The sequence below is a fragment of the Pelophylax lessonae genome, assembly GCF_965119305.1.
Source record: "Pelophylax lessonae genome assembly, chromosome: 4".
Taxonomy (NCBI): Eukaryota; Metazoa; Chordata; class Amphibia; order Anura; family Ranidae; genus Pelophylax; species Pelophylax lessonae.
The window spans coordinates 119550449-119622537 of NC_138771.1; the positions used below are offsets into that span (position 1 = coordinate 119550449).

Consider the following 72089-nt stretch of genomic DNA (forward strand, 5'->3'; position numbering starts at 1 on the left):
CGAAATGGAATGATAAAAAAAAGATATATATATATATATATTTTTAATTTTCCTCCATTAGGAGACACTTTTACATTTTCCTCGACCCGCCAGGGAACGAGGGTAGGGTATTTTCACGGGAAGCCGACATAATTTGCTAACCCAATGCTTTAAGCACTGGGAAATAGGGTAGGGTTATTTCACGGGAAGCCGTTGTAACGTTAAAAAACCCTACCCCGTGAAAATTCCCTACCTTCGTCACTTCTGGTGTGAGCGATCATTTACTGCCTGAGCATGCGCACTGGGAAGCGGCTCAGCTGATGCATGACGTACGTGCACAGGAAGTGACGAGGGTAGGGAATTTTCACGGGGTAGGTTTTTTAACGTTACACCGGAGGGTGCATGTTGGAATGCATGACGCTTGGTCGGAATGTCACTTCTGTTACACAATCTGATGGGTAGCAGCAATCTGATAGAACACCTGCAAACACCTCATAGACATAACCAGGCTAATGTCCCCCCTTTGCAGTCTTTACCCTCATGGTCACTTCAATATTATTATATATTATTTCTATTCTATGTGTATTAATAATATTACAGCCATCCTTGTACTTGTCTGGAAGCTCCTATGTACTAGCACATGGCTTTGTTTATCTCACTGCTCAGATATCTGTCTGCTCAGCATGCAGCGGCTTTTACAAAACGCGCATGTGCGGAAGCCAGGAGGCGCCCTCAACAAAGATGGCCGCTCGCTAAGCGGGCATTGTAAGGTTACCGGAAGTGCCCTGTGTGTAGCATGTCAGCGCCCTGAACTGTCTCGGTGTATTTCACATCTAACCGGAGAACGTTTATTAGAGCAGCTGGATGTCCGGGTAAACATCAGGAGGCGCTCCCCACAGCAATGTCCGTGCTCCTACGAGGCAGATTCCTCATCCAGGGTAAGGAGCTGTGTGTCATCACAGGACCATAGAGTCCTCCACTGCTGACTTTACTGGGTGTCATGCTGATCCTCTGGCTTCACTATACCAAGTCCCTGGCTCAAAGCAGGTGTGAAGAATCAGAATGGTGACTTCCCTGATCTACATACCTGTCCTGGGTCACTGCCAGAGGCAGCCAGGTGACTGGTATTTTCTGAGTCCTCGCAGATTTCAGAGTCCTTGTTGTGCATACAGTTTTACTTTTCATTCATACTATAAGGAAATCAGGCGAGAATTTTCATCCAAAACACTTTTGAACGGTTTTGTTTAGTGTGTTCACAACTTTCTGCAGCCGATTCCAACTTTTCACATGAAAACTCCTCAAGGGACAAATATCCAAAATGTTTCTTGTATGGGAACAGAACGAACGATTTTCATACGAGAATCAGACAAAAGACTGCGCATGGGCAGAAATAATAAGCTACAAAAAAAGCCTTCGTTGTACGAGAATTTTTGTACAAATTTTCCTTCATCGGTTTCAGTTTGCTGTGAAACGAGGAAAATCGGACGATCGTTCTCCCCATTTTCTTAGTTTTTACCCCACTTCAGGCTCCATTCACAAATACGCGGCTGCGGCTCGCAGGGGGTCCGGGGCATCCCTGTTTACAGGTTTATGTGTGAATCGGGTCCAAATCTTTGGCTGAACTCCCACTTGAATCGGACTCAAAAACGCACAGCGCCCGCTTTAATGCATACCATGTCCGCCCCGGACCTGTGTGAAGCGGCTCTATTGAGAGTCGGTCACACTCTCCTGTCATGCGAATTGGATGCGGGGAAGCCCATATCCAATTTACATATGTGTGAACCCAGCCTTGAAGCGGAGCTCTGCTTGTTTTACTTCCTCCACCTCCTCTGCTGTCACATTTGACACCTTTTGGGGGAGGGGGGGGGTACCTGTCAAAACCAGCTACCCACTTCCAGGTAAGATCGCTGCAATCGTAGTAGTAGCGGTAATCAAAATTTCCAGCCCCTCCTCCTCCCCTGCTGCTTTCTGGGAGACACACGCAGGTCCCAGAAGACAGCGGGACCATTCAGAAAGCACAGCGCACACACAGTAGGAAACAGGCTGTAAAGCCGCAAGGCTTCACTTCTATTTCCCTTAGTGAAGATGCCGGAGCCGATGGATGGTTCAGCTAGGGGTGCCGACATCGCAGGATTATTGACGGGTAGAGCCCATTCACATTAGCGCGACTTGTCAGCCTGACAAGTCGCGGTCCATTGATTAGCACAGGACCCGTTCTAATAGGAGCGACACAAGTCGCTCCGACTTAGAAAAAGGGTCCTGTACTACTTCGGGGCGACTTGGATAGACTTCCATTATGTGAAGTCTCTGCAAGTCGCGCTGAAGTAGCGGTGCACGCAACTTCACAGGTCGCCCCCCAAAGTCGTGTCGCGCTAGTCTGAATGGGCTCGTAAGTGTCCTCATATTAAAAGTCAGCAGCTACAGTATTTGTAGCCTCCGACTTTTGAATATTTTTTTTTTTTACAGGCTGGATCACCTTTTTAACCACTTGCCGACCGCCGCAAGTACATATACTGCGGCGGTCAGCCCCTCACAGGCAAAGTGACGTAGGGGTACGTCACTAGCCTGTGAGGCTCTGGGGAGCGCGCGCGCGCCGCCGGAGGTGCGCTCTCGCGCGGTCACGGACCCCCCGCGCGTGTGACCCGATGTCCGCCGGTCACTCAGCGATCGTCGGTGGAGAGGGAGAAAGGCAGGCGGCTGATGTAAACACAGCCGCCTGTCATTCTCCCCCGTGTAGGAATAGTGATCATACGGTTCTACTATGTAGGACCGTTGATCATTGTTCCTACAGCTCAAGCCACAGCCAATCACAGTCCTAGGGACACACACCACCCCTCCCTCTCAAATAAAGTTAACCCCTTCACTGCCAGTGTAATTTTACAGTAACAGTGCATATGTATAGCACTGATTACTGTAGTAATGTCACTGGTAACCCCAAAAGTGTCAAAAATGTCAGTCAAGGGTCCGATCCGTCCGCCGCAATGTCGCAGTACCGCAAAAAAAATCGCAGATCGCCGCCATTACGCGTTAAAAAAAAAACACAACAAAAATGACTAAAATCTTTCCTTTTGTTAGTAAACGCGATAACTTTTGCGCAAACCAATCAAAATCCGCTTTTTGCCATTTTTTTTTTCTTTACCAAACATATGTAGCATAAAACAAATTGGCCGAAAATGTTAAATTTTTATTTTTATATTTTTTTGTGGGGGGAATTTCATATAAAAAAATGTGAAAAATATTATTTTTGCAAAATTGACGCTCTTTTTTTGTTTAGGTACGGCGTCGTACGACTGCGCAATTGTCCGTTAAAGTCACGCAGTGCCGAATCGCAAAATACCCCCTGGTCAGGAAGGGGGTAAAATCTTCTGGGGCTTAAGTGGTTAATGACGGAGATGTTTATTAGGGCCGGTGCACATTGCAACATGGTGAGGGAATGCTGTGCTCTGTATCTGGTTTTTGCACTGAGTTCAAAATGCACCTGGTGTGCGATCTTCTGCGAGTGTCGGCGTATTCCTAACCACATCCTAAACACAGATCACAATTGCAGCGTGCTTGCCTGCACCAGATCACATTGTACTGTGGTCCCCTGTGATCCAGTTTGCAGTGTGTTTTTGAAAAATAGTGCATCCCCCCACTTTCGGTGCGATTTCAGCCCATTCAAATGAATGCACTGAAAATCACACTGCACTGAGTTGCACAAGAATGCAGAGTGTGTTCCCTTGTGCAATGGCTCTTACTTTAATATCTCTTCTTCCATGTTTTATTTGGGAGCGAATTCTAGAGCTGGGCTTAAAATTATTTTTATTCCTTTTTTTTGTTTTTAACCAAAATACGTATATATATTTTGCAGTTTGCAAGTGGTTTACCAGCATTAAAGCTAAAGATATCAGCCATAAACCGGTATCATTTTTTGCGGCCAGCTTTCTCATGAAACCGCTCCAAGCGCTGTCCCCCCCCCCCCCCCTTCGCTGGTATTTCTCAGATTTACTTTTTCCACCAGTTCACCTAAGAAATGATCCCACAGTGCAGCCGGCTGCTCCCATAGGCGATCAAAGAGTAGATCATCTTTGATCCCCTCTATCGCCTTATAGGATCGGGAGCAATGTCATGACATATCTTCCGGTCCAGGCTGGAAGTAATTTTTTAAAGCAAATTATCACTTTTTTTTTTTTAGATCTTTTGTTTTTAAAGGTAAATAAGTGATTTGGGGTCTTTGTGAGCCCAGATCTCAATAAAGAGGACCAGTCATCCTTATTTTTATGTTAAGGGATGTTTACACTCTGTGTAATAGTAACAAAAGTGATAAAAAAAAAAAAAAGGGACAGTGTAAAAATAAAAAAAGTAAAAAAATGTAAAGCACCCCCACCCCTCTGTGCTTGCGCGTAGGAGCGAACGCATACGTAAGTCGCACAAGCATATTTAAATAGTATTTGCACCACACACATCAATGTTAGAGCAATAATTCTAGCACTAGACCTTCTGTGAAAGGCTTTTAAAGCATCGCCTATAGAGATTTAAGTACCGTAGTTGGTCGACAATCCATGAGCGTGCGCAGTTTTACAGTGTGACATGTTTGGTATCTATTTAGGGTCCTTTCACACGGCCGCTCCGTGTGTCCGCAAATCATCCAATCCGTTTGCGGATGATTTGCGGACATAATGTAAGTGAATGGCACTGCGGGTGTCAGCGGAATGCCATCCGCTGACACCCGATTTTCCTCCTTTCAGTTCTGTTCCGTTTTTACGAACGGAACAGAACCCCATTTTTCCTTCCGTGTAAAAAACGGAAAGGAAGGAAAATCGGATGTCAGCGGTGTCATCCGCTGACATCCGCAGTGCCATATACTTACATTATGTCCGCAAACGGATGGGATGATATGCGGGCACACGGAGCGGATGACAGAAATGTCATCCGCTCCATGGAAAAAAAAAAAAAAAGTCCCGCAGCGGACCTTTCACACGGAGCGGCCGTGTGAAAGGAGCCTTTACTTGGCATAACATCATCTTTCACTCACATTATACAAAATATTTGTGGTAAACGTTTGTTTATTTTATTTTGTTTTGCACAAATATCATGCGACATAAAAACATTGCAACGAGCACCATTTTATTCCCTAGGATCTCTGCTAAAAAAATGTATGATATTTGGGGGTTATAAGTAATTTTCTAGCTCAAAATACTGATTTAAACTTGTAAAAAGTGCAAGAAAAAGTTTGGTCGGCAAGTGGTTAATCTATATCTTTAAAGTGGCTGTAAAGGCTGAAGGATTTTTACCTTAATGTTTTCTCTGCATTAGGGCAAAAATCTTTCTGCGTTCAGCTTCCTTTACCCCCCCCCCAGCTCCCTTAACACTTACCTGATCACAATTATCGATCCAACACTGCAGCCGTCTGCTTTCTCTTTCGCCTCTCAAGCCATTGGCTCATGCTGCTGTCAGTCAAATCCTGTGAGCCGGGAGCAGGGGGTGGGGTCAACATGCACTGTGTGTGTCTATAGACACAGGAAGAGCAGCTCAGGATAGAGCACGCAGGTGTGCCCCCATAGCAAACAATTCCCTATACAGGCACACTCCAAAGAGGAGAACCCCAGAAGAGAAGGTTAGGAGGTTCAGGGTGGGTAACCCCAGAAGAGGTGGTTCAGGACCGCTATGTGGAGCCATTGCACAGAGCAGGTAAGTATAATAAATATATTGTATATATTTTTTTTTTTTTTTTTTTCAAAAAGTAGTTTATGATCACTTTAATTAAAGTATTGGTGATCCTCGCACAAATATCTCAATGGTAATTCCAGTGCAGGTAGGAATCTATTCAGTCTCAGGGAGTGTAAGAGGACACGGCCACACAATGAGATTGGAAGAGAAGCAGTTTAACCTTAAATGAGAACTCTTGCAAAAACCTTTTTCCCATGTCCTTGTTGCTGATCTCTACCTTCACCAACTATGCCATCCATCTTCTGAGCTTAATAGTTCCTCTGTAATAGCCTATTGATTTAGAGGTATAGCTGTTAATCCCCAGTGGTTTCCTGTATGTTAAGTGGGGTACATACTTTAAGAAAATCGGGCGAACGATCGTCCGATTTTCCTTGTTGTTTCACAGCAAATCGGAACCGATGAACAAAAATTCGTACGACAAAGGCTTTTTTTTGTTGTTTACTGTTTCTGATCATGCACAGTCTTTCTTTTCTGATTTTTCTCGTACAAAAATTGTATGAAAACAGTACACATTAAACGAAAATCGTTTTTTTATGTAAGAGAACAATTTTGGAGTTTGTCCCTTCGAGAATTTTCGTAGGAAAATTCTGAATCGGCTGTAGAAAGTTGTGTACACACTATACGAAAATTGTGCGTAAATACCTTGGCTGAAAATGCCTGATTTTTTTTTTTTATAGTGTGTACGAGCTTTAAGACTGGTGGCTGCTATTCCTCTTGTTCCCCAGCCACTGGTCTTGGCGTTTCCCATTTGTAGTTCTAGCTACAGCAAGCAGTAATGTACTTCCATCCCTGCTTGATATAGTGGGCGGAGGGGTCTCACAGATGGTCTGTACCACCCATGTATGTGGTGTCCACCTCCCTCCTGCTCTGCTCCCTGCCAGCACTTACCGACCCCAACACCCCCGCCGCCGCCCGCCCGTCCACCTTCTGTGCTGCATGGAGATCATTAGGAGATCTTGCTGGATGACACACAGTGGGGATCTCCTGCTGGGACATGTATTGTAGGTGAAACGCCAGGCGCTGTTAAGTCCTGCATCATGGGGCGGGGTTGGGTGGACATGATGGGGAAGTAGTCTCTCAGTTCCCCATCAGGTCACCTCTGAAACTAAGCCCGGAATTCCAAGGCTCTGCTCGCATGTAGTGATTTGGGATTATTGGTGGCATTGCTGAAATTCTGCCTGCAATTCCAAATGGCAATGCTATCAAAGTATGCCAAAAAAAAAAGAGGTGGAAAGAAACTTAACTGGAATTCAGCTTTAAATGGTAACTAGTATGGAAAATTGTAGCAATACAGTAAACTATGGAAATGTCCCAGTTGTCGGTCTGTTAAAGTGGAAATTTAGGCAAAAACTAACTCTAGTTTTACTGTATGCCACATTCTAAGATTAATCTATTTAGCCCTGTAAAGCAGAAATGAAGTTGCTGTACTCGCGTGTTCTGCAGCCGATCTGGTCCAGTCTCCAGCGGTGGATGCTGTGTGCAGATGAGAACCGACTACAGCTGGGAAGTGACGTCCTCCATAGAGTTGCTATAGGGCTTCCATTGTTGGCTGACTCTGCACACCCCTACAAATTGAAGCCACCACTGACACAACGTGGGACCGGACCCGAGCAGCTGCAAAACAGTTAAGTATTGTGGTTTCGGCTTTACAGGGCGAGATAGATTAATCTTAGAATGTGGCATAGAGTAGGATTAGTTAGTTTTTACCTAAACTTCCACTATAAGTGTCATTAATGGGAGCATATGCATGCATCTGTTGTTAACCAGTACATTAAAGGAGAAGTACAGTCACAGATCAGCAGAAAGGGCAAAAGAACCGCTCCAGTGATAAGGTAATCCCAACCATCAAAATAAGGCGCAGCAAGGATCCACAGTCCAGGCAACTATAATGTATAGAGAGAAATAGCCGCACTCCAACTTGAAGGTGAAAAATGTAAAATCTGTTTTATTCGTATCCAAAAGATAAAATCAATTTAAAGTGTATCCATAATCTAGTCAGAGACAAGAGATGAACGCATAGTAGTTGACGCGTTTCACGGATAAACGTCCGCTTAGTCAGCTAAGCGGACGTTTATCCGTGAAACGCGTCTACTATGCGTTCATCTCTTGTCTCTGACTAGATTATGGATACACTTTAAATTGATTTTATCTTTTGGATACGAATAAAACAGATTTTACATTTTTCACCTTCAAGTTGGAGTGCGGCTATTTCTCTCTATACATTAAAGGAGAAGTACAGCCAAAGCTTGGGCCGAAGCAGAGAGCCGGTGACTGACAGTCAATGGCTCTCTGCTCAAGAAGCCCTGGAAACCAAGCGATCAGCAGTGCTTGATCACTTGGTTCTCAGCCTTAGAGCCGGCGAGGGACAGATGCACCATTGGACTGAGGCTGCATTCACCTGGGTAAGTATGATCTAAAAAAATAAATCCCATACTTGTCTTTTAGTTTGTGTTCTGGTCCATATTTACATTCTGTCACTGCACCTGTCCTGCATACAGTACAGTGGCTGAGGATTTTTGAAGCTTGGATGGCAGAGCCTGATGGACACTCATTTCTCATCAGGTCTGATTCCCATTGTGATTACCAGCAGGCAGTGAGCAGATCCATTGTCAATAGACAGCCTGCCATTGGCTAAAGAATCTGAAAACAAGCAGTGGGCAATTACAAGGTGAGAGTGAACCTAATGGAGAACTAGTGTCTCAGCTTCCCTGTCAGGCTCCTCTTACTGTCAGCATCACTGGAAGTTAGGCTGTTGGCTGTGAAGCTGAAAGCATCCTTAATGAATAGTGAGAAGTGGAGAGGGGAGTTAGCAGCAGCACCAAACATGCCGCTCTGCTACACAGCATACAGAGACAGGCACTATGCCTGTCTGTATGCCAACTTATAGTTTACAGTACATTCTTTTTTATTTGGTGCATGAATAGTGCCGTTTTGTAAAAGTGACACTATTAAGAACTACCTGAATCTTCCAAATGATTGGATAAAGCTACTGAAACTGGCAGTAGTGATTTTTGAATCTGGCACAGGCCACTTTAAGAAGCCATACCACCAGAAAAGTGTTAGTGCTTCTAAAGTTGAAGTAAAGGCAAAAACGTAATTGCGGTATTCTTTACTACCAATAAGGTATCTCTAATGATGTGTATTCCACTGTCGGCTGCTGCGTCTTTCTTTAAAGATATTATTTACATGCAGCCTTTGATGTGATGTCTCCGCTGATGTCAGTTTCACAGCCAGAACAGTTGAGGCTGGAGCACAGGGAGGACAGTCGGTCGTTCGCAGTGCAGCTCCTCCATTCAGAAAATGTCTTGTATTCTTTTTAAATATTAAAAAGCATTCTGTGATTGGACAAGGGGCATATGAAAGTCAGTCTCCACTTGTCCAATCCCAGAACGCCAAATAATGAAATCTCATCACTTTAATAAAAGTGCTGGAAGTGCAATCGCCTATATCCAGGATGGAAAAGGTGCAATGCTGGTGTTTCGCTATTCAGAGAATGTCTCTGACATCATTCAGCTTAGAGGCTGGCTACTTACAAATGGGTGCCAACATATCATTTGTTATATTTGTTCAGTATTGTTCAGTCAGTGATGTTTCCTCAATTAACAATTCCTTAAATTAAAAAAAACATTTTTGCCCCAGTCATCTTCCAGGACGGCTTAATGGGAGATAGGCTCCTCCCACCTAGCACAGGAAACACAATCCACATTAGTTTAAATACAGGTGAGACCCAGAGACTCTCAGTATTTTGTGTTTCCTTGGCCAGACAGGATCACTTTAAGAAAACTTTATGCTGTCAGGGCTGTGTGCAAGGTGGCAGGAGCCTCCCGACCCTGGCCTCTCCTTAACTGGGGCATTGTCCCTGGGGATGGTTAGCTGTGGAACTCAGGCCCCCCTGATACCTTCAGTTTGATGGGGGATTGGGAGACCCCCCTTCTCCCTGTTTTTGTGTCCAATAGAGGAGAGCCACAGTGGAGGCCCTTGCAGGCATCGAGAGTCTTCGTTTCCCGGGGGGGCAGCATGGGGCTGGTGTCTCCCTTCCTCCTGGCATGGCCGTCAGAGGGAATTCAGTCACTCTTGTGGAGCTGGGAACGCAGAGGGCATGTCCTTTCTGGCCGGTATCCTACGGGCGGGGTGGCAGAAGTGTCATGGTGGCCATCTTGACTATGGGCCACGGGCGTCTCGCACTATCCTAGAATGGAAGACGGGAGAATAACAGCACTGCACCATGGACTGGCATCCCAATCCACAGGATCCGGTCTGGGGCCTGCAGGGATGGACAAGGACGGTGCTCATTCGGATAATCCACATAAGTAAGTGGCAATCCTGAGACTCCCTGCATTGCAATGGAGGTGGCTGCTGCAGAGGAGGTGGATCAGGGGACGCACGCACATCCTGACCCTAAGGTAAGTGTGATGTAGGCTCATCAGCGCTGTTACCTTTACACCGGTTGATGGGCACTGGCGGTAGTGGTTGTTATATACACGGAATAGTTTCAAGGGCGGGAGTCCCTGGTGGTTTCCTCTCTCACTGGTGTATTTTTGTTGTTGCACCCTGGCTATTTTCTTCACCGCTAAATATTCGCTTGTGCCTTGCAGGGCAAGAGCCGCGAAGAAAGAGGGAGCAGTGCAGGGAGATGTCCCTAAAAAGATATGTGCCTCGTGCAAAAAAAAAAACAAACTGAAAAATGTATCACGTTAAAGCAAAATTTGTAGACTGATTGCTCAGCTCTGAAATATCACTGAGGATCTAACTATTTATTCTTTTTGTTTCAGCTGTCCGTCCGGCCAGTAGTACGGCCAGTGTTCATGTCCCTCCAGAAGTTGAGGTGGACACGCATGAAAATGAAATAGTAAATCCTGAATTCACCAATCGGAATCCTCGTAACTTGGAACGTCTGTCTCTTGCAGTTAAGGATCGTGGCTGGGGCACAGTGTGGCCAACCAGGGCATACTGGCATAGGTAAGTTCAGACGCAACAAATATTCCTACTTTAATAATAACTCTATCTTTAACCTCTTCATGCAGAGTGCCTCTTGGCCCTTTATTAATTTTAAAGGCCGAGAGACGGTGGCAGGCATTCGGATCATGTCCCACTGTGATTGGCTATCACAGCGATCACATGATCGAAAAGCTCCCGCTCGCAAGTATGCATCGGGAGCTTACCGATCCCTGCCGGCTACTGTGCAGGGAGTGTGCTCTCAGAACAGTAAGTTGTTGTAACAGGGCCTCATATATGCAGCCGCTCAGTGTGAAGGCCCACCTGCCGAGCGGTTGCATATATGCATGCGGCTGGCTTCAAGAGTTTAGTAATTTATTGTACAATGGAACATTTTAGTGCATTTGGTACTTCTTCTGGTTTTGTAAGTGGATAATTACGCATATGTCCTAACAAAAAGGCTCTGTCTATGTAGGCAAGCATGTTCAGTTAATTTCAAAACTGACATATAAGGGGAGATGTGATTTACACACGTAGTCACACATTCATACAATACTTACAAGTGATGGAGATTTTTTTTTTTTTACTGAACCTGGTGCTAGTTTACGTTTGCTGTTTACATTTTAGTTCTGTCATGTGTACAGACCTATTTAAAACAATGAGCTGCATTTAGATCTGTGCAGTGAAGAAAAAAAAAAACATCTAAAAAGTGGTGTTTTTGGCATCCTGTGCTAGAGCCCGTACTCGATCCAGATACTGGACAGACCTTGCTTTATGCACTGGCGGGCAGTCATGTTGGAACAGGAAGGGGCCATCCCCAAACTGTTCCCACAAAGTTGGAAGAATTAAATTGTCCAAAATGTCTTGGTATGCTGACGCCTTAAGAGTTCCCTTTACTGGAACTAAGGGGCCAAGCACAACCCCTGAAAAACAACCCCACGCCAGAATTCCCCCCGCCCCCCCCACCAAATTATTTGGGACCAGTGCACAAAGCAAGGTCCATAAATACATGGTTGAGAGAGTTTGGGGTGGAGGAACTTGACTGGCCTGCACAGAGTCCTGACCCCAACCCGATTAGAACACCTTTGGGATGAATTAGAGTGGAGACTGTGAGCCAGGCCTTCTCATCCACATCATTGCCTGACCTCAAATATGTGCTTCTGGAAGAAAGGTCAAACATTCCCATAGACACACTCCTAAACCTTCTCACCATTACAGAAACCTGGCTTTATGAATCTGACACTGCGTCTTCTGCTGCTCTATCTCAAGTTGGCCTTCTCTGGACTCACTCCCCCTAGACCCAGTGGATGCAAGGGAGGGGGTGTCGGGATCCTTCTAGCCCCACATAAGACCTTTCGGGTACTTCACCCACCTCCCTCTCTGTCGCTCTCCATCTGAGGCACACTGCATTCGTCTTTACTCTCCAGTTTTTCTAAGGAAAGCTGTGATCTACCGCCCCCCTGGACCAGTATCACCCTTTCTTGACGACTTCTCTGCCTGGCTACCCTACTTTGTCTCTTCTGAAATCCCCACAATCATTCTCCGTAACTTCAACAACCCTATTATTACACACACTCCTGCCACTTCCAAACTGCTCAGTCTAACTCCCTCTTTTGACCTGAAGCAATGGATACATGCTTCTACTCACTCTGAAGGCAATATCCTTCACCTTGTTTTCTTCCACCTATGCTATCCGTGCAATCTCTCCAACTATCCTTTCCCTCTCTCTGATCACTACCTTATTAGTTTCACTCTCTCCCTCTCCTCCATCTCCTCTCCCTCCCTAATGCCTTACAGTTACCTGTAGAAACCTACACCAGCTCAACCCTTCTCTTCTCTATAACGGCCATCCCATGACAAAATTGTACCCCTGTCCTGCACCAACCTAGCCCACTTCTGTCTACAGCACTTCACTTTTAGCCTTCCTGGACACACTGGGTCCCCTCACTACACATCGAATCAGGTCCTGACCCCTTCAACCTTGGCAAACAGATAACACAACTAAAAAAGCATAGCCATGCTCTTGAGCGCATGTGGTGTAAGACTAGGTCTCGGAAAGTTTTTAACCAATATAAATCTGCCCTCCAAAAATACAATTCCAGTCCCCACACTGCCAAGCAGACCTATTTTATCACTCTCATTAACTACTTGTCATCCGATCCCCAGCAACTCTTCTCTATCTTCAACTCTCTACTTCGTCCTCCACTGCCTCCACCCACTAACTCGCTCACTGTCCAGGAGGTCGCCAATCACTTCAAACAGAAGATTGATACAATTCCTGAGGAGATATCTGCTGTTCAGATACCTTCCAAGCTTTACACTTCATGCCCACAGGTACAATCACTTCTTCCCTCATTCAACCCCACCACTATAGTGGAGGTTGCTCAACTACTTGCAAACATCGAGCTAACCACCTGCCCTCTGGATCCTGTTCCCTCGCAAATGCTACGTTCACCTTCTGGCCCTATTCTACACTCTCTAACCCACATCTTCAATCTCTCCCTCTCTTCTGGCATCTTCCCTAACTCTCTAAAACATGCACCAGTCAGCCTCATCCTTAAAAATCCCTCACTGGACCCCACCAATCTTAACAACCAACGCCCTATTTCCTTGCTCCCCTTATTTTCCAAACTCCTTGAACGTCTGGTCTACAACCGACTGAGCGACCACCTTGCCGAGAATAGCCTTCTTGATCCCCTTCAGTCTGGATTTCGACCTCTACACTCCACAGAAACTCTCCTAAAACTATCTAACAGCCCAAACCAGTGGACACTATTCTGTACTCCAACTGCTAGACCTTTCTGCTGCCATTGATATGGTTGACCACCCCCTCCTCAAAAAAAAAAAAAAACTCCACGCCTTTGGTCTCCTTACTGTACTCTTGACTGGTTCTCTTCCTACTTATCCAAACTTATCCTCTCCTCTTACTTTCTCTGTTGGGGTCCTCCAAAGTTCTGTTTTTGGACCTCTCCTATTTTCAATCTACACCTCCCCTCTGGGTCAGCTGATAGCCTCCATGGCTTTCAATACCATCTCTACGCTAACGATACCCAAATCTATTTATCCACCCCTCAGCTCTCTCCCTCAGTCTCCTCACGTATCACTAATTTACTAGCAGATCCGTCTGGATGTCACACCACTTCCTCAAACTCAATCTATCCAAAACAGAACTTATAATTTTTCCTCCACCACGTGCCCCTTCCCCTGATCTTTCTGTCAAAATCGATGGCACAACTATCAGCCCATCCACGCATGCCACGGTCCTAAGTCTAGTCCTGGACTCTGAACTCTCCTTCAAGCCCCACATCCAATCACTGTTCAATTCTTTCCGCCTCAACCTCCGCAACATCTCTAAAATACGCCCCTTTCTAAACGGTGACACATAAACCTCCTAGTTCGCTCCCTGGTCGTCTCGCTCCTTGACTACTGCAATTTCCCTCTCATTGGCTCTACTTCTATCCCCCCTTCAATCCATCATGAAAGCTGCTGCCAGACTCCTCCACCTTACCAATCGCTCACTGTCTGCTACTCCTGTCTGTCAATTCCTCCACTGGCTTCCACTCACCCAACAAATTAAATTCAAAATACTAACCACAACTTACAAAGCTATCCACAATTTAGCCCCCAGCTACATAACTAGCCTAGTCTCAAAATACCAACCTAATCGCTCTTTGTTCCTCTCAAAATCTCCTGCCCTCTAGCGCCCTCGTCGCCTCCTCCCATGCTCGCCTCCAGGACTTTTTCAGAACCTCTCCAATCCTATGGAACTTCTTACCCTAATCTGTCCGATTATCTCCTACTCTATTTGCTCTTAGAGGATCCCTGAAAACCCTCCTCTTCAGAGAAGCCTATCCTACCCACACCTGACAACTGTACTTCCATTTTCACCATCGGCTCATCCCCACAGTTATTGCCTTTTTGTTTCACTTGACCCTCCCTTCTAGATTGTAAGCTCTAACAAGCAGGGCCCTCAAATTCCTCCTGTATAATAATAATAATAACAATAATAATAATAAAATTTAAATATATATATATTAAATAAAATGCGCACACTGCTTGAAAAAAAAGGAACGCTTTGAAAACACATCAGATCTCAATGGGGAAAAATATCATGCTGGATATCTATAATATTGCCTGGGTAATGTGTTAGAAATGAAAAGATGCCACATTGTTTGATAGAAATGAAAATGATTAACCTACAGAAAGCTGAAGTCAAAGACTCCTAAAAATCAAAGTGAAAAAATTATGCAGCAAGCTAGTCCATTTTGCTGAAATTGAATTGCAGCAATTCAAAATGATACTCCGTAGTTTGTATGGCCCACACGTGCTTGTATGCATGCCTGACAATGTTGGGGCATGCTCCTAATGAGACGACTGGTGTCCTGGGGTATTTTCTCCCAGATCTGGAATAGGGCATCACTTAGCTCTTTAACAGACTGAGGTGCAACCTGGCGGTGTCTTATGGACTGAAACATAATGTCCCAGAGGTGCTCTTAGATTTAGGTCAGGGGAGCGTAGGGCCCATTCAATGGTATCCATTCCTTCATCTTTCAGGAACTGGCTGCATACTCCCACCACATGAGGCTGGGCATTGTCGTGCCCCAGGGGGAACCCAGGAACCACTGCACCAGTGTACTGTCTGACAATGGGTCTTCTTCACCTCATTGATCAGTCTGCGCTGTGCTCTTGCAGTCATCTTTACAGGACGGCCACTCCTAGGGAGAGTAGCAGCAGTGCTGAACTTTCTCCATTTATAGACAATTTGTCTTACCGTGGACTGATGAACAGTAAGGCTTTTGGAGATACTTTTATAACCCTTTCCAGCTTTATGCAAGTGAACAATTCTTAATCGTAGGTCTTCTGAGAGCTCTTTTGTGCGAGGCACCATTCACATCAGGCAATGCTTCTTGTGAAAAGCAAACCCAGAACTGGTGTGTGATCAGATCACATTTTATGACCAATTTGTGCAGAAATCCATATCATTCCAAAGGGTTCACATACTTTTTCTTGCAGATGTATGTGTGTGTGTGTGTGTATATATATATATATAATAAAAAGTCTACATGCACACCCCTGGTAAAATGTCAGGTTTCTGTGATATACAAACCCAATTCCAAAAAAGTTGGGACACTCTACAAATTGTGAGTAAAAAAGGAATGGACTAATTTACAAATCTCAAACTTTTATGTTTTAGTCACAATATAATAAAGATAACATATCAAATGTTGAAAGTGAGACATTTTGAAATGTCATGCCAAATATTGGCTCATTTTGGATTTCATGAGAGATACGCATTCCAAAAAAGTTGGGACAGATAGCAATAAGAGGCCGGAAAAGTTAAATGTACATATAAGGAACAGCTGGAGGACCAATTTGCAACTTATTAGATCAATTGGCAACATGATTGGGTATAAAAAGAGCCTCTCAGAGTGGCAGTGTCCCTCAGAAGTCAAGATGGGCAGAGGATCACCAATTCCCCCAATGCTGCAGCGCAAAATAGTGCAGCAATATCAGAAAGGAGTTTCTCAGAGAAAATTGCAAAGAGTTTGAAGATATCATCATCTACAGTGCATAATATCGTCCAAAGATTCAGAGAATCTGGAACAATCTATGTGCGTAAGGGTCAAGGCCGGGAAAACCAAACTGGATGCCCATGATCTTCAGGCCCTAAGACGCCACTGCATCACATACAGGAATGCTACTGTAATGGAAATCACAACATGGGCTCAGGAATACTTCCAGAAAACATTGTCGGTGAACACAATCCACCGTGCCATTCGCCGTTGCCAACTAAAACGCTATAGGCCAAAAAAGAAGCCATATCTAAACATGATCCAGAAGCACAGGCATTTTCTCTGGGCCAAGGCTCATTTAAAATGGACTGTGGCAAAAACTGGGATGCCATGTCATCCGGACTAAAGAGGACAAGGACAAACCAAGTTGTCATCAGTGCTCAGTTCAGAAGCCTGCATCTCTGATGGTATGGGGTTGCATGAGTGCGTGTGGCATGGGCAGCTTACACATCTGGAAAGGCACCATCAATGCTGAAAGGTATATCCAAGTTCTAGAACAACATATGCTCCCATCCCGACGTCGTCTCTTTCAGGGAAGACCTTGCATTTTCCAACATGACAATGCCAGAGCAAATACTGCATCAATTACAACATCATGGCTGCGTAGAAGAAGGATCCGGGTACTGAATTGGCCAGCCTGCAGTCCAGATCTTTCACCCATAGAAAACATTTGGCGCATCATAAAGAGGAAGATGCGACAAAGAAGACCTAAGACAGTTGGGCAACTGGAAGCCTGTATTAGACAAGAATGGGACAACATTCTTATTCCTAAACTTGAGCAACTTGTCTCCTCAGTCCCCAGACGTTTGCAGACTGATATAAAAAGAAGAGGGGATGCCACATAGTGGTAAACATGGCCGTGTCACAACTTTTTGCGATGTGTTGATGCCATGAAATGTAAAATCAAACTTATTATTCCCTTAAAATTATACATTTTATCAGTTTAAACATTTGAAATGTCATATATGTTGTATTCTGAATAAAATATTGAAATTTGAAACTTCCACATCATTGCTTTCTGTTTTTATTCACAATTTGTACAGTGTCCCAACTTTTTTGGAATCGGGTTTGTAAAAAGAGAGACAAAGATAGATCTTTTCAGAACCTTTTCCACCTTTTTATAATCCGTTTATGATCTATAAACTCTACAACTTAGTTGAATAACAAACTGAAATCTTTTAGTGGAGGGAAGTAGAAATAAAAAAAAAAATAAATATGGTTGCATAAGTGTGAACAACCTTAAACTAATACTTTGTTAAAACACCTTTTGATTTTATTACAGCACTTTTTTGGGTAGGAGTCTGTCAGCATGGCACATCTTCATTTGGCAATATTTGCCCACTCTTTTTTGCAAAAACACTCCAAATCTGTCAGATTGCGATGGCATTTCCTGTGCACAGCCCTCTTCAAATCACCCCACCGATTGTTAGTTGGATTCAGGTCTGGGCTCTGGCTTGGCATTTCCAAAACTTTAATCTTCTACTGGTGAAGCCATTCCTTTTGTTGATTTGGATGCATGCTTTGGGTTGTTGTCATGCTAAAAGATGAAGTTCCTCTTCATGTTCAGCTTTCTAGCAGAAGCCTGAAGGATTTGTGCCAACATTGACTGGTATTTGGAACTGTTCATAATTCCCTCCTATCTTGACTAAGGTTCCCTCTTCCAGCTGAAAACAGCCCCAAAGCAGGATGCTGCCACCACCATGCTTCACTGTGGGTATGGTGTTCTTTTGGTGATGTGCAGTGTTGTTTTTGCACCAAACAAATCTTTTGGAATTATGGCCCAAAAGTTCAACCTTGGGTTCATCAGACCATAAACACATTTTCCCACATGTTTTGGGAGACTTCAGATGTGTTTTTGCAAAATTTAGCCGGGCTTGGATGTTTTTCTTTGTAGGAAAAGGCTTCCGTCTTGCCACTCCACCCCATAGTCCAGACATATGAAGAATATGGGAGATTGTTGTCATATGTACCACACAGCCAGTACTTGCCAGATATTCCTGTTGCTGTAGGCCTCTTGGCAGCCTCCCTGACCAGTTTTCTTCTTGTCTTTCATCAATTTTTGAGAACCTCCAGTTCTTGGTAATGTCACTGTTGTGCCATATTTTCTCCACTTGATGATGACGGTCTTCACTGATAGGATATTGATCTCTCTCTGAATATGGATGTTATGCAGAAAGTGATAAGTTACATGTATTTGAAATGTTATGAAGGTTAGGGTTGGGAGACCACTTTAGGACCATGAGATTATGTGTAACAGTGTGTAGAGGAAATTACTTGCCTAGGAAGGAGGAAGTGTTTTTGTGTCCTAGCCCACCGCAGATGTGCAGACTTATACAATGTCTGCAAGTAAGAAATATTTAGCTATACAGTAAAACCTTGGATTGCGAGCATAATTCGTTCTGGAAACATGCTTGTAATCCAAAGCACTCTTATATCAAAGCGAATTTCCCCATAAGAAATAATGGAAACTCAGATGAATCGTTCCACAAGTCCTTCAGTTTAAAGTCTATATACAAAGATTATAGCAATGTGATAGGTTGTGTAACCATAAAATGTACATCCACAATATGCAGCCTTTCCAAGGGGATTAGAAGCAAAATCTAGCAGAGCTACAGAATATAAGAGAGATGAGAGGCGCCTCTAAGTGTAGCAATATGGTTACAGAATTTATATATATATATATATATATAATCTCAAAATTCTAAAGGCAACACTTTTATTCCCTCATTTTTTTTCATGAGCTGAACAAGCTCTGAGACTTTTTCTATGTACACAAAAGGCCCATTTCTCTCAAATATTGTTTTACAAATCTGTCTTTGGCCCCTTTCACACTTATGTGACCTAAAAGTCACGTGATTTTGCTGCAATTTGTTTGCCACAATTTTACTGCGATTTTGACTGGACTTGAAGCTATGTCTATGGACCTCAAAACGCATTAAAATCGGCCCAAAGTAGTGCAGGGACTACTTTGAAGTCACACAGATATGAATGGTACTCATTGGAAATCATGGAGTGCGACTTGTCATGCAACTTTGCAGTCCCAAGTCGCAGGACAAGTCGCACAAGTGTGAAAGGGGCCTAAATCTGTGTTAGTGAGCACTTCTCCTTTGCCGAGATAATCCATCCACCTCACAGGTGTGGCATATCAAGATGCTGATTAAACAGCAGGATTATTGCACAGGTGTGCCTTAGACTGCCCACAAAAAAAGGCCACTCTAAAATGTACAGTTTTATCTATCACACAGCACAATGCCACAGATGTCGCAGTTTTGAGGGAACGTGCAATTGGCATGTTGACTGCAGGAATTTCCACCAGAGCTGTTGCCCGTGAATTGAATGTTAATTTCTCTACCATAAGCCGTCTCCAAAGGGGTTTCAGAGAATTTAGCAGTACATCCAATCGGCCTCACAACTGCACACCACGTGTAACCACACCAGCCCAGGACCTCCACATCCAGCATCTTCACCTCCAAGATCATCTGAGACCAGCCACCCTGGCAGCTGCTGCAACAAACGGTTTGCATAAGCAAAGAATTTCTGCACAAACTGTCAGAAACCGTCTCAGGGAAGCTCATCTGCATGCTTGTCATCCTCATCGGCGTCTTGTCCTGACTGCAGTTCGTCGTCGTAACTGACTTGAGTGGGCAAATGCTCACATTCGATGGCGTCTGGCACTTTGGAAAGAGTTGTCTTCACAGATGAATCCCTGTTTTCACTGTACAGGGCAGATGGCAGACAGCGTGTATGGCGTTGTGTGGGTGAGTGGTTTGCTGATGTCAACATTATGGATTGAGTGGCCCATGGTGGCGGTGGGGTCATGGTATGGGCAGGCGTACGTTATGGACAATGAACACAGGTGCATTTTATTTATGGCATTTTGAATGCACAGAGATACCGTGATGAGATCCTGAGGCCCATTGTTGTGCCATTCATCCACGACCATCATCTCATGTTGCAGCATGATAATGCACGGCCCCATGTTGCAAGGATTCTGTACACAATTCCTGGAAGCTGAAAACGTCCCAGTTCTTGCATGGCCAGCATACACACTGGACATGTCACCCATTGAGCATGTTTGAGATGCTCTGGATCGGCGTATACGTCAGCGTGTTCCAGGTCATGCCAATATCCAGCAACTTCGCACATCGTCATTGAAGAGGAGTGGACCAACATTCCATAGGCCACAATCAACAACCTGATCAACTCTTTGCGAAGGAGTTGTATTGCACTGTGTGAGGAAAATTATGGTCACACCAGACACTGACTGGTTTTCGGATCCCTCCAATACAGTAAAATTGCACATTTTAGAGTGGCCTTTATTGTGGCCAGCCTAAGGCACACCTGTGCAATAATCATGCTGTCTAATCAGCATCTTGATGTGTGACACCTGTGAGGTGGATGGATTATCTCGGCAAAGGAGAAGTGCACACTAACACAGATTTAGACAGATTTGTGAACAATATTTGAGAGAAAAAGGCCTTTTGTGTACATAGAAAAAGTCTTAGCTTTTTTGAGTTCAGCTCGTGAAAAATGGTGGCAAAAACAAAAGTGTTGCAATTTTATAATTTTGTTCAGTGTGTGTGTTCAATTTTGTTCAGTACACACTCACACACTATCTCACAAAGTGAGTACACCCCTCACATTTTTGTAAATATTTTATTATATCTTTTCATGTAGAAATACTGAAGAAATTACACTTTGCTACAATGTAAAGTAGTGAGTGTACAGCTTGTATAACAGTGCAAATTAGCTGTCCCCTCAAAATACCTCAACACAGCCATTAATGTCTAAACTGCTGGCAACAAAAGTGAGTACACCCCTAAGTCAAAATGTCCTAATTGGGCCTAATTTAGACATTTTCCCTCCCCGAAAATCATGTGACTCATTAGTGTTACGAGGTCTCAGGTGTGAATGGGAAACAGGTGTGTTAAATTTGGTGTTTATCGCTCTCACTCTCTCATACTGGTCACTGGAAGTTCAACATGGCACCTCATGGCAAAGAACTCTCTGAGGATCTGAAAAAAACAATTGTTGCTCTACATAAAGATGGCCTAGGCTATAAGAAGATTGCCAAGACCCTGAAACTGAGCTGCAGCACGTTGGCCAAGACCATACAGCGGTTTAACGGAACAAATTCCACTCAGAACAGGCCTCGCCATGGTCGACCAAGGAAGTTGAGTGCACGTGCTCAGCGTCATGTCCAGAGGTTGTCTTTGGCAAATAGACCTATGAGTGCTACCAGCACTGCTGCAAAGGTTAAAGGAGTGGGGGGTCAGCCTGTCAGTGCTTAGACCATACGCCGCACACTGCATTAAATTGGTCTGCATGGCTGTTGTCCCAGAAGGAAGCAGTTTGCTGAAGACAAGCAGACTAAGGACATGGATTACTGGAACCATGTCCTGTGGTCTGATGAGACCAAAATCAATTTATTTGGTTCAGATGGTGTCAAGCATGTGTGGCAGCAACCAGGTGAGGAATACAAAGACAAGCGTGTCTTGCCTACAGTCAAGCATGGTGGTGGGAGTGTCATGGTCTGGGGCTGCATGAGTGCTGCCGGCACTGGGGAGCTACAGTTCATTGAGGGAACCATGAATGCCAACATGTACTGTGACATACTGAAGCAGAGTGGATGAACTGCAGAGATCTACAGCTAAGGTGGGAAACTGTCCATAGGACAATAATCAGTCGTATATTGCACAAATCTAGCCTTTATGGAAGAGTGGCAAGAAGAAAGCCATTTCTTAAAGATATCCATAAAAAGTGTCGTTTAAAGTTTGCCATAAGCCACCTGGGAGACACACCAAACGTGGAAGAAGGTGCTCTGGTCAGATGAAACCAAAATCGAACTTTTTGGCAACAATGCAAAACGTTATGTTTGGCGTAAAAGCAACGCAGCTCATCACCCTGAACACACCATCCCCACTGTCAAACATGGTGGTGGCAGCACTGAGCTCGAGCTGTTTTGCAAGGAGGAATGGGCAAAAATTTCAGTCTCTCGATGTGCAAAACTGATAGAGACATACCCCAAGCGACTTACAGCTGTAATAGCAGCAAAAGGTGGCGCTACAAAGTATTAACTTAAGGGGGCTGAATAATTTTGCATGCCCAATTTTTCAGTTTTTTATTTGTTTAAGTTTGAAATATCCAATAAATTTCGTTCCACTTCATGATTGTGTCCCACCTGTTGTTGATTCTTCACAAAAAATTACAGTTTTATATCTTTATGTTTGTAGCCTGAAATGTGGCAAAAAGTCAAAAAGTTCAAGGGGGCCGAATACTTTCGCAAGGCACTGTATATATGGTACACTTTTTAATCCGAGTATAGCATCAAGTAAATTGAACTTCTGGGATATTGATCTGGTCAGTTAAGTAGTGGAGGGGGTTGTTAATCAGTTTCAGCTGCTTTGTTAATGAAATTAACTAGATGGGCAATAATGAGATGACTCCCACAAAAGGAATGGTTTTGAATACTTTGAAGTGCAGTGGGAGGAGGTCTGGAGTCCCCAGATCCCTCCATAAAGAGTACCTTTCACTGCCTATTACTGGCACAGGGGATGTTTACATTTCCCTAAGACCGCAATAAGTGATCAGATTTTTTATTTTTTTTTTTTTTTAAACGGTGTTAACAAAAAAAAAAAATGGGAAGATTAAAAATTTTCCGCCGTCCCCATGAGCACGCGTACGAAAGAGAAAACTCATACGCACATATGAAAACGTGTTCAAATCACACATGTGAGGTATCACCGCTATCGTCAGAGCGAGAGCAATTATTCTAGCAAAAGACATCCTCAAACTCTAAACTGGTAACCAATACAAATGTTTAAAGCGTCGCCTATGGAGATTTTTGAGTATCGTAGTTTGACACTATTCCACGAGTGTGCGCAATTTTAACCGGTTGCCGACCGCCGCACGACTATATACTGCGGCGGTCAGCCCCGGCCAGGCAGAGTGACGTATGGATACGTCACTCGCCTGTCACTGACTTGCGAGCCAATTGCGGGCGGGCGCGCGCCCGCCGCGGCTCGTTCACAGACAAGTCAGTGCGTGTGTCACACTACGATCGCTCCTGTGAAGGGAGAAAGGCGGAGCGGCTTATGTAAACAAGCCGCCCGTCATTCTCCCTGGTGTAAAAATGAAGATCAGACGGTTCTACTATGTAGGACCGTTGATCTTTGTTTTTACACCAATAGCAATGTCCCTGCACAGTTAGAATCACGCCCCTAGGACACACTTAACCCCTCCCTGTCCAATAAAGTTAACCCCTTCCCTGCCAGTGTCATTTTTGCAGTAACAGTGCATATGTATAGCACTGATTACTGCAGTAATGTCACTGGTACCCCCAAAAATGTCAGTCAAGGGTCCGATCTGTCCGCCGCAATGTCGCAGTATCGAAAAAAAAAAAATCGCAGATCGCCGCCATTACGCGTTAAAAAAAAAACACCAAAAATGACAAAAATCTTTCCCTTTGTTAGTAAACGCGATAACTTTTGCGCAAACCAATCAAAATACGCTTTTTGTGATTTTTTTTTTTTTTTTTTTTTTTTTTTTTTACCAAACATATGTAGCAGAAAACAAATTGGCCGAAAATGTTAAAAAATTTTGATTTTTACATTTTTTTTCTTGGGGGGGGAATTTCATATAAAAAAAATGTGAAAAATATCGTTATTTTTGCAAAATTGACGCTCTTTTTTTGTTTATAGCGCATGATCAAAAAATCGCACAGGTGATCAAATACCACCAAAAGAAAGCTCTGTTTGTGGGGAAAAAAAGGACGACAAATTCGTTTAGGTACAGCGTCGCACGACCGCGCAATTGTCAGTTAAAGTCACGCAGTAAAAAAAATCGCAAAAAACCCCCTGGTCTTTTAGCAGCCAAATCCTCCGGGGCTTTAAGTGGTTAAACCGTAACATGTTAGGTATCTATTTTCTCGGCATGGCATTATCTTTCACAATATACAAAAAATTGGGCTAACTTTACTGTGGTTTTTTTTTTTAATTCAGTGAAGTGTATTTTTTCCCAAAAAATGCCATTTGTAAGACCGCTGCACAAATAAAACAATATGTTGTGGTGCTATATCAATAATACAGTAACAAAAAATGCTAATGAGGTAGTGGTAAACTGTGAAATAAGTTAATAATTCACGTGTTTCATCATGTACATACAAAACATATGATGCAAATGTGCATGTGCAAACGGATAGAACATCAACAAACATATTATCCAATCAAAAATGTCAGAATCCCAAAAGTGTGTGTGTGTGTGTGTGTGTGTGTATATGTGTATATATATATATATATATATATATATATATATATATATATATATATATATATATATATATAATGTGTGTGTATGTAGCAGAATTCCCAGCCGTTTTGCTGGATATGGGTCCGCCAGGGTTACCGCTAGCAACAACACATTTACGCATGTTCGACAAGTTTGAGCAGCACTGAGACAATGACCAGTCCAGCATCTTTGGGTTGTTGTATTTATTTTGTAACTTGGATGGGAGAAGGGATGAGTGGGATACTCCTTTGGCTCAACTATGCACAAATTGCTAGGCACAAATGAAAAATGCAGATTGGCGCTGACTTGACGCCGGCTGGATGCCAGTTAACGCTGGCCTGCTGCCTGTTAATGCTGAACTGACTTCTTACTGCTTTCCTGGATAAAGAAGTCCTCTTTAAGCTCCCTTAAGCAGTCCTTGCTGAGGTAGCTACTTGTATACACTGCTGAACACTTCACCGGCGCCCCCTTTCACTGTCTTATTTTCAGGGCTTAGACTCTGGCACCCCCTTTCTAAGCCTTCACTACTGGTTAGCTGGCTCCCGGATCCCTTTTGACCTTCTGGAGTGGTCCCCTCTCCTAGGCAGACCCCTGGGCAGTTTCGAGTACTCACAATACTGTTTTTCCTGGAAACTTCTGCCCAGCAGCTCCACTCGGTCCACAGCACTCTGGATCCCTCTCTGCAGCCCAGCTCAACCTCCAGTCCTCTAGGCCGACCGCCCAGGACACCTCTAGCTCTGACAGGAGGATAGACCGCCGTCAGCCTCTTCCTGGGACTCTGCTTCCTGCCAAAGACGCTCTGTCATGTGCTCCCCTCAGACTTATACCCCATCCCAGGATGCATTGCGGAAAACTCTGCCCACTGAGATAGATATGAGCCCCAGGGCGCTATTGGGCAGGTTTCCTCCACTACCCAACAAGAGCCCTCATTGGACTCCCCAGACTCAACAGACACCCCTGGAAACACATGACAGCCTAGCTGAATGATCAGGCCCCCCTGATAAGCAGACGGGCATATATATGCTTTTTCCTAGCACCTACCTAGGAGGGTGATTATATATATATATATATATATATATATATATATATATATATATATATATATATATATATATATATATATATATAAAAATGAGAAGCTCCAAAAAACATATGTAAAAGTGTCCAAACTCCATCCAGTGCAATATTGAAAAGTGATCAGCAATAAATTGTTGAAGGAAAAAATTGTGATCCAAAACCGTGATAGCAAGTGTCATTTTCCCACAGCAGATATCCAACGTTGAGTGTAATAGCCACTCACCTTAGAAGGAACAATAAAATGTTTTTTCAGTGGTCAAGTGTATGCTGAAGGGGATCACTCCATAACTGGTCAAATGCAGCTCATAAAGATACAATAGGAATCTCCATAGTGTAATTTTGTAAAATGGCCAGGCGGAGCCTGGAGTTGTGGGAGGGGGAGGAGCCGCCTATTTAAGGTCAGGCCCCCCGCCTCTTCTGGGCTGCTGCAGGGTCTCGTCATACTTTCCTGTCACGCTCACTGACAGGCCATCCAATACCCGGCTCTCCCTCAGCAAGAGCACCAGGAGGACGCTTCCAGGTCGGCCAGCAGGCACCCGGCATCTAGGTACACGGGGGCAGGCTGTGGAGCGGTCTCCCCCCCCCCCCCCCTTTTCATCACCTACGGCCCGCCATCCGCCCCCGTCGCATCCCCCATTTCACCTCCAAGAGACGGTCCACGACCTCCCTCGTGGGGCAGGCGGCACGGGGGATGACGTCATCCCCGGGTCCCCGCACACATACCGCTCGGCCATCCGTCATATCAGGGGTTGCTCACGCCCACTGTTGGGAGACTTCATACGCCGCTCACCAGCAGCGGGAGCTTCCGGGTCGGCCAGCAGGCACCCGGCAACCGTTAGTACATGGGGGGGGGTGAGGCCGTGCGCTCGGTCTCCCCCCCCCCCCCCCCCTCATCCTCCCACCACCAGCCGCCCGCCATCCTCCCCTTGTTGCGTCCTCTTTTCTCCTCCTGTTCATGCCTCACACTTTCGCTGCAAGAGGCGGTCCGCAAGCTCCCTCGTGGGGTAGGCGGCACCAGGGGGATGACGTCATCCCCGTGCTTCGGGTCCCCGCACGTACACCGCTCGGCCAGCATCATTCAGCCGCAAGCATCGGGGCTTGACTCAGACAGGGGAGGGTCAAGTCATTTCTCAAATCTGCATCACCTGTCAGAAGCTGCTTCTGGCTCTTTCAAATCAGAAGCATGTTGTCACATCAGGTCCGTTCTTCATGCTGCATCTCTGTCTGGGGAGGGGGTGCATGGGTGCCCGGAGGGTCTGCATTTTGTCTTCCAAATATTTTTCAGGGAAACAAACAAATAAATAAATCTTGCAGGCAGCTTTCTGTGCAATCCAAACTCAGCACCGTTAGTTGGCACATTCTCCCATCCTCTCGCTGCACCACTGCACAGTCACCATCCTTGCCCATGTCCCCCCCCCCCCCCCCCTTTTTGACCTGTCCCAACCTTCATGTCCTCTGGAAGCTTTCCCATGCACACATATTCATGTGCTGTGGGGTCACGTTGTCACAAGTGTCGGCAGCCCCCCCCCCCCCCATTCAGTTGTTTCCCCACAAGCGTCCTCGTTCTCCCAGGTTACTTCCAGGGACGGAGGACTTTTTTTCAAACGTAGATTGTCGTCAGGCTTGGCCCTCAGCTAATATCTCTTTATCTACCTGGCTGCACTAGCCTACTCGGGTCTACCTACCTGCCTCTAGTTGCAGGTCAGTGGGAGTTAACCGTTTGTTGCTTTACATGTGTTTATTACGGCCAATTTTGTTTTTTTTTTTTGTCGATGTGTCTCATCAATTGATCTTCCTCACAGGTACCACATTCCCTCGTTTTCCAGTCACGTTCACATTCATACCTTACTAGTGGCAGCACAGCCATGCCAAGGCCTTTCACTTACCGCTGCGGGGGGGGGGGGGGGGGGTCACGCTCCCGCATCCTCGTCTGTATTCTTGCCTGTCGCCCGAGGGGGCCTTACATAGTCACTTAGTCGCATGGTAGTTGAGGTTGAGAAAGACAGTCGACCATCCGGTTCAACCTGTGTAGGTGTGTGTGGCCGTAATCATCTCTCATACCCCTAAATGTCCTGATCCTTGAGATGCACGTCCAAGATTCTTTTGAAAGCCACCATACTTCCCGCAGAAACCTCTTGTGGTAGAGAATCTTGTAGCTCCAACAGCAAAGAACCCCCCACATTGCCTGGGGAAAAAAAAAAAAAAATGCTCCTCTAATCGCATTGTATGTCCTCGAGTCCTCATGCAATCCCTTCGACTGAATTTGTTTTTTTTTTTTTCCCCTCTGCCGAGATCACCATTGAGATATTTATAAATTGCTATCTTGTCCCCTCTCAGGCGTCTCTTCTCCAGGGAGAATAAATCAAGTGATTGCAGACGCTCTTCATTTTTTAAGGTCCTCCAATCCCCTATTTAGTTAGTTGCCCTTCTCTGGATTCTCTCCAAGCTCCAACACATCCCTCCTGAGGACTGGCGACCAGAACACTCCAGATGTGGTCGGACCAGAGTTTTTACAAGCTGAAGGATTATAGTCTCATCTTTGGAATACATCCCTTTCTTTATGCCTCGACACGCAGGACACACTCCAGCCACAATCTTTGTGTCACGTCCTGGCGAAGGGGGGGGCCTGATACCTGGCGCCGTGCTGACAGCAGGTGGAAGAATCATGGGAGTAAGAGCTGGCAATCCTGTGAGCTTTTCTGGGTTCATAAAAATGGCAATACATCTTTGAAGATTTGCAGCACTAAAAGTAACACATTCCTTGTTACACAGAGGTCATCAATAGGGTAAATCCGGCCATATGCCCCCCCCCCCTCCCAGGGGTGGATCGGCCACAGAAGCCTGTCACTTACCTCAGCAGGGGACCACGCTCTCAGCCCCTCATTCGGCCGTCGCCCGGGGCCTTGACACACGCAGGACACGCTTCAACCACATACCTGGTTCATATCCTGGAGAAATACGTACGTTCAGGGGGGGGGGCTGTCCATCTCCCTGTCCTTCCCTCAGTCGTAGGTTCTGGTGAGCTCTCACGCACAGCCCCGCTCGACACGTTCAGGGTTGGCGTCCACAGGGCATGTCAGCGGTTGAGTCAGGCGCTTATGTCATCTCACTTCAAGGCGCCAACCACTCATTCACCCATACAGGCGGCACGCACGAACATCATTGGACGTTTAGCCAAGCCTTTCAGACCCCTCACAGGTTATCACAGGCTTGCTGTCACTTGGTCATACTTCTTCCATAATCACCTGGCTTGGTGGGGGGGGGGGGGGGTAGTTAGGCAGGTCACTTTCACAGCTAGCCCGAGACCAACACCCATCCTCACGCGGAGGTATTACGCCCATCGGCCCAAATCATAGCTAGCGTCTCGGTTACCCCGCTAGTGTAGAGAGGGCGTCACCTTCCAGAGGCCTACACCCCGCCATTTCATTACTTGGCACAGCTCAGGGCCAACTCATAGACAGCGCCTCTACCTGTGGTGGGTTAGTCAGGGCCTTCTGTCCCACTCTCCAGTACCGGTCTCCTCCGGAAAAAATAAATAAATAACATTTGGGGGGGGGGGGTCACGCCCGCCAGTGAAACATTTTCGTCTGCTTATGTCCCATGACTTTTCCTCCACGTTTTCCAGGATCTCACGTACTCAGATATAGGGGATAGTTCCTCCCCAAGTCCTAACGAGCCCTAGCCCGTCAAGGTCACGGCCCATCTCAAAGATCGCCGCCGAATTGAGATGGCAGAGGAAGTCCGTTTCCGGCCACCGCCGGGAAGGCTGTACCTTTTAAGGATATTGATGTCCAGTCCAGCTCCGCAGTTTGGGTCCGGCAAGGTGCACGAGGCCTTAGCCCCGGACAGGGTATTGTGCACATCACATGGCATGGCATCCACCTCGGCATCCATCTCGTCTTCCATCATCAATTGCTCAATCAAGGATAGAGTAATTAGGAACTCTGGCTCCTGCTCTCTTGGCATCCTGGTGTTTCCCTCCCAGGTTGTCGCGCTTGCTGTCTTCCAGTGTGTCGTCGTAGGCACTCTGGCCTCCCCGGCCTCCATGGCTCCCATTATCTCACCAACTCACATGGTCCCTCTCAGCGTCAAGTAAGACATCCTGGAAGGCAGGGACGTCAATCCCATGACCCTGTTGCTTGCACCCCAGGACGTCGTAGGAAGTTAGATCTGTAACCGCGGTGACCTCTCCATGGTAATCAAGGCCATTGACCCCAGGTTGGACAAGGAATAATCCATCCCCGAGGTTGTGTTGGCTATTGGACCATACAGGGACACGATTGAATTTCTTTTCCCAAGCCTTAGGGAGGAACTTGCATTCGTATTTGCACAAGGTGGTTGATTTGGGGCACTAGCATGGGGGGCCCGGCTTTCCACGATTACCATAGTTTTCGGCAAGGCGGTCGCGTTCACCCAGTTCAACACCTGGGCAGACTGGGGTTGTTCTGTCGCTACTTCACCGGACTCGCTCCACCGGCCTGCGCTAACTGTGCCCCCCCCTTTTTTTCCATCCCACTGGAGTGGCATATACTTGGTCATTCCACCATTTCACAGACCACTCTCCAGTGTTCATGGACTGACGCGGCGGGCCATGCCGTGTTCGCGGTTTTCTGGGGCAACAGGTGGCTCAGGGGTAGTTGACCGCCAGTAACCTCAAATCTGCCATCTTTCAACTCCACTTCGGGCCCCCCTTTTGAGATTTCCCCCATTGTGGCAGCTGCCAGGGGAAGGGGGGGTGCCTTTGGTCGGGTCAAACCGTAAGTGCTTCACCGACAATATGACCACAGGCGTCACCTTTTAAAGAGGGGTGGTTCTCCTCCCTCACCTTCATGATTCGTGTCAGGAGGTCCTCTTGGCTGGCCTCCACCTTGCACTTCCACTTGGCTGCGAACACGTGCCAGGCATTCTCAACACAGCGGCTGCTGGCCTTTCTCGTTCCAATTTATAGGTCTTCTTCCAGGCACATCCCACGGCGGAGGGAGTCCAGAACGATCTACCACCGTTCCAGGAACTCATCCTGGTTTAGCTGTTCTCATGGCCCACCGGCACAGGCTAGCCCAGTTGGCACTTTCACCAATGCCAGACGCTCTTTCGCGTGAGTCTGACCATCTTCGTCAGGTTCATCACAGAGGTCATTACCTTTTTTTTGGATCCATCGTCTTTTTAAACATCATCGTGGCATTTTTCTTCTTTTGCCATTTAAATCTTAAGTCTGGCGCACAGTACCATTAAACTCTACCTCTCTGGAGTACAGTTTCATATCATCAACACGTACCTCCGGTCACGGTACATTCATGGCGCCAAGTCCCATCAAGAACTTTTGCAAGGCATCCTTCGGAAAGGCCGCAAGCCCACGTTTCGTCAACCTATCGACGGCAGCAGGTTCCGGGCTTCATGCAACGTGGCGGTCACTAAACTGTTCAAGGCAGGGACCAACGTTCCCATCAAGTCATTCATCCACCCTTACACGCGTTTCTGCAGCCAAACGAGTTCACCGGGAGGAACGCGCTCGGTACCACCTCATGTCAAGGAGAGCAGGCGTAGTAAAGGTGAACGATCATTTTGTCCTGACACTTCTACAGTCCAAGACCACTCAAACTGGGGCCACCAGTCTACATATCATGATGTCCCTCTCACCACGATTGGTGCTCAGTCCAGTTGCTGGGCCATCCTTATCCAGGTTTGGCAGGGTAGGTCAAGGTCGCTCCCCTGCTGAGCCTTCACTGCAGGCCTCTCGCCATGCCCAGGTTCATCAAGTGGGGGTGCTATCTCGCCTTCACCAGTCATTCTTTTCTGCTTAGGGGCAGCATTGATGGCCTTCAGCCACAGCATTCCAGTGCACTTCATCTAGAGGCTGGGACGGTGGAAATTGTCCGCTTACAGCTGTTACATACCCCAAGCAGACAGCGAGCTCAGACAGGCATTCAGAGTTTAGCCGAACAACCTTCCGTTGTGTCTCCTTTCCCTTGGGTTACGACGCACATTTATACGATGCACTTATATTCAAGGTTACTTACACGCTCTCTCTTTTGCCCTCTTTATTTTACGGGCCTGCCCGAACGACGGTTTCGGCACGCTACAACCGTAGGTTATGTTAAATATGTTATGTTAAATATGTCATGTTCTCCATCTTGGCTCTATTCCCTGACCACAAATGGCCAGGCGGAGCCTGGAGTTGTGGGAGGGGGAGGAGCCGCCTATTTAAGGTCAGGCCCCCCGCCTCTTCTGGGCTGCTGCAGGGTCTCGTCATCCCACCCACCTCTGCCCCTTTCTACAATATTCCCTTCTTCTTTCTTCCTTCTTGGCGGGCCCTCTTTATTTTACAGGCCTGCCCGAATGACGGTTTCGGCACGCTACAACCGTAGGTTATGTTAAATATATGTTATGTTAAATATGTCATGTTCTCCATCTTGGCTCTATTCCCTGACCACAACTAAGGCTTAATTATGAAAACGTAATCCCTTACAATTCAGTATAAAACAGCAGGTGTAACCTAGGGACCAAACCGAGGGGTCCCAGGGAGATCGCAGCTGAAAATTCGGAACTTTCAGTCTCGGCCGTAGACTGAAAGGAACGTCACCCTGCTCCTTCCGACATGTTGCGTTAAAATCATATGACTTTCTCAAGGGCCACATGCCAAAAAAATATTGCAATGACCGCCATTTTATTCTCCAGAGTCTTTGCTAACAATAAAAATAATCATTATATATAATGTTTGGGGGTTCTAAGTAATTTTCTAGCAAAAACTACTGATTTTAACCTGTAAACAACATGTCAGAAAAAAACTTGGTCCTTAAGTGGTTAATGGCATTTCAGTCTTCGTCCGTAGGGTTCAATATTGAGTTTGACTTGGCCCACCCTTTACAGCTTTAACAGCTTCAACTCTTCTGGGAAGGTTGTCCACAAGGTTTCTTGTGTGTGTGTGTGTGTGTGTGTGTGTGTGTGTGTGTGTGTGTGTGTGTGAATATACCCCGAAAATAAGACCTATCTGGGTTTTCTAGGATAGCTGCAATATAAGCCCCACCCCGAATATAAGCCCTAGTTGAAATCCTTGATAAATCATGTAATCTGTGCTGTAAAAGTATTTTTTTTAATGTCCAGTGTGTCAATATGTAACATGATTGTAGAAAATTCCTTATCTACAGTGCCGCTGGGTGCTCATGTGACCCGCCGGAGCTCTCCTCCTCCTCCTAGCTGACATCAATGGCCCCTCCCCCTGCAGTGCTCGAAGCAGGGTTGACGTCAGCGGCAATCCCGGCATCTCCCTCGACAGTGCTCAGAGCGGTAAAGAAGAGCTACGGCGGGTCATGTAAGCGCCCAGCAACGCTGTAAATAAGATACTTTCTATAACATTACATAAAGACACACACTGGACATTATATAATCCATTTACAGAGCGGATTTAAATGATTTTACAAGGACTTTAGCTAGAGTTTTTTGTTTTGGAGATTACAGGGATGTTGGCACCTGAGCTAACGGAGAGGGGGAGAGAAGACATGGGACAAATAAGACATCCCCCGAAAACAAGCCTAATGCATTTTTTGTACCTAAAATTAATATAAGACCCGGGCTTATTTTCGGTGAAACACTGGAGATATATATATATATATATATATGTGTGTGTGTGTGTTTATAGTAAAGTGCTGCGTAAATTGACGACGCTATACAAGTACCTGAAATAAAAACCTAAATCTATATAGTAAGAGGCGTGGAGGGCGTCTGTTTCCAGCATAGGACTACAGAAGAGTGTTACTCAGGGGAGGGAGGAAAGGGTATTGTTAGTCTGTTTACATGTCGTCTATCCTTGATCAGCTTTTACAATTAGAATGTAAGGGAAGTCCAAAATAAATCCGAACTGTTTATAAATGTTTTATTTGTTCACAATGCCAGAAAATGATAAAATGGGTTTTATGGGGCATTCTCTGCAGCACCATCATTACCAACTCTGTAACCTTACCTTGGAATAGCAAGGTGCAAGCAGATGTCACTTATTAGTGATGTGCTGCTATTTGCAGTTCGCATTTATCCATCATATCATTATTATTATTAATAATAATAATAATAAAAAATCATATATATATATATATATATATATATATATATATATATATATATATATATATATATATATATATATATATATATATATATAGCACAATTGCAAAGGGGTTAAATGGTAACAGCTGACCCAATTTGTAATAAATGCAAGAAGGATCATGGAGATCTCATCCACATGCATTGTCAGTGTCCCAAAATACATTGCTACTGAGTATCGGTGGTAGACACCCTCAATAGTTCTTAAAACCAAATTTACAACTAGACCCAAAACCATGTATACCAGGAAAATTGGATGGTAACTTATTTGTATCATATTGGGGCTTTATCCAAAGCGCTGTTTCAGGCTCTTTAAATGCTCCTTCAGCATTGGAAACTAAAGAGGAGTGGATATGTGCTGTGGAGAACACTTGATAAGCGAATATACCTCCATTGTTGATGCCCAGCAAAGTTTGAAAAATTGTGTTAATCCTGGTTGGGCTCCTCAGGTCTTGCACCCCTGGATTTAGTGTAATACTATATGTGGCCTACGTGTAATCTATCCTTTCCCAGGAGTCTGGGTCAAGACTACTACTATTCTGAGCTGGAAATTTTAAGTTTACACCCTTGTGGATATCTGTTCTATGTCAGCGAATGTACTGTACGTATACCATTGTAGCTTACTGTAAATCTTTTTTGTACTGTACACCGCTTTCTTATGGCATTTTGGTTGTATTCACTTAAATTCTTTGTTAGATTTCTTTTCCTGGACTGTATGTCTGAAAGTTTAGTAAATTTTTACTTTTTTATTGAAAAAAAATAGCAACAGTATATGGCAATTAGCTGATTACTGTCGCCATAACTTTCGTCCAATCTTAAATTTCTCCCCTTTGTGTTTTTAAGGTTACGTTTGGAACGCACTGGAAACCATGTTACAGCATTGGTGGAGCACACAGATGGTAGCATTGTGCTCTCTGCCTCTACCAAAGAATGGGCCGTGAAGAAATATCTCTATAGCTCAGTGGACGTAATGGCATGTGAAAATGTAGGCAGAGTTTTGGCTCAGCGCTGTCTGGAAGCGGGAATACATTATATGCTCTTTCGGGACATTCCGTGGGTATTTCGATCTGAATCGGTAAGATAAATGCTCACCTAATCCTGTGTAGGATTAAATTATTTGTAAAGCTGGCTTCATAAATGGATGGCTTCATTAGCTGACTTTGGCATAAAAATACAAAATTTGAACAATGTTTTCTGGCAACTCGTCCTCCAGCAGGCTTATGCTGGCCATACACTACATACGAAAAATCATTCTAATTCTCGAAAAACAAACACTCAGCCGTGAAAGCATACTATAGTACCATCACGTAATGACCAATAAATCGCTCAATGGACATAAATGAATCAGTTTTTTGTTTGTTTTTTTACATATACCTAGTGCAAACAGTTTGGACGAGATACATTTTATTTACCTTTTTAATTTATCAATCGTTCGACAGGAAATTTCCAAACTTGTCCTTCGTTTTTTTTTTTGCTTAAAAACACCACAACCAATTTGTAAACTAGTGGTTAAAGCTCTCTTCCTGTACAACTTTGACTCGGAGAGGCGGTGATAGGGTGACAACTATATGAAAATATAAAAAAAAAAAAAAAGCCTTAAAAATTAAAACAAATATAGTTGTCCCATTTAAGGACTGCTGCCCAGGGCCATAATATTGAAAGAGCATTCATTCCAGCACAGTGCACTTTCCATCAAGGAGAGGATTTGCCAGGTTGTTTGTTCTAACCAACCAAGGAGACAGTTTGGAGGAACTTTTTGACCACAAGCGTTTATGACCCCTGACAAGGGTCCATCCATTCTGGTGGGTGGGGTCTCTGAAGGGGATCAAGTCACCAGGCACCAGTGATTATTCTTGGAGCACTTCAGCACTTGCAAAGGAGCATCATTATTATTATTATTTCTCTATCGCTCATTGACAGACGTAGTCTTCTTGATTCTCAAGAGCTGGGTTATGTTGTCTCCGCAGGAGTAGGACTAGGCAGAAAGACAAAACGTTCTGGCTCCACCTTAGGGGCAGTCCCTGAGGGTATATCCTCCCTCTCTCTGCTACAGGGAATCAGTTTTTTTCTGTCTAGTCAGGAGTAAGGACCTAAGTTCCTTGCTGGGATCTTTTGGTCCTGGCAAGACTTTTTTTCTTTAAGAAAAAGACATTTTTTAGGTAGTTTTCTCCAGTGTTTTTTCCTGTGAGATCTTCAAGCAAAAATGCCGGACTGGGCGACACTTGTGGTCACCCCAGCCGGCCTACGAGCGCGCGCAGACCATGGTATTGCGCTTGGTCGGCCGCGACATATTCAAGTAAGTATGCGGGGCCGGGCGACGGGCTGGATGTTGAGATCCAGTGGTCCCCCCCGGTTTCTGCCTACGAGCGCGTGCAGACCAGTGCGCTGGGTCGGCCGCGACGGAGTCCCAGTAAAGGGACTGACTTTGCGAGTTAAAAGTCTCGCTTGGACGCCAGGTACCAGAGAGTCGAGGCGTCCACAAACCCCCACCCCGGTGGAGAGGGTATTGTGAAGAGAGGGTGCCTGTCGGTTCGGTATGGTGAGTAAACGTTCCCTTTTTTCCTCATTACGAGGCAGTATATATTATGGGCCCCTCCATATATGGTCAGTATATATCTGATACTTACAAGTCCCCCTTGTAATACAGCATGTGTTTGTGGGAAGTGGACTTGGTTCAAGAGCTAACACTCTACCCAGCAGACTGTAACATTACAGCAGACATAGGAGGTATAATCCTACCTTATGTGCAGTGTATCTCTGTAGATCCATATGTCACCTCGTAGCAGAGTGCAGGTGGATGTGCTGGGAAGACGATATCGGCGGTCCGCCGCCATTTTGCCGTAGACCGAATGCATGTATGTCCTCAGGTCACGCCGGCCGCCATGTTTTTGGAGTCTTATGTCTCTTCTATGGGGGCGGCCATGTTTTGTGAGCCCAGCTACCTCGTGGAGGGCTGGGAACGCCGGAAGGCGTACACAGGGGGCGGAGCCACGCCTTCTGCCCGGGAAAAAGCAAACAGCTCCTTCCAGTCTGTGTAAGACAGACGCTGACTGCAGTTTGTTGGAAACTGCACTGCATCGGTTGGTGAGCCTTGGGGGTCCCTCTCTCTCTCTCTCCGGGATCGAGAAGCAGGTACTCTGAGGGGCGCTATTGCGCTAGGGGAAGACACACAAAAAAAAAAAAAAAGAAAAAGTTTTTTTTTGTTGTTTTGCTGGCAAAGGTGTCCTGTATTAACATGGACCCTGCCACTCATGTATCTCCTCCGGATCCCCTCGAGGGGTCTGCGGGATCCTCCAGCACCCCATTGACAATTGAATCTTTGTCAGCTATTATGGAAACTTTTGTGTCCCGGGTGGAAGTGGCTTGTCAGGGACAGGGCGCAAGAAAGCGACCCCCGCCTAACCCCTTAGTATCTGAAACCTCGGATTCAGACTCTGAGCCTATTTCTGCAGTTGCAGGTACTTCATCTGGTATTGGTGTCTCGGGTCCTGTCTCTTCAGACAGTGAGGAGGATGTTTCGGCATCCGCCATAGCCCGAGAGGAAGCGTTGGTAAACGCACTCATTGTATCTGTTCAAGAGACTTTAAGGTTACAGGGTATTCCATCAGAAATAGCTGAAACTGAGATCCCTTTTGGGACTAAAAAACGCATCAAAGTGGCGAAGGTTTTTCCATTGCCCAAATGTTTTGGCAATCCAATCGAAGAAGAATGGCGTCTGCCAAAACGCACTTTTAATATTTCTAAACGCATTGACAGGCGTTATCCGTTTGAGGAAACCCTTATTAAGAAATGGACAGAACCACCTGTGGTGGATTCACCTATTGCTAGATTGAATAAAGCCACGGTTATTCCTTTAGAAGACGCTCCGTCTTTTAAAGATCCAGTGGATCGCAAGATAGAAGCTATGTCTCGCACCATGTTTTCCTTGATTGGATCAGCTTTCAGACCAATAATTGCTATTGGTCTGGTTTCGCAGGCTGTAACTGAATGGACCAAGTGGTTACGCCGGGACTTAGAAGAAGTCCCTCAGGCGGTATCAGATTTGTTGGAACAAATGATACAGGGGTTACAGTTTGTATGTGATGCGGCGTTAGACGCCACTCCATTAATGGCGCGAGCATCAGTCTCAGCAGTGGTTCTCAGGCGTACACTGTGGCTAAAAGGTTGGTTAGCCGACCAAGGTTCCAAAAAAGCATTGGCTAATATCCCCTTTTCAGGAGAGCGTCTATTTGGAGCCAACTTAGATGAGATCATTAAGGATCTCACCGGTGGAAAAAGCACCTTTTTACCGCAAAATTTTAAAGGTAGAGGAACTCGTCAAAGACGAGGGCCTTCTTTTTCCGCTCACAAGAGGTTTTTTCGTCCAGCGGGTGAAAAAACTAAGTCCTCCAAAGCTCCTGCAGGAGGCGTCAGGGGTCGTTGGTCGGGCAAGCAAAAGCCCGCCCCCTCCAGACCTGAAGATAAACCATCCAAAGCCTGAAGGTGCGCCCCCACTCATAACTGGGGTGGGGGGACGTCTTCGCCGGTTCCCGGATCCATGGCTTTCCAGAATCCCGGACAAATGGGTTTGCGAAGTCATAAGGTCAGGGTACAAGATCGAGTTTCGATCTCTCCCACCGGCGCGATTCTTCCCTTCCAATATCAGTCTATCCGCAGATCGTTTAGAAGATCTGCGGAGAGCAGTCACAGATTTACTACAACAAGGAGTGGTAGTCCACGTTCCTTGGACAGAACGGTTTCAGGGGTTTTATTCAAACCTGTTTACAATACCCAGGAAAGAGGGCAAAGTGCGTCCAATTCTGGACTTAAGAGCACTCAATTCTTTCGTCAACATAAGAAGATTCAGAATGGAGTCCATTCGCACGGTAGCAGCCTTCCTGCATCCAGGGGATGTCCTAGCGTCCATAGACATCAAGGACGCCTATCTTCACATTCCCATTTTCGCAGGACATCAGCGTTTTCTACGCTTTTCCGTAGAGGAGAACCACTATCAGTTTGTGGCGTTACCTTTCGGTCTCGCCATGGCTCCGCGGGTCTTCACAAAGGTGTTGGCCCCAATGTTGGCACTTCTGCGCCAAAGAGGTATATCGATTCTAGGTTACCTAGACGATCTTCTGCTTCATGCAGAGTCTCCTCAGACCTTGCTACAAAACATAGAAATTACTATGATTTCTTTACAGGAATTCGGGTGGCTGGTGAACCAGCAAAAGTCATTTCTGGTTCCCACCCAGAGGCTCGAATATCTGGGTCTAATTCTAGACACAGTCAGGACAAGAGTTTTTCTTCCGGTAGGGAAACTCCGAAAGATTCAATCAGCAGTCCAGTTGTTACTGTCCAACAGCTGGTCTTCCCTTCGGACTTGCATGAGGGTTCTGGGGTTGATGGTGGCTTCATTCGAAGCAGTCCCATTTGCCCAGTCCCATACCCGAATTCTTCAGCAAGAGATTCTTCTCAGATGGAATCGGAATCCGGAATCCCTGGACAATCAGATACGATTGAGCAAACAGGCCAGAGAGTCTCTGGTCTGGTGGCTTCGGTCTCCGATGCTCAGCCAGGGAAAGTCATTTCTGCCAATATATTGGACGATAGTGACCACGGATGCCAGTCTATCCGGATGGGGAGGAATTCTCGGTCAGTTATCTGTCCAGGGACTTTGGTCCCCGGAAGAATCCAGGTTACCGATAAATGTATTGGAACTGAGAGCGATCAGACTTTGTCTGATTCACTGGACCGAGCAGCTCCAGGGCAGCCCGGTTCGGATCCAGTCGGACAATGCCACGGCCGTGGCTTATGTCAATCACCAGGGGGGCACCAAGAGTGTCCGAGCGGCCAAAGAAGTGGCTTGCATTCTTCGCTGGGCGGAACGATTTGTTCCAGCAATCTCTGCGGTGTTCATTCCGGGGGTGGAGAATTGGCAGGCAGATTATCTCAGCCGTCAGACCCTGGATCAGGGGGAATGGTCCCTCCATCCAGACGTTTTCCACCAGTTGTGCCTACGGTGGGGCACCCCGGATGTGGATCTGTTGGCTTCACGATTCAACAGGAAAGTTCAGAGATTCGTGGCTCGCTCCCGCGATCCTCTAGCAGAAGCCGCAGACGCACTGATCGCCCCGTGGGGGCAATACCAGCTAATATATGCCTTCCCTCCTCTCGCGTTACTGCCAAGACTTCTACGCAGGATAGAGGAGGAAGGAATCCCAGTAATCCTGGTAGCTCCGGACTGGCCTCGTCGAGCTTGGTACGCCGACATGGTCAGACTGGTGGCAGACGTCCCATGGAGACTTCCTCTCAGGGAGGATCTACTGTCTCAGGGACCGATCTTCCATCCTGCTTTACGATCGCTGGCTTTAACGGCCTGGCTATTGAGACCCAGGTGCTGAAGGACAAAGGTTTGTCAGCTTCAGTTATTCCTACTCTAGTTGAAGCAAGGAAAGCGACTTCCAGAAAGATTTATCATCGCACATGGAAGTCCTACATTGCATGGTGTGAACCTTTGGGGTTCCGTCCTCGGTCTTATTCGATTAGTCGAATATTGGCTTTTCTGCAACAAGGGGTTGAGCAGAAACTGGCCTTGAGTACTATCAAGGGTCAGGTCTCAGCATTAGCCATCTTCTTTCAGAAGCCTTTGGCTACTCATTCCTTGGTGCGGAGCTTCATCCAGGGGGTGCGACATCTGGCTCCGCCAGTGCACGCGCCGTTACCCCCCTGGGATCTTAATTTAGTGTTGTCGGTTCTTCAGAAACCTCCCTTTGAAGATATTAGGGAGATTCCTCTACCCACGTTGTCCCAGAAGGTGGCCTTCTTGGTGGCTATTACTTCTGCACGCAGGGTGTCAGAACTGGCCGCATTATCTTGTCGTTCACCATATCTGGTGGTTCATAGAGATAAGGTGGTTCTTCGTCCGAATCCATCCTTCCTACCAAAAGTGGTTTCAGAATTTCATCTGAATGAAGAAATTGTATTACCTTCCCTGTGTCCTAAGCCCAGTCATCCTCGGGAGTTTGCTTTACACTCCTTGGATGTGGTTCGGGCAATCAGGGTATACTTGAAAACGACAGACTCGTTTCGCAAGACGGATTCACTTTTTGTGATCCCAGATGGACCCAAAAAGGGGTTGCCTGCATCTGCCGCGACCATTTCCAGATGGATCAGACAGACGGTAGTGCAGGCTTATTCTATTAAGGGTCGGGAGCCCCCGTTCCCTGTTAAGGCGCACTCCACTCGGGCACTTAGTGCGTCTTGGGCCTTTCGCCATCAGGCGTCAGTGGTCCAGGTGTGCAAGGCGGCTACCTGGTCGTCGGTGCATACCTTTTCTAAACATTATAAAGTTGATGTAATGGCATCGTCTGATGCCTCATTTGGCCGCAAGGTTTTGCAGGCCGCAATTTGAGGAGACCAGTGGTCTACCTCGAGGGTTTTTTTCCGTTGGAAAATTTTTCTTTAGTCTCATTCTTTGTTTATAATGAGCCTTTAAAACTTCTAGTTTGGCACCGGTTGGGCCTTCTAGATTGGATTTGATTTTGTCAATCCCACCCCTCATTTGTGGCACTGCTTCTGGATGTCCCAGCTCTTGAGAATCAAGAAGACTACGTCTGTCAATGAGCGATAGAGAAAAATTGATTTTTGTAAGAACTTACCGTAAAATCCTTTTCTCTTAAGCTCATTGACAGACGTAGTACCCGCCCCTCTATCATTGAGTTGGGTTGGGTTAAATTCTCTGTACTGCTTTAAACAGAACTGATTCCCTGTAGCAGAGAGAGGGAGGATATGCCCTCAGGGACTGCCCCTAAGGTGGAGCCAGAACGTTTTGTCTTTCTGCCTAGTCCTACTCCTGCGGAGACAACATAACCCAGCTCTTGAGAATCAAGAAGACTACGTCTGTCAATGAGCTTAAGAGAAAAGGATTTTACGGTAAGTTCTTACAAAAATCCATTTATTTTGCACAACAATTTAGCACTATCAGCACCTTATTTTTAGTTGCACTCAAGATTTGTACCTTGTATTTTTTGCACATGAAATTTGGACTTTCTTTATTTCTTGGACTTTTTCTATTATGAATTTGGATATTATAGGCACCTTATAATCTATTTGCAAGCGCTGTGGTTTTTTTTTTTCAGTTTTACCAATTACCAATTTGTGCCCATTAACTGGCCGAAAAACGAATTACCTGTCCAAATGACAGAATTTCGGCCGTTTTTTGTTTTTTTTTGGTATAGTGTATGGTCAGCATTAGTTTTGTCTGCGCCCAGTTCTTCCTATTTGTTACTTTTTTAGACATGTGTTACCTCTTATTTGTTTACTCAAATGTCCCCAGGTTGTCAAAGCTCTTTTTCAAATCCTTAGAATTGCGTTAAAAAAATCTAAACTCGTCATTTAAGGCCAGTACAAAGTTTTTATCCTTTTGCTCCTTGATATTTTACTGTATTCTGCTTTTTATAGATCAAAAATGAAAATAATGATTTGTATAGTGTGCAATGAACTAACCATTCAACAGCCATATCCACCTCAATCCTGGTTAGTTATTAACATAATAATCAGAATGTTAAAACGGTAGTAAACTTTCACAAAATAAATAAATCCTCCTGCAAGGTAATGTCATAATGTAAATGAGGGGTCTTGGGTTGGTTACGCCTGGATGGCCACATGCATCTTGGATTGTAATATAGATTCTGATTCGTACTGTTCCTGAAACGCATAGAGCTCGTCAATGACCCTCTTCTCCTCCCCAGAGCAGTTGGTTATTTTCACTTACAATTGTAATAAGCATGTAGAGGGCTGAATGTTTGTTTTGGGTACACCTATAATAGTGATTCAAAATCTTTTCCCTTCCTTTTTAAATGTGTTTTATGTATAATTATGTTATAGTATGTAAAAATAAAATTATGTATGTTGTCATTATTTGATACCTGGTGCCTTAAATGCCCAAGAGCTTTAGTATTTTGTGATTGCCCCCATAGCAAGCCGCTTGCTGTAGGAGCAAACCAAGGAGCGTATCCAAGAGCAAACCATGTGGTCGATGCCTGCAGACCTTATTTTATAAATTAAGCGCTTGTGGGGAACTGAATCAAACGCCTTAGTGAAATCCAGGTACACCACATCCACTGGTCTCCCCCTATCTCTAGCTCACAGCTCACCTCCTCATAGAATGTTAAGAGATTGGTTTGACAAGAACTCCCATTTGTAAACCCGTGCTGATTACTGCTGATGATGTTGTTGTCTTTAGCAAACTCTACGATATAGTCCCTTATCATCCCCTTCAGAAGTTTACATACTATCGATGTCAGACTGACAGGCCTATAATTTCCCGGGACATGCCTCTGCCCTTTTTTGAATATCAGTACCACGTTTGCTTTCCTCCAATCCCCTGGTACATTTCCTGTCATAATACTGTCAGCAAAGATCACAAGCAGTGGTCTAGATATAACCTTACTAAGTTCTTTGAGTACTCTTGGATGTACGCCATCCGGGCCTGGTGATTTATTTTTGTTAATTTTATCCAGCCTTTTCCTGATTTCACCCTCTGTTAGCCATAGCGGCAAGTCCTGTGTATTACTACTAACCATACAGTCGTGGTCAGTGTACCCCTCCTTTTCCTGTGTAAAGACTGACGAGAAAAAAACGTTCAGCCCGGTTGCTTTTTCACTGTCCTCTGTAACCATCCTCCCATCATCGTTAATTGTGTGTGCAACATGCTCTGCCCTAGTTTTTTTGCTGTTGATATATTTAAAGAATTTCTTTGGGTTCTTTTTACTATCCTCCGCTATTTGTCTCTCAAAGTTGATTGTAGCCATTTGATTTCGTATTTACTTTTCCTAATGCCTCCTTGTATTGCTCAAAAGCCGATACTGTGCCCTCTGATTTATATTTCTTCAAGGCCATTTTTTTCCCCTTATACGTTTTTTAACATTACGTTTTAGCCAGCCAGATTTGGCTTTGTCTCTTCTAAATTTATTTCCCATAGGAATGCACTGCGAGATGCATTTGTTTAATATGTTCCTAAAGCATTCCCATTTTTCCTCCAAGGTCAGTGATCCCAGGGTTTGGTCCCAGTTTACCCTTTCCATCATTGAGCACAATTTGTGAAAGTTTGCCCTTCTGAAGTTTAGGGTTCCTATATTCCCCTCTTGCCTTGTTATATTGTTATTTAAGCTAAATGTGATCATCCTGTGATCGCTAGAGCCCAGGTTGTCCTGGACTCCTACCTCCGAGATTAGGTCTGGGTCATTAGTGATCAATAGATCCAGGACTCCATTTTCTCTAGTAGGAGAATCCACCAACTGAGACATGTAGTTGTCCTGTAATGTTTCCATGAATAGACGGGCCTTCTGTGAGTGTATAGTCCCTTCTTCCCAGTCAATGTCAGGATAATTGAAGTCCCCCAATATGATGACTGATCCCAGTTTTGCCACTTTACCCAACAGTGATATAAATTCCAGCTCTACCTCCTCCCTTTGGTTGGGTGGCCTATAGCAAACCCCCACAATTGCTTTTCCCTTTACTTCCTCCCTATGGAGTTCTACCCACACGGATTCTAACTCCATACTCATCCCTTCCATAATATCACTCCTCTCCACCACCCTTACATTATTCTTGACATAGAGACATACCCCTCCCCCTCTTTTTCCTACCCTGTCCTTCCGGTACACCAAATACCCTTGGATATTGGCCAGCCAGTCATGTGAGGGGTCGAACCAAGTTTCCGTTATTCCCACAAGGTCTATGTCCTCCTCATGTACTAACATTTCCAACTCATCCATTTTATTAGCTAGGCTCCTGGCATTTGCATATACCCCTCTTAGTTTTGTGGAAGTTGATAGTGAATGATGATTGTTTTTATACATGTTTGGTCTGAGGTTTTCCCACACAGACCCCCCAATTGACGCACAGACCCCCCCAAGTTATCGGCTCATAAGATTTTTGGCAAAAGCAACAGGTATTTTTTTTGCACTTATTGAACAAATATAATGTAAAAAAAAAAAACCTTCAGTGGTATATTTAGCAGATAAAATGGAACACATATGGGGAGTCCATTGTTAGTTTGCACACACTTGAAGACTAAGGGTCCTTTCACACGGGTGGTCCGTATGTCCGTTTTTTCATCCCATTTTTTTTGCAATGTCAATGGGATTGCGGATGTCAGCGGATGACCATCCGCTGACATTTTGATTTGCGTCCTTTCCTATCAGTTCAGTTTTTTTGGAACGGAAGAGAACCCTATTTTTCTTCAGTTTAAAAAAACAGAACGCACGCAAAAACGGATGTCAGCGTTGTCATCCTCTGACATCCGCAATCCCATTGGCATGCATTATCTCCGCAAATGGATGGGATGATAAACAGACATACGGACCATAAAAAAAAAAAAAAAAGAAAAGGTGCCGGAGCGGAGCAAAAACGGTCCGCTCCGTGTGAAAGGACCCTAAGTGCCAGTGTACCGTGAAAAAACCTACCTGTGAGAAATGCCTACCCTCGTCACTTCCGGTGCACGGCAGTGTGTGTAACACGGCGGTTACATTAAAACAGCTCGGCTGAAATATGAGTCATCTCCACTACTATCCCTGTCACTTCCCTGATCTGGGCTAGTAAATATAAAAGCGGCGGCGGGTGTATGAAAAGATAAACCACGGAGCCAAGAGCCGCTTTTATATTTACTAGCCAAGATCAGGGAATTGACAGGGACAGGAGCGGAGATGACTCATATTGCAGCACAGCTGTTTTAATGTAACCGCCCCGTTACATACACTGCCATGATCATTTCATACCCTCCGTGCATGCGCACTAGTCAGCTCCTCAGCTGTTCCATTACGTATCCAGGGCTGTGAGCATGCGCACTGCTACGCTGCTCAGCTGTTCCTCACAGGAAGTGACGAGGGTAGGCTTTTCTCACGGGGTAGGTTATTCTCACGGAACACCGGGTCACACTTGTGCGATGCGGGAAGGCTGCGAATTTGCAGCCTCTTCCCGCATCACATCCACACAAGAGGCAGTTCACACTGCCATATGCGATACGCTGGGGGTGTCAATGAAATGTTAACGACACCCCCAGTTTGATCGCATATCGCAGTGCGATCTGACAGTTCGCACAGGATCGGATCGCACAAGTGTGAACCACTGTGCGATCCGATCCTGATGTGGCTGAAAAAATGCCTCATGTGCGACTTTTGTGCGGGTGCAGTGCGAATTTAGCCATTCAAAGTGTATGGCTGAATTCGCACTGCACATCCGATCGCATGTAATGAAGGAGCAGTGCGCTCCGATATTACATGCGATCGCCGCACATGCGGAAGTGTGAACCGGCACTAAAGCCTAAAAAAGCTGAATCCAGCAGAGATCTGTAAACGTGAATCTACTGATCTCCCACTGCTCTGTATTATGAGTCTCTCTCTTCCATGGTCTTATTCATGGTACAAAATGTTTATGTGAGGGCTAATGCCCTTTCTGTGTGTAGTGTTTTTCTTGGCTGCTGAATATAGAATGCTATAATTATTTGCTGGGGTTTTTTTTTTTTCTCCTTGAAAACATAACCCTTGATTTAAATGAAGAACAATTTATGATTGCACTCACGGTCTGCAGCTTTTGTATTTCCTGAGAAAATGTAAACCCTTGAAATGAATAACCATAGGTAATTATTGCAAAGGTTTATTAAATTGCACAGGCTAAGGGACAATAGTGTGTATGTATTGTATATGGAATAATAAGCCTCATTAATCTCATGGTTGCTCACATGTAAACTCCTGTGGTTGACACTCGGTTCAGCGGGTGAAAAAACAAGCAGCGCATATTGCCATGTCAATATAGACACAGGAGTGCCCTTATTGTTTTATCATGTTACTGTATACTTGTGTGACCCTGTATTTGTTCTGTTTGAGCTTAAAAGCATCCTTATTTATCTTGGATGTAAAAAGTAGCAGTTCATAAATGTATTCATCAGTCTGTCTGGCTTAGTTTGTACTGATGATGAAGGATATCTAAACATTGAAAGCTCATCAGTGCATTTGGCACTCACATTGCCATGACTGTTCCCAGCTGATTACGTAATTGTGGGAGGTAGATGTCAGAACAGTGGTTGAATCTGAATTTTGTTAAAGACCCACATTAAAGGGTAAGTTCACTTTACAGAAAATCTGTAAGGTGAACTTACACTGGGTCCCACTGACCTGGTGGCCCGCGATCACCCGCTGTGAGACATCGAGTCGCCACTTTACCATTCCGGGGGATTTGAATTTCCTGCGGCTTAATCTCCTAAACGTACTTCTCTGCATGTGTGGATAGGAGACATTCTAATTGGTCGGCGTCGTCAAACATGGATGGCCCTTCCTGTCAGCGGTGGTGAAGAGGAGAGAAAGCCGCAGGGATTTCAAATCCACCAGACAGGTAAATCAATGACCCATGTCTCACAGCCAGTGATTGCGGGACCGGGGGGGGATGAGGAAGGGGGTCCAATGTAAGTTCCCCTTACAGATTTTCTGTAAATAATAACTTAGTTTGACCTAAACTAAGATTCCTCCGAGTGATGTCTCTCCAACACAATCGGTAGGCCAATTGCTGCCCCATCTGCACTTAGTGTAAATAGTGACAATAATAACATAGGGAAAGCAGCAAAACTATATTGCATCCGAATACCCAAACACTATAAATCTTAAATAGATGGGCCATCCCAGTCTGTAATCAAATGATAAACTAATTCTTGAATGTGTTCAAGGTGGATAAGGGGAAAACATGGGGAGGATTGGGGACAAGACAAGGAGGGAAGGAAAAGGAGAATGGGACTTTAAATGAGACTTGTGCAACAGAGTCTCCATCCCTAATATGATAAACATAGGATAATGGGGAACACATAGTGTTCAAAATATGGAGCGTGGGACTTTATATGAGGTGTGGCCAGTGTATATATGATGATATATAGGTAATGCATATACAGCTGCTGGTAAGCATAAGGGAGCATATGATAAATCATCACATCTTTATTAACCTGTTCTATAGCACATAAACATTGGTACATTGAATTTTCATAAAATCAAAGGGGATGTATACAATATACACATGGATACCATTATACAGTCATAATAAATGATACACACATAAAAACAAATAAGACCAACCGATATAAGATGTAGATGGTGATTGGATGCATGCTATACATTAGTAATCAGTTGAAAAGGCCTCTTGGGCTCTACGCGTTTCGTGAAACATAGTTCACTTCCTCAGGAGCAGGCACATTTCGATCTCTAAAAAATATATATGACATGTTCGGTATAGCATCCAAAAAAAGGGGTTGAAAGATTGAGAAAATATGTAAAAATGAACTTACAATAGGGTGAACACTGTTCAAGAGCCTGGAAGCCACCCGAGGGTGCGTGCCTAAAGGGAACTGAGGGAGCAAGGATTCCGCACACGACCGGGGCGCAAGGTCCACAAACAATAAGTGAATTTCCATTTGAGGTCATAAAGGGCTATATTGGAATATGTTGAAGGAAATAATTAGTATTAGGCTAAACCAATATAATGATACAAAAGTAAAATGCTGAGCCCAAAACCAAAGATAATGTGGCATAAGATGGGCTATATTGGTATATGTTCAAAGATATAATGGGGTCATTATATATATATATATATATATTATTCTGTATATTTCCCCCATTCTATTTGTCAGCATCTGCCAGTGGGGGTCATTTTTTCCCCCCTTGTGGCATTACCGACATATCAGTCTATCCATTTGCACTGCCAGTGGGGCTGTGATATCCACTCTGATCCGTCCCTGATTGGGAACTGCGATGCGCTCCGTCCGTTTCCGTTCCTCTCTCCCCCGCCCCGACCTATTTGCCGGGAAGGGGGCGTGGTCGCGGCCGCAGCGCATCGGCGCCACTACTCTCTGTGCAGAACGTGACGTCATTACAGCATCGGCGTCCTTGCACGTGACTTCCACCAGCGTTCACATAGGGACGCCATCCTCAGCAGCTGCAGTCTGCCGGGTGATGTCCCACAGTTCGAACGGCTAGTGACGCTGGGAGTGATCTCTGCCTCTGCCTCGGTGCAGGTCTGCATCCATCCTTCCTATTTTTACCTTCAATACCGCACTACACACGGTCACTTTCTTTATGTTAGGTTTGAGAGGTTTTTTATATATTTTACCTTTCTTGGCACACTTTTCCCATTTTGGGATTCATTCTTTTCATTTGATCACACTTGTTTCTCGCTGGTTTTTCCAGCACAGCTTTTGGGTCTTTCTCACCCCTATCTTGGACGTTATATCCTTACCTGCCTATTCCCTCCCCTCTCCCCCCCCCCCCCCCTACTCAGTAGCACCTCCCCACTCACACTCCCTTTCTTGGGTCTACTCCACCCCCACACCATCCCTGGTCTTGGGTCCAGTCTCCCATTTTTATATATTTTTATATTATATCTATACATTATCTATTATGGCCTACTTCATTATCCATTATATCTTTGAACATATACCAATATAGCCCATCATATGCCACATTATCTTTGGTTTTGGGCTCAGCATTTTACTTTTGTATCATTATATTGGTTTAGCCTATGTTTATAATTCTTGAATGTAATGCAAAGTGCAAATCAAATACAATTGTATAAAAGTGCAAATAAATGCAAATTAGGTGTTTTTTCAATGTCCATCCACCAAAAAGTGACTTAATAAATACTGTCTCAAGTGTTCATCAGAATAAAGTTGACCAATACTGCTCTCCTGCTGGCTCTTTACCACCACTTCGGTGCACCTTCACCACACCAGTAAGCACACAGGTAGCTTACCAGGTGTGACCATACCATATTGGCCCAATCGTGTATTTTATAATCATCCAATAGCGCCACCTCGCTCAGACCAGTTCTGTGACTGCGGCTTGCTGTGCCAGGATCAGAGGCTCCTGGGTAGCCGGGGGACATTGTACAGATCATAACAGCCCTCTACACACAGCACATTTGAAAATTGCTCCGTATGATAATAGGAAGTGCAATTTTCAAATGTGCCATGTGTAAAGGGCTGCTATGATCTGTGCAATGCCCCTTGGCTACCCAGATGGCTTCAATCCTGGCACAGCAATCCAGGTGCACAGGTCTGAGCGGGGTAATGTTACTGGATGATTATATAAGATATGTTGTTGGGCCAATATTGTGTGGCCGCACCTTCTGGTAAGTGACCTGTGTGGTAGAGGTGCACAGAAGTGGTGGTAAAGAGGCAGCAGGAGATGAGTATTACTCTGCTTTATCCTTTATAAAATCCATGGTGCTCTGGGAATCCTTTGCATTTACAAACTGACTCCCTAAATATATGACAAAGTCTGATTTATTTAAAGTTCCATGAAGTAAAACTTTCAGTTCCCTCTAGCTCCTTTTGGCTGTGTATTTTTTTCAGCCTCCTATAATGTTACAATAATAAATGATGGCAATACTAAGCATATAATTAAGTAAATGATTATTATATTGGTTTTTTTTTTTTTTTTTTTTTATGTATGCAGATTGTATTGTCTTATTGCAAGCAGCAATTTCAATAAAAGCTTATTTGTGCATTTGTTTTCTAGGTGCAGCGGCTTCGGAAAGCAATGATCGAAGGTGGAATTTTGTTAACTGAACCCCCCCGCATTTATGAATAACATTACCAAGCAAAAATAGGTTTTAGTGCAGGCGACTAACCAAGCTGGTCAATATGCACAATATTCAGTTTTTTGGACAATATTCTGGATTTGTTTTATTGAGATTACAACTCTGTTCTTGGTCTGTTTTTTTTTTTTTTTTTTTTGTGCAAGTCTCTATTTGTTTTGGACAGATTTGCCATCATTTTCTGTCTCTTAGGAATGTCCCACAAGAAGATGGACTATAATAAAAACCCAACTTCCGCCTAACCCTTGTGATGGGTTTTTATTTACAAAACTCCATATCAAAACTGACTTTACAAAGTGATCATGTTTTTTCTTGAAAGTTTATGCCAAGCTTACCATGACTTTATTTGGTGAACTCTGGGACCGCAGGCAAACATACAAAGAATTTAAAGCTATACAGGACATTCTTCTAGTACTTGTACAAAAATTTGAAAAAAAAAATTAAAGTTTTTTTGTGTATAAAACTGTCTTGTTTTGTATGGTGCATAGGTGGTAATAGATGTATTTAATAATAGCAAAGTATTAATAAAAAATGTACTAATATTATAACACCGTGAAACTCAAGGCAAAAATCATGATCTCAGGACCTCTGTTTTGTGTCCCACATATGTATTCTACTTTACTGCCTACTATGGAACCGTCCCACACGCTTTAGTGCTTCAGTTGGTATACCGCTTCCTCCAGTCTGAACCTGGATATCAGATATAGCCGCATAACATGCAAACTAGCCAACAAATAGCTTGTATGATATCTGGAACTGTTTATTGAACAAACTCACACAATATATACCCCACAGGAGAACACCCCCCCCCCCCCCCTCTGATCATATTACCCTAAAAATACAAACTGCACTGCACTCAAATTAGCCATCAGACAGAAACAATAGGTAAATGGGAATCCTCACCTAGGCAATGCTTTGATAAATCAGCATCTCAATACAGGTCAGACTTACCAGCATCAAGCTCATAAAGTACAATACACATTATTGCAAGTGTAAACACAGAACACCTTATTAAACAGTCAAGAGCAGGGGACCCCAGTAGCAGACTGTGCGGCTTCTACCTACAATAGTCTATGATGCAAAGCTAATACAATGTTCTATCATTCTGATACAGTGGTATTAATGTATCATAGATTTCTTGAGGGATATTGTGAATACATATTACTGTCCCATTTGAAGTAATCCAAACCATATTCTCAGTGTCCATTAAGTAGTTGTCCATAATTTTCTCGGTCACCCTGTGCCCCTAATAGACACAGGGTGATTTACACATAAACCTGGGGAGCTGAGACCGGGGTTTCCCAACCTCTAAGGTAAGCTGGGTTCTACGGGCCCCTCGCCCAAAGTGCCTTCCATCACACTACCGTTATACTTTTACTTAGAAACTTTATGAGCCTTCACCACATCCCTATACATTCACATAAGAAAAAAAGTTTGATACTTTAGAAATCTCACAGAGAAAAAAATTGCCACTTGAGTTCTGGTAATTACCTGCCTGCTGCATAGACAATAAAGGCCCATTACTGAGGTTATCCGTCTTCTATGGTCTCCTTTTAAGTAATCTCTTATTGTGAAATTGATAACTGCATAGAAGTACTAAGATGCACTTTGATGCCCTCTTCCCAAATTGAACTTTTATAATCAGAATATAGGGACTACCTTTTGGACATGGAGGAGCATGTTCTTTACTCCCTTTTATCTCCAACAGTGCTGGTGCTTGGTGAGTCACCCTGGGTCTGTCACATGAGGACAATAATACAGCCTCAGACATTTTAAGCCCTGATTAGCGTGATTTAGATCTCACACAGGGCATTCTTACCTTGCTCTCTGCAACCTAATGGAATGGCAAGAAAGCAAAAGGAACGCAAGTGTGTACTTCTGTATTGAAGTGATAGCTTTCTTTTGTACTGCATAGAAAAGGCACCACTGCAGTTATTTGACATTATCTTTTTTTGACTGAAGGAAAATCGAAAAAGATTTCTAAAGTATCAACCTTTTGTTTTACAACCTTGAGTTCCAGTTCACACTTATGCGATGCGGGAAAACCTGCGATTCAGTGTCTATTTCTGAGTCACACAATGTTAAAGTAATGACACCCCTTGCAAGTCTGAAGAGAGTAGACTTTGGCAACAGCAGTCAAATATACTGCTCACAAAATTAAAGGCACACTTTCTGATCTCACAGTATAGAATCAAGTCAATTAAACTGCTGGGATATTGATCTGGTCAGTTAAGTAGCAGAGTAGGTTGTCAATCGGTTTCAGCTGTTTTGGTGTTAATACAAATAACATGTGCACTAGATGGGCAACAATGAGATGACCCCCAAAACAGGAATGGTTTTACAGGTGGAGGCCAGTGACATTTCATCTTTTCTGACTGTTTCTCACTAGCTTTGGATTTGGCTAGGATAAATGTCACTACTGGCAGCATGAGGCGATACCTGGACCCTATAGAGGTTGCACATCAATACGTGCAATTTACAGAACTTTGCTGGTCTCCCAGCACAGTTTTAAGAACATAGAGGAGATTCCAGGAGACAGGCAGTTACTCTAGGAGAGCTGGATAGGGCCGTAACCTGTTCGCGCCCACGCTATAGCCGAAAGACAGCTACAGCACGGGCTCTAATTACCGGGAGGCCGTCTTTAAACGGCCTCCCAGTAACAGGCTCCTGGCGCGCCCCCGCGGAAAATCTGTGTCGGCCGTGTCCCTTGGACACGGCCAATCACAGATCGTGGTGAATGGCCAATCACAGCGGCCATTTACCACGTGATCAGAACGTCCAATGAGAGATGATCTCAAATGTAAACATATCGGATCATCTCTCATTGACAGCTCTCCTTCCTCACACAGAGACCGCGTGTGAGGAAGGAGAGATCTGTGAGTTATAGCGAGTGTGCAGTTAAGCGATCTGAGTGCCCACAGTGCCAATCAGTGTGCCCATCACTGTCACAGTGCCCATCAGTGTGCCAAGTGTCACCGTGCCCATCAGTCATCAGTGCCACCAGTGTCACCATGTCAAAAGGGCCTACAGTGTCATCAGTGTTATAAGTGTCATTAGTGCCACAGTGCCATTGTCGGTGTCATAAGTGCCATCAGCATCACCGCTACAGTGTCAGTGCCTACAGTGTCACCGTTCCTCGCTGTGCCATCAATGTCATTGTGCCTCATTGTCAGTGCCCATAGTATCAAAGTGCCCATAGTGTCAACGTGCCATTAGTGTCACATCAGTGGAACCTCATCAGCATCCATCAGTGTAGGATCATCACCACCAACGATGGCAAAGAAATTATATTCAGCTGAGGAGGCGTACAATATCCTTAGTGTGGCCGACGAGAGCAACGGGGAGCTCTCTTCTTCGGATTCAGAGTCTGACTCCGAAATAAATTATGAGCCGGTCGTAAGCAGTGGGACGCTGACAGACTCCGACAAAGAAGAATATCGTGTGCCTACCAAACAAAGACGTTCTGGTGAGGAGGAGGCAGTGGCATCCACCAGCTCCACAGTGCCATCTACCAGCACCACCCTGCCATCCACCAGCACCACAGTTCCTCGGCAAGAAAGGCCAAGTACAAGTGGGGTTTCACCTCACCCCCAAAGGGTTAGGACCCATGCCAGCCTTCCCTATGCCCTTCAAAACCCCTTGTGGCTTCCTCCTAACTCAGGAGAAGCCATCATCCCCCCTTTCACTGCCCAGCCAGGAGTCCAGGTTAACACTGAGAACTTTGCCCCGATAGACTTCTTCAATTTAATTTTTTACAGAGGACCTGCTTTCGTCAATTGTGGCCCCGTGCAACCTGTACGCACAGCAATTTATTCTGAGTAACCCCACGTCTTATTATTCCCGTCCCTATGAGTGGAGAGACCTAACAGTGGAGGAGTTTAAGATTTTTTTAGGCCTCACCTTCAATATGGGACTCAATAAAAAAATGAATTGCGTGCATATTGGTCAACCAAACCCATCCACCACATGCCAATCTATTCCGCAGTAATGCCCAGGACCAGATATTTAATGATAATGAGGTTCCTACATTATAACGACAATACCCAGTGCCCTCCCCGAAATTCCCCAACATATGACAAGCTTTATAAAATTCGGCCACTTCTAAATTATTTTTCGGAAATATTCCCTCAATTATTTACCCCAGACCAACATATATGTGTGGATTAGTCACTTGTTAAATTTACTGGCAGGCGGGCCCGCTATGGGGGGAAGGTTTATAAATTAGGTGACCGAGCCACAGGGTACACATATGCCTTCATGGTGTACAAAGGGAAGGACACCCAGCTGCATCCCCCGGAATGTCCAGACTACTTGGGATCAAGTGGGAAAGTCGTTTAGGACCTCATATACCCTCTCCTAGAAAAAGGCTACCACCTTTACATAGATAACTTCTACACAAGTTTGCCCCTGTTTCACAACCTTCACAGGAAGAAAACTCTGGCATGTGACACCATCATAAAAAAACAGGAAAGGCTTTCCTCAAAGGCTCGTAAACACGAAGTTAAGAAGAGGGGAGACGGCGAGTCTGCGAAATGAGGAAATTCTGGCTGTGAAGTGGAGGGAAAGAAGAGACGTCTACATCCTGTCTTCAATCCACAATGACACCTACGTGGAAGTCCCAAGAAGGAATGGCCCAATCCGAAAGCCAACATGTGTCCACGAGTACAACTTGTTCATGGGGAGGAGTGGACTTCAATGACCAAATGATGGAACCCTATCTACCCACAAGACGAACATACCGTTGGTATAAAAAAGTCTCAATTAATTTTTTTAATTTGGCCACATACAATTTCTACATAATTTACCGCAAGTCCACCGAAAGCCCCCAACCCTTCTTTGATTACCTGGAGGAAATCATCACTGCCCTTATATTCCCAAACGGCCCACCAGAAAACATTCCATCCAATGTAATAAGTAGTAGACTTTCTGAACGCCATTTTCCCAGTAAAATCCCTCCCACACGAACAGACAAAATACGGCAGAAAAAATGTAGGGTGTGTACCAGTGCAGGAGTTAGAAGAGACACCCGTTTTTATTGTCCCCAGTGTCCTTCCAAACCAGGCCTCTGTATAAAAGACTGTTTCCGCCGTTACCATACTTCTCTAAATTATTAGTGAAGTATGGTACACGTAGTCCTCAATTCCTGCCATTTACCTTCACACTCTTTATGCCACTGTATGCTCCTGAACTGACCCTGGCCTGTTATTCAACTACGCCTTTGCCTGCTGCTTTTGTACATATGTCTGCCTGCTCCGGAACTGACCCTGGCCTGTTATTTGACCACGCCTTTGCCTGCTGATTTTTTACATATCTCTGCCTGCTCTGGAACTGACCCTGGCCTTTTATTCGACCATGCTTCTGCCTTCTGCTTCTGTTCATACCTCTGCCTGATCTGGAACTGACCCTGGGTTTGACCACGATTTTTGCCTGCCTCTTGGAATAGTGGGATTCATACCACAGGGGTCTCACATATGTGAGGGGCTCCAGAATCGTTTTTCTGGATGAAGAAGACACATTTTTTTGTTTTTCTTCTTCCCAGATTAGGGTCTGGAGACCGGAGGCTTTAAAGAGATTTGGGTGGGAGAAGCCTCTACCCCTGTCCCTATTCTATCCCGACAGAGGCCCTTCTTCTGCCTGCAGGACTTACTGCCATCATGCCTCTGCCTGCCACATGAACTGACCACACCTCTGCCTGCTACCTGAACTGTGGACCATGTTCCTGCCTACTACCAGGACCAATATTTTGGCACTGCTCACAATATCTCGACCTGCACTGACACTGGACTGGTATCCTTACCTGTTGCCTGGACAATTGCATTTGCTGTTGCTGACCAAGTCCCTGCCTGCTGCCTGGACTACCAGTGCTCAACTCCTGTGGACAACTGCGCTTCTAAAACTACAGGTAAGCTTTTGTTTACCCTTTGCTCAGCAGAATGTATTTTGAGGTGTAATTCATGGTATGTGCATGCTATGTGTCCCTAGAACACCTGATGGTGTTCTTTGCATGTTGGGCCTCTGTATGTGACCAGACTGCGTAAAAGTCCCACACATGTGGTATCGCCATACTCAGGAGGAGTAGCAGAATGTATTTTGGGGTGTCATTTTTGCTATGTACATGCTATGTGTTGGAAATATCTTATAAATGGACAACTTTGTGTAAAAAAAAAAAGGGGTTTTCATTTTTTTTCCACATTTTCCAAAAACGTCTGGAAAGAAATGACATTTTCAAAAGACTCATTATGCCTCATAGTTTATACGTTGGGGTGTTTGCTTTCCAAAATGGGGTCATTTAGTGGGCTTTTCCATTGTGCTGGTGCTCCAGGGCCTTCAAAAGTATAATAGGTGGTTGAGAAATGAAAAGTGTATTTCTCTTACGTCCTCCGACAGTCGCCGCCTCTTCATATTCGTCACAATGGGGGTAATTGACCTTTGCTCCGTAGGAGTAGCTAGGCAACAGAATATGTCAATATTAAAGCTTTTAACATATCCCACCCCCAGGGGGTGGTCCCCTCAGTCAATACCCTCCTACTTCCTGTATCCATACCTCAGTTTCATTGTCTAGCTTGTCAGGAGTAGCTGGATGTCTCTATGCTGGGGCATTTTGTCTCAGCCTTTATCTTCTTTTTTGATTTTATTTGAGTTTTTTTCTCTCTCTTTGCTTAGCTGTTACTTTTGTCAGCATTAGTTAGGTCTTCTGATGAAGAGGATCGCGCGGGCTGGGTCTCGGGCTGGCCCCCCTGTTCGCAGGTTGTGGGCCAGTGGCTTCTCAGCCTGCCATCGAGCGTTCAGTCAGGTATTTTTCCTGGCATATGTGAACGACCCATCCCTGTTCGCTGCAGGGATGCTATGGTGAGGTGGCTACCTCACTGGACGCCATGCGGTTTCGCACCGGAGTTCTGCTGCGTCCTGGCTGCGACTCTCCCTGTCCCATGTGCAGTGGCTTGATCGCTTGTGCGGGTTCCCCACGCCATTTAGGAGGTAAGTGTATCTGTGTGGGGACCTGTCTGTTTGGGGGGTGTCAGTCTGGGACTGTGTAACCCTGCCTCTGTTCACACTATTGGACTCCCTATCTGTCTTGGCTGCATTCTGTGGGCTGCAAGGAGGGGGGCTATGCTGCACTGTTTCTGTGTCAGACTGTGTGCTGCTTTTTTACTGTGTGACAGGCTGTATGCTGCGGGGCATGATTGGATCGTGTTTATGCATACATGAGGCGGCCGGCCGCTGCTGCGGTCCGCCATTGTTTTAATATACTGCACGTGTACTGGTGTTTTCACTGTATGTGGGGAGCGGCGTTTTCGGCGCCAAGCGCCGCCATTTTGGCGGCGATCGCTCCGGCCTCATGCTAACACTGCAGGCGGCCATTTTTTTGTAGCCTTCCATAGGCTTTAATAGAGCGGCCTGTATTGCATCACTTCCTTTTCCCTGGGCGCACCGATCGAGGCAGCAGCAGCAGTGGTCTCTCCAGGTTTTTATCCTCTCTATTCCTGTAATCCTTGCCTGAGTTTGTGCTTTTCCTACTGGGGGTCGGCTTTGTGCTGGTGTGTGTGTGCGGTGGGCTGCGCTCGCCGTGCTTTTAAAGGGGCAGTTACCCTTTGTTCTTCTGCAAACTTTTGGGGGCATGGATTCTCAGGAAAGCAAATTTCCTCTCACTTTGGTGGGAGGCCAAGGGGCTGCTGTTTCCCCCCCAGGGGGTGATTTGGCTGCTGTTGTGGCTAACCTTGCTGCTCAGGTGCAAATGCTTGTGGCTGCTCAATCCACAAAACGGCCCAGAGTTTCAATTTCCTCTGATTCAGAGGGTGATGGTGATGGGGCTGCTATGGCTGGGGTCTCCTTATCGGGGTCCCGTTCCTCCCTGGATCTTGTGGGGTCTGAAGTGGAGGCTGAGGTTGAAGGGGTTGATAATTCCCCCCCTGGCTCGTCTGAAGAGCTTGCACTCATGGATGAATTGGTTGCTTCTATCAAACAAACACTGCGTTTGCAGGATGAGCCATGTCCTCCTGCTGTCCTGGCCTCTTATGGGACGCAGCGGAGACGCAAATCATCGCAGGTTTTTCCTTGCACTGAAGATTTTCTGCGCGCTGTTAGTGAACAATGGCGCAATATACGGAAGACTTTTGCTGTGCCTAGTAGGTTCAAGCTGCGTTATCCTTTCACGCCCGCTACTGATGAACGTTGGTGTGTGCCACCTCCGGTGTATCACGCGGTGGCGGTTTTGAATAAGTCCACTGCGATTCCTGCTGAGGATACCCCGGTGTTTCGGGATACCACGGACAGGAGGCTGGAGTCTCTTGCCCGTCATACTTATTTGGTTACCGGTTCTATGCTAAAAGCTATTTTTGCTTCACTTATGGCAGCTCAGGCGGTCGCGAATTGGACGCAGGTACTTCGGCGCGTCCTGGTGGCTGACGCTGCCCCTCCGGCGACGCTGGCTATGGTGGATCAAATCCATCAGGGAGTCATGTATTTGTGTGATGCGGACTTGGATATAGTCCCGTTGGCTGCACGTGTGCACAGCGTGGCGGTGTTGTCACGCCGCCTGGTTTGGCTGAAGTGTTGGTCTGTGGATCAATCTTCGCGAAAAACCTTGGCTAATCTACCCTATACCGGATCTCGCCTTTTTGGCGAATCCTTGGATACACTGATAAAAGGGATCACGGGTGGTAAGAGCACGCTCTTGCCCCAATCCCACAAGGCTAAGGTTGCTCCTGGTAAGAAGCATGCTTCTTTTCGACCCTCTCAGGGGTCCTTTCGTGCCTTTCGGTCGCATTATAAGGGCAAGCCCTTCAAAGGTCAAGGCTCTCAAAAGAAGCCGTGGACAGGTAAGCAGAAGTCCGGCCAGTCCGGATCCACTGCCCATAACAATGCGGCCTGAAGGGGCGCCCTCACCTAGTTCTGGGGTGGGGGGACGCTTGCTCGGTTTTCTTCATCCCTGGCTGGCCCGTGTTCGGGACAGGTGGGTTCAGGAAATCGTTCGATCTGGCTACATGATCGAGTTTCTCTCTCGGCCGGAGAGCAGATTTTTTCCCTCAAATCTTCAACTGTCTCCGGAGCGTTTGCGGGATCTGCACCTGGCGGTGCGGGACCTGCGGGCTAAGGGAGTGGTGGTTCCGGTGCCTCATCGGGACAGATTTCGGGGGTTCTATTCCAATCTGTTCACCGTGCCCAGGAAGGAGGGCAAGGTGCATCCAATTCTGGACCTAAAGGCTCTGAACCGCTTTGTGCGGGTTCGCAAGTTCCGCATGGAATCCCTGCGGTCGGTGGTGGCTGCCCTGGTTCCGGGGGAATTCATGGCCTCCATCGACTTGAAGGATGCGTACCTTCACATCCCCATTTTCGAGGGTCACCAGAGGTACCTTCGATTCGCAATTGCGGAGGATCATTACCAATTCGTGGCGCTACCTTTTGGTCTCGCTTCGGCTCCACGGGTGTTCACCAAGGTGCTTGCACCGGTTCTGGCTTTGTTGAGAGCCCAGGGCATCTCTGTCCTGGGGTATCTGGACGACATTCTGGTTCGGTCTGCGACCAGCCAGGGTCTGGTGAAGGACCTGTCCGTCACGATGCAGACTCTGCAGGAGTTTGGTTGGACGATAAACTTTCCAAAATCGATGCTGTGCCCGTCGGTTCGTCTACCCTACCTGGGTATGATTCTGGACTCGGTCCAGGCGAAGGTCTTCCTACCGGACGACAAACTCAGGACTCTTCAGGAAGAGGTCAGGTCCCTCAGGGACGTTCCGTGCTCGTCCATCCGGACGTGCATGCGCTGTTTGGGATTGATGGTCTCAGCTTTCGTGGCGATTCCCTTCGCCCAGTTTCACACGCGGGGTCTCCAAGCGGAGATCCTATCCAGGTGGGACGGGCGACCGCAATCTCTGGATCTCCGGATTTCGTTGAGTCATCGCACCAGACGGGATCTTCTGTGGTGGCTCCAGTCCCCGACGGTGTCGGGGGGCAAGTCTTTTCGTCCTCTCTCATGGACGGTGGTCACCACGGATGCCAGTCTATCGGGCTGGGGTGGTGTTCTGGGCGTTCTGTCCGCCCAGGGAACTTGGTCGGAGGAGGAATCTTCCCTTCCGATCAACATTCTGGAATTGCGAGCGATAAATCTCTGCCTTCGACGTTGGACGGACAGGCTGCAGGGCCGTCCGGTTCGGGTGCAGACGGACAACGCCACGGCAGTGGCCTACATCAACCACCAAGGGGGCACCAGGAGTGCCCAAGCGGCTCGGGAGGTGGCCGACATTCTGTCTTGGGCCGAGACGCACGTCCCGGCGATAACGGCGGTTCACATTCCAGGGGTGGAGAACTGGCAGGCGGATTATCTGAGTCGCCAGACCCTGGACCAGGGGGAATGGTCCCTCCACCCGGATGTCTTCCAGATGTTGTGCGCGAAGTGGGGTCTTCCGGAGGTGGACCTGTTCGCGTCTCGTCTGAACAACAAGGTGAAAAGGTTCGTGGCACGGACGCGCGATCCTCAGGCAGACGCGTCAGACGCGTTGGTAGCTCCGTGGTATCAGTACTGACTGATGTACGCGTTTCCGCCGATTCAACTGCTGTCCAGGTTCCTTCGCAGGTTGAACTCGGAACCGCACGCTGTGATTCTTGTGGCACCGGACTGGCCTCGCCGGTCCTGGTACGCAGACCTCGTGAATCTGGCAGTCGACGCCCCGTGGCGTCTGCCTCTTCGAGAGGATCTCCTGTCTCAAGGACCGATATTCCATCCTGCTTTACAGTCGCTGGCTTTGACGGCCTGGCTGTTGAAACCGAGGTCCTGAAGGATAGGGGTCTCTCCCCTGAGGTCATTCACACTTTGATCAACGCAAGGAACTCTTCCTCGGGGAAGGTCTATTACTGTACTTGGAAGGCCTATTTTGCCTGGTGTGAGTCCAGGGGGTATTCCCCTCGCACGTACTCAGTGTCTAGGGTGTTGTCCTTCCTTCAGACGGGTGTTGACCAGCGTTTGGCGCTGGCTACGATCAAGGGTCAGGTGTCTGCGTTGGCCATTCTTTTTCAATGTCCTGTGGCATCTAACTCCTTGGTTAGCACTTTTGTTCAAGGGGTGCGACATCTAGTCCCTCCGAGGAGGGAACCTCTGCCTCCTTGGGACTTGAATCTTGTTCTGTCCGTGTTACAACGTGCTCCTTTTGAACAGATCAGGAAGATCTCGTTGTCTATGTTGTCCAAGAAGGTCGCCTTTTTGGTGGCGATCACTTCGGCTCGCAGAGTATCGGAGCTGGCAGCTTTGTCCTGCAGGTCTCCGTATCTGGTGCTCAACTTGGATAAGGTGGTCTTGCGACCTAACCCTTCTTTTCTTCAGAAGAGGATTTCGGAATTTCACCTCAATGAGGACATTGTCTTGCCTTCGCTCTGCGCGAAACCTAAACATCCGAAGGAGGTGGATTTGCACTCCCTGGATGTTGTTCGGGCGATCAGGGTTTACCTGAAATCGACTGAATCTTTTCGCAAGTCGGATTCCTTATTTGTCCTTCCAGAGGGTCCTCGGAAGGGCATGACGGCGTCGGCTTCTACCATCGCCAAATGGATCAGACAGACCATTGAACAGGCATATGCCTTGAAGGGGAAAGTTCCTCCTATGCCTGTGAAGGCGCACTCTACCAGATCTCTGAGTACGTCTTGGGCCTGTCATCATCGGGCTTCTGTGGCCCAGGTGTGTAAGGCGGCGACTTGGTCGTCCGTTCACACCTTCTCAAAATTCTACAAGGTGGATGTTCAGGCATCAGCAGATGCTTCCTTTGGCCGCAAGGTTCTTAGTGCGGCAGTTCTTTAAGGTCCCTTGTTTGGACCCTTGGCTGTTTGGGATGTGTTTTTATCCCTAGGTTATTTGTTTTTTCCTGGGTTGTTGCTTCTGTTGAGCAAGTTTTTTCATGCTGCCCAGCTGGTTCCTTCCTTTGGTAAGGTTCCTTTCTCTGATGTGGAGACGGCGTTGCCTTAGGCGCAGCTGCGTTTCCCACCCCTCATGTTTGCACTGCTTTGGGACGTCCCCATTGTGACGAATATGAAGAGGCGATTTTACAAAAATTCAGTTTTTATGCTCCTAGAACGCCTGGAGGTGCTACTTCAATGTTGGACCTCTGTATGTGGCCTGGCTATAAAAAAGTCTCACACATGTGGTATCACCATATTCAGGAGGAGTAGCAGAATGTATTTTGGGGTGTCATTTTTGCTATGTACATGCTATGTGTTGGAAATATCTTATATACAACTTTGTGTAAAAAAAAAAAAATGCATTTTCATTTTTTTTCCACATTTTCCAAAAACTTCTGGAAAAAAAGGACATGTTCAAAAGACTCACTATGCCTCATAGATTATACGTTGGGGTGTTTTCTTTCCAAAATGGGGTCATTTAGTAGGCGTTTCCATTGTCCTGGTGCTCCAGGGCCTTCAAAAGTGTAACAGGTGGTCAACAAGTTAGATGTGTAGTTTATGCTCCTAGAACACCTGATGGTGCTCCTTGCATGTTGGGCCTCTCTATATGAGTAGACTGAAAAAGTCCCACACATGGGGTATCGCCATACTCAGGAGGAGTAGTAGAATGTGTTTTGGGGTGTAGTTGCAAGTATGCATATGCCATGTAAGAGAAATAACCTGAAAATACAAAGCAAAAGAAGGGCGCACCAGCCTAGCGCATTATCCTCAGCAAGTTTATTTGGATAAAATTGTTTAAAATCAAATACTCACAAACATGAAGTTCAGGCACATCAATTCCATACACCTGCCTCCTACCAGAGGATCAACGTCTTTACTGGAAGCAGGGGGCTGACGCGTTTCGAGGCCATGCCTCTTCCTCAGAGCCTCAGAGGAAGAGGCACGGCCTCGAAACGCGTCAGGCCCCTGCTTCCAGTAAAGACGTTGATCCTCTGGTAGGAGGCAGGTGTATGGAATTGATGTGCCTGAACTTCATGTTTGTTTGTGAGTATTTGATTTTAAACAATTTTATCCAAATAAACTTGCTGAGGATAATGCGCTAGGCTGGTGCGCCCTTCTTTTGCTTTGTATTTTCAGTGTCTGGTCGACCACCCTGGTCGTAAGGGGCAGCAAAGCCTAGCCATCATGGATGCCTAATATCAGCACGAGTTCCGGGATTGAGACAGCCTGAGGACCAGGTTCCGAGCGCAGGAAAGGGGGTGCTGTTCAGCACTTATCTTTTTTGGAAGAGAAATAACCTGTTGGACATGACAATTATGTAAAAAAAAAAAATAATAATAATTTTTCAAAGAATTGTGGGAAAAAATTACAACTTCAAAAAATTCACCATGCCTCTTATTAAATACCTTGCAATGTCTACTTTCCAAAAAAGGGTCATTTGGGGGTCATTTGTACTTTCCTGGCTTGTTAGGGTCTCAAGAAATGAGATAGGCTGTCAGTACATTAGGTGTGATCAATTTTCAATGATTAGCATAATAGCTTGTAGACTTTCACGCAGACCAAATAATATACACTTATTTGGGTTATTTTTTTTTTTTTTTCAAAAATTATTTTTATTGAAAATTCTACAATGCAGCAAACAAAACATATAGTCTCCTTCATATAACAAGGAACAAACAATGGGTGAAATATCACAACAAACATAGTGGATGTTATACATTTTGTATTGCGAGATAAACAAGTAATGGGTTATATTATGGGTTATTTTTACCAAAGATATGTGGAAGTATAAATTTTGGCCAAAATTTATGAAGAAAAATTACTAATTTGCAAAATTTTATAACAGAAACTAAAAAAATTTTTTTTTTTTAAATTTTCGGTCTTTTTTCATTTATAGCGCACAAAATAAAAAGCCCAGTGGTGAATAAATACCACCAAAAGAAAGCTCTATTTCTATGAAAAAAAGGACGAAAAATTCATATGGCTTCAGTGTTGCATGACCAAGTAATTGTCATTCAAATTGTGAGAGCACTGAAAGCTAAAAATTGGTCTGGGCAGGAGGGGGGTTTAAGTGCCCAGTAGGCAAGTGGTTAACTCATCAGCAGGACCGGTATCTGCTCCTTTGTGCAAGGAGGAACAGGATGAGCACTGCCAGAGCCCTACAAAATAAATTCCAGCAGGCCACTGGTGTGAATGTCTCTGACCAAACAATCGGAAATAGACTTCATGGGGGTGGCCTGAGGGCCTAATGTCCTCTAGTGGGTCCTGTGCTCGCTGCCCAGCATCGCAGAGCTTGATTTGCATTTGCCGATGGTCTTAGGCAGGGAACGAACCGTGGCACAGGCACCTGAAAAATATGGCTTTGGCCGCCCCCCACAGCTACACTGCGCATGCGCAGCCACCGCTTGGGAAAGCCCATACATGCTCGGCTATTCTCGGACAGACGGCGCATGCGCTGTGACGTGTTGGCGTGGGTGGTGCCATTTTTAAATGCAAGGCACCTCACCAAACGGTAAGTGAGAACCCTCCGCAGCTTCTACATCTCCTCAGGAGATGCAGTGCTGAAGGCATGGTTCAGAGTACCATGCCCGCAGCACTACATCTCCTGTACTATGCCCGCATCACTGCCTCTCCTGTACCATGCCCACAGCTCTGCATGTACCATGCCCACAGCCCTGTATCATGCCCTCAGCCCTGGCATCTCCTGCACCATGCCCGCAGCCCCTGCACCATGCCCACAGCCCCTGCATCTCCTGCAGCATGCCCGCGGCCCCTGCATCTCCTGCACCATGCCCGCGGCCCCTGCATCTCCTGCACCATGCCTGCTGCTCCTGAATCTCCTGCACCATGCCCACAGCCCCTGCATCATGCCATAACAATGGCACTCACAATTATACATGACATCTTCCCAAATACCCCTCACTCATGCTCAAAAATATATCCATGCCTGTTCAAGCCCGGAGAAGAGATGTACAGGTACAAAACTTTTATCAACAGTAAAATGGGCAGACATTTGGCCATGCCTGGCACACCTATAAATGCATCTCTTTACATGGACCTTTGTTTATGAAAGCTTTACTATTTAAGAACAGCGTTCTCTTGTATGGAGTTGGCTTGAAGCATGTAGCAGCATTTCTTTTGTTAGAAGACACTCTGAGATTTACATCTTCTCTTTAAACAGCTGCACTCAAAAATCCAATTTTTTTGCTTTGCAGCCTGAACTGAAGACAGACACGGTTTTTGTTTTATCCAGCTGTATTTACTCAGTGCAACTTATAACATAAGTGAAAGATATAACCCCAACATATAAAAAAAAAAACATTCAAAAACAGAATCATTGAGTTGGAAAAAGGATCACCCCTCTCCTAAAAATGACTTGTAAACTCAGTCAGGTGTAGCTAATCACCTTCTCAATGGCACACAAAGCCATTTGACTGTCAACTGTGATCGGCTGTAATCATTTTAATTAGCTCAGCATTAAAGTAGTTTTCCTGGAGCATTTCAGTCCCCGGTAGTGCAACTGAAGGTCAACTATGGATGGCAAGGCACTGTTAAAAGATCTATAGGATAAAGTTGTGGAGGGGCACAAGTCAGGAGATGGATACACAAACATTTTGAAGGTTTTTACAATGCCTAGAAGCACAGTCAAGTCTATTATTAAGAAGTGGAATGTATTTGGTACAACACAAAACCCTCCCTGGATCAGGATAATGCTCCAAACTGGAGGCAGGAAGAGACTGGTCAGAGAGGCTACTAAGAAGTCTACAGCAATTACAAAGCTGTTGCAGGAATTTATGACAAAGAGTGGCCATTGTATGCATGTGACAACAATATCACACATTTTCCACAAATGTGGCTGGTATGGGTGCTTTGCAAGAAAAAAGCCACTCCTCAAGAAAGACCACATGCAGTCACGACTGAGCTTTGCCAAAATGCACTTTGAAGATTCTGAGGCCACATGAAAAAAGGTGTTATAATCAAATGGGACCAAAATTGATTTACAGTGCCTTGAAAAAGTATTCATACCCCTTAAAATAAACCCACCGTTTGTCATGTTGCAACCAAAAACGTAAATGTATTTTATTGGGATTTTATGTGATAGACCAACACAAAGTGGCACATAATTTTGAAGTGGAAGGAAAATGATAAATGTTTTTCAAAATGTTTTACAATTAAATATCTGAAAAGTGTGGCGCACGTTTGTTTTCAGCCCCCTTTTTTTCTGATACTCCTAACTAAAATCTAGTGGAACCAATTGCCTTCAGAAGTCCCCTAATTAGTAAATAGAGTCCACCTGTGTGTAATTTAATCTCAGCAAAAATACAGCTGTTTTGTGAAGCCCTCAGACGTTTGTTAAAGGACCTTAGTGAATAAACAGCATCATGAAGGCCAAGGAACACAACAGACAGGTCAGGGATAAAGTTTTGGAAAAGTTTAAAGCACGGTTAGGTTATATAAAAGAAAAAAAAAAATCCCAAGCTTTGAACATCTCATGGAGCACCATTCAATCCATCACCTGAAAATGGAAAGAGCATGGCACAACCTGCCAAGACATGGCCGTCGACCTAAACTGACAGGCCGGGCAAGGAGAGCATTAATTGAGAGAAGCACCCAAGAGGACCCATGGTAACTCTGGAGGAGGCAGAGAGCCACAGCTCAGGTGGGAGAATCTGTCTACAGAATTAGTCGTGCCCTCCACAAATCTGGCCTTTATGGAAGAGTGGCAAGAAAAAAGCCGTTGTTGAAAGAAATCCATGAGAAGTCCCGTTTGCAGTTTGTGAGAAGCCATGTGGGAGACACAGCAAACATGTGGAAGAAGGTGCTCTGGTCAGATGAGACCAATATTTAACGTTTTGGCCTAAAAGCAAAAATGTGTGGCAGAAAAATAACACTGCACGTCACCCTGAACACACCATCCTCACTGTCAAACATGATGGTGGCATAAACATGTTTAGGGGGATGCTTTTCTTCAGCAGGGACTTGGTCAGAGTTGATGGAAAGATAGATGGAGCCAAATACAGGGCAATCTTCGAAGAAAACCTGTTAGAATCTGCAAAAGATTTCAGACTGGGGCGGAGGTTCACCTTCAAGTAGGACAGCGACCCTAAACACGCAGCCAGAGCTACAATGGAATGGTTTAGATCAAAGCATGTTCATGTGTTAGAATGGCCCAGTCACAGTCCAGACCTAAATCCAATTTAGAATCTGTGGCAAAAGTTGAAAATTGCTATTCGCAGATGTTCTCCATACAATCTAACAGAGCTTGAGCTATTCTGCAGTGAAGAATGAGAAAAAATTTCACTCTCTAGATGTGCAAAGCTGGTAGAGACATACGGTATCTCACAAAAGTGAGTACAACCCTCACATTTTTGTAAATATTTTATTATATCTTTTCATGTGACAACACTGAAGAAATGACACTTTGATACAATGTAAAGTAGTGAGTGTACAGCTTGTATAACAGTGTAAATTTGCTGTACCCTCAAAATAACTCAACACAGACATTAATATCTAAACCACTGGCAACAAAAGTGAGTACACCCATAAGTCAAAATGTCCAAATTGTGTCCAAAGTGTCAATATTTTGTGTGGCCATCATTATTTTCCAGCACTGCCTTAACCCTCTTGGGCATGGAGTTAACGAGAGCTTCACAAGTTCCCACTGGAGTCCTCTTCCACTCCTCCATGATGACATCACGGAACTGGTGGATGTTAGAGACCTTGCGCTCCTCCATCTTCCATTTGAGGATGCCACACAGATGCTCTATAGGGTTTAGGTCTGGAGACATGCTTGGCCAGTCCATCACCTTCACCCTAAGCTTCTTTAGCAAGGCAGTTGTCTTGGAGGTGTGTTTGGGGGTGTTATCATGTTGGAATACTGCCCTGCAGTCCAGTCTCCGAAGAAAGGAGATCATGCTCTCCTTCAGTATGCCACAGTCCAAGTTGGCATTCATGGTTCCCTCAATGAACTGTAGCTTCCCAGTACCGGCAGCACTTATGCAGTCCCAGACCATGACACTCCCACCACCATGCTTGACTCCTCACCTGGTCGCCGCCACACACACTTGACACCATCTGAACCAAATAAGTTTATCTTTCTCTCATCAGACCACAGGACATGGTTCCAGTAATCCATGACCTTAGTCTGCTTGTCTTCAGCAAACTGTTTGCAGGCTTTCTTGTGCATCGTCTTTAGAAGAGGCTTCCATCTGGGATGACAGCCATGCAGACTAATTTGATGCAGTATGCGGCGTATGGTCTGAGCACTGACAGGCTGACCCCCACCCCTTAAACCTCTGCAGCAATGCTGGCAGCAGTCTTGCGTCTATTTCCCAAAGACAACCTCTGGATATGACGCTCAACTTCTTTGGTCGACTATGGTGAAACCTGTTCTGAGTGGAACCTGTCCTGTTAAACCGCCGTATGGTCTTGGCCATCATGCTGCAGCTCAGTTTCAGGGTCTTGGCAATCTTCCTATAGTCTAGGCCAGGGCTCAAAATCAAAATGAGCTACTAGCCAGGCCTTAAGGGTTACTCGCCACCAGTTGCCCCACCTAACCCCCACCCTGCCCCGTCCCTAAATGCGCCCTCAAAAAACATTTTATAAAATGACACTGTTAAATGTTTTTGCATGAATGCAGAAGTTGCACAAATAAATATTAATAACAACTTTATCAGTGCCATCAGTGCAGCCTCACTAGTGCCCATGAATGCAGCCTCACCAGTGCCCATCAATGGAGCCTCGTCAATGCCCAGCAATGCCCCCTCACAAGTGCTCATAAATGCAGCCTCACCTGTGCCCATCAATGCAACCTCACCTGTGCCCATCAATGCAGCCTGATCAGTGCCCATCAATGTCGTCTCACCTGTGTCCATCAATGCAGCCTCACCTGTGTACGTCAAAGCAGCCTCACCTGTGCCCCTCAATGCAGCCTCACCTGTGCCCCTCAATGCAGCCTAACGTGTGCCCCTCAATGCAGCCTGATCAGTGCCCATCAATGTCTTCTCACCTGTGTCCATCAATGCAGCCTCACCTGTGTCCATCAATGCAGCCTCGCCTGTGCCTGTCATTGCAGCCTCGCCTGTGCCTGTCATTGCAGCCTCGCCTGTGCCTGTCATCGCGGCCTCGCCTGTGCAGGGGAAGAGAGAGGAAGAGGAAAGGCGGCCGGATAATCAGAGCGGTAATCGCTGTGCTCTAACATCTTTCATTTGAATTGCCCGGCGTTCAGCTTCACACACAGTCACGCCTCCTGGCTAGGCTCCTATGATAGACAACACACGTACCCAGTGCTGGGACAAGGTCATCCAACTTTTTTTTACTATATATATATATATATATATATATATATATATATATATATATATATATATATAATATATATTTTTTACATTTTTAACTGCCCTGTTGGGGTGCTCTAAATAGGCCCCAGATGATTAACTTTTGCGACACCATGTGGTTTGGTGCATGTGAAAATGCATGTGTTGGCAGATGTGCGAGTGCCACTAAATAATGGCACTGTCACACATCTACTAATGGACGGTGTGTTTCTGAGTGTGTCAGGAAAGCCATAATTTTGTGGTTGACATGGAAAGGTGTGAATAGCTTTATAGTGGGCTCACACTGGTGCACTGTGGTTTCTCCACAGTGTGGTTGTATGTGCGTTTTACCTGGATTTTAGGTGCACTTCTATTGAATTCTATTACACAGTGCGTTTTCTGAAGCTGCATCAAAGATGCAGCATGCAGGACTTAAAAGTGCTTTCATGAAAACGCACTTTGTAATAGAAATTGAATAGAAGTGCACCTAAAATCCAGGTAAAACACACATACAATCGCACTGGCCAAACCACATTTCACCAGTTATTAGGGATTAGAAAGAGTGAATAGGTGGGGGCTGGGGGGTCTGGGTTGTAAGAATATATGTTAATGAAGAGCAGAGTGAAGCGCTGTAGAGAAAGTGCTAAGGCTGCATTTTGGGACAGAATAGGGTCAGCTAAATTGCTGCTTGGAATGCTCAGAGCTGGGACCAGAGGCTGCAGGACATACAGTACAGATTTATGGAGGGGACAGCTGATAGATAGAAGTAGGTGAAGGGTTAATGTGAACAGGAGAGAGGAGCACAAGAATCGCTGCTGACTTACGATTGTGCAGGGAAGATAAAGACACATGCTGGAATATGAGAAGATGGACAAAGTGAAAGTGACCAACTCAGGTGACCTGGCCGGAAAGGAGAACAAACCAACAGGGGGAGGGGAGCTTGGAAGGAGAGAAGTGATTAACGGCTGCAGGAGAGATAAGTGGCTGGAACGGAAGAGTCCAGAAATCATGCATTGTGCAATAGCGGGAGGGAGAATGACATTCACTCCTGTCAGGCAGGAGAAGGCAGAAGCTCCTAGTGCGCCCACCCCCCTCATCACAGATATGGACACCGCCCGGAGCAGAATTCCCTCCCGCCCCTTGTAACGGCCCTGCACGTACCGACGGTGTTCGGTCTATCAAAGGAGCCGAGCCAGGAGGCGTGACTGCGTCTGAAGCTGAGCGCCCGGCAATTCAAATGAAAGATGTTACAGTGCAGCAATCCCCACTCTGATTATCCAGCCGCCTTTCCAATTCTTTTTTCAGATCCTTAGAGAGTTCTTTGCCATGAGGTGCCATGTTGAACTTCCAGTGACCAGTATGAGAGAGTGAGAGCGATAACACCAAATTTAACACACCTGCTCTCCATTTACACCTGAAAACTTGTAACACTAACGAGTCATATGACACCGGGAGGGAAAATGGCTAATTAGGCCTAATTTGGACATTTTGACTTAGGGGTGTACTCACTTTTGTTGCCAGTGGTTTAGACATTAATGGCTGTGTGTTGAGTTATTTTGAGGGGACAGCAAATTTACACTGTTATACAAGCTGTACATTCACTACTTTACATTGTAGCAAAGTGTAATTTCTTCAGTGTTGTCACATGAAAAGATATAATAAAATATTTACAAAAATGTGAGGGGTGTACTCACTTTTGTGAGATACTGTACCCAAAAAGACTTGCAGCTGTAATTGCAGTGAAAGATGATTCTACAAAGTATTGACTCAGGGGGGTTGAATGCAAATGGAGGCCACACTTTTCAGATATTTATTTGTAAAAAATTTTGAAAAACATTTATCATTTTCCTTCCACTTCACCATTATGTGCCAATTTGTGTTGGTCTATCACATAAAATCCCCATAAAAAATGTTCAAGGGATATACTGTATTTTCTGGCGTATAAGACTACTTTTGAACCTCAAAAAAATCGCCCAAAAATGGGGGGTCGTCTTATACGCAGAGTATAATATCTCCAAGGTAACCTAAGTATAAGTTTTACCGGTAGATGAAAATTAGGGGGGGTTCGTCTTATACGCCCAGTCGTCTTATACGCCGGAAAATATGGTAAATGCTTTTTCAAGAAACTGTATTTTGCCTCAACACCAAACGACTTGTCTGGCGGAAATCCAATATCGCTCACCATCCAAAAACCTCCATTCCTACAGTAAAGCATGGAGGTGGTAATATCCTGTTAAGGGGGTTTCTCTGCAGCAGGGACAGGAGCACTCAGGATAGAAATAGAAAAATGGATGGGGAAAAAAGCCATCAAACTCTTGAGGAAAATCTGCTGTCCTCTGCCAGAAAGTTGTCAATGGCAAGAAGGTTTACTTTCCAACATAATGATCCAAAGCACACAACAAAAATGACCACATAGTGGTTTAAGGAGAAAAAGGGGACATAAACAAACAAAAAGACTGCTTGGTTCCGACAGTGGTCACTGTAATGAAAGACTGAATAACATCAACTGGGTCTATAGAAGGTAAAAAGGTCAGCAGTTTATTTTCATGTATCCAAGACTTGATAAAGCGCATGCGCACAATACATGTCGTCACAGCAACTGACGAAGCTTGCGTTCCACGCT

At 45.5% G+C, this 72089-nt stretch overlaps 1 protein-coding gene across 1 annotated transcript; it reads left to right on the forward strand.

Annotated features, from left to right (window-relative positions):
• The first annotated feature begins 699 nt into the window (after positions 1–699).
• MRPL18 (mitochondrial ribosomal protein L18) lies at positions 700–50367 on the forward strand. The gene is made up of 4 exons (XM_082256822.1): positions 700–917; positions 10461–10647; positions 34497–34728; positions 50189–50367. Exons 1-4 carry the CDS (start codon positions 881–883, stop codon positions 50258–50260), a joined length of 528 nt encoding a protein of 175 aa, XP_082112948.1. The 5' UTR covers positions 700–880; the 3' UTR covers positions 50261–50367.
• Positions 50368–72089: the final 21722 nt, after the last annotated feature.

Excerpts from the sequence above, each read along its gene's own strand:
- MRPL18 (XM_082256822.1), top strand. The coding sequence starts at position 881 with ATGTCCGTGCTCCTACGAGGCAGATTCCTCATCCAGG. Across the intron at positions 10,648-34,496 it reads ACCAGGGCATACTGGCATAG|GTTACGTTTGGAACGCACTG; the intron begins GTAAGTTCAGAC and ends TGTGTTTTTAAG. Across the intron at positions 34,729-50,188 it reads GGGTATTTCGATCTGAATCG|GTGCAGCGGCTTCGGAAAGC; the intron begins GTAAGATAAATG and ends TTTGTTTTCTAG.